General features: G+C 35.3%; 1 long non-coding RNA gene across 1 annotated transcript; it reads left to right on the top strand.

Annotated features, from left to right (window-relative positions):
• Positions 1 to 35,914: 35,914 nt before the first annotated feature.
• LOC138696436 (uncharacterized) lies at positions 35,915 to 68,791 on the top strand. Its single transcript, XR_011331381.1, has 3 exons — positions 35,915 to 35,990; positions 38,359 to 38,481; positions 63,481 to 68,791. It is a non-coding gene; the product is annotated as an uncharacterized lncRNA (long non-coding RNA).
• Positions 68,792 to 72,089: the final 3,298 nt, after the last annotated feature.

Here is a 72,089-nt window from a genome sequence, read left to right as displayed (position 1 = left end):
TAGTTCTGTTGAGCACCTGAACAGGCAATAGGAATGTGAAGGCTGAGCAGGCTGTACTTCTACCTAAAGAAATCAGTATGACAAATGTTGCTAGATTTAAGTATACACCCATTGCTTTGGTAACATTGGAAAGATTTTTTCCGCTTAAAATCTTACTGTCTAAGAAAAGGCAAAGTTTCACATGACATTTAAATAAAACGTTTTTTATGTATTTCAATGCCAATAAAATTATGAATTATGTGTTAATTTTCAATTCATTGTTAAATTAATTAATTAATTTAATTGTAATATTAAGATTCCCGTAACAACAGTCATAGAGCAACTTTTTTCAGACCGCAAAATTCATTAATATTTATTAATCAGAGCTTAAGATAGGCCTATAACTAAAATAAAGTTTCTAACTACAATAATGTTCTGTTTTTGCCATTAAATACCGCAATGCTAAATACTGATAAATAATTGAATTTTTTATAGTTAGGCCTATTGTAGTTTGAGTGGACAGAAACATATTTTAGTTGCATAAAATCGCATTTTTAGCTGCCTGAAACTGTATTTTTATGCGCCTAAAATTATGTTTCTAGTGCCTATTTTGATAATTTTAGAATATATTTTAGGTGCCTAAAAGTTTATTTAAGGGTCTCAAACTCCGAGTTCTATTCATGTCATTCAAATAGAGGCAATCTGAGTCATAATAATAATAATAATAATAATAATAATAATAATAATAATAATAATAATAATGATAATAATTTTTGTCAAAATACAGTACTGTTTAGAAATTCAATATAGATATATGAATTAATTTTATTGCAACAAGTTAGACCAGTGTACGAAAATATACGACTAGAATGCATGAGAATGAAACGTGATATGATGACATCATGCAAAGTGTCAGACATTCATAAATTAAATTAACTTTACTTATTAATGTTGTCTGGTTTGCACTTTGGAATTTGTTTCACCCATGACCTTTGTAAATATAATTTCTGCAATGAGAGATGGTCAGCACTAACTTGGTTCTGCTAGTCCGAAAGTAGGCCTGCTTTAAATGATGGCAGAGTTCCATGTTTCATTGCGGAAATAATTCGGTAACATACGCCGTTATAAAAATTAATATTAACAGGCAAAACCATTTTTATCATATGAATGCATTGTTTCTGGATGTCAGTTCTCGTGTAATGCACACACATTTTTATTATTGCGTTGTATTTAATTATCGCTCGACAGGAGTGCATTGACTCCCTCTATAGAATAACTAGAAATACACTGAATGAGCAGAAGCTATATCCCGAGTCATAATTTCCAGATCGGCTGTGGGTTTCATTAATATTCATAGGCCTATAAAATGAATGCCATTGTTCTTCCCTCATAGTACACAATATCTGGAATCTATTCTGATCACTAGGGCTAAGAATTGTATACCGTTATATTGCGCTTCATGCGCCTCTGACTTTAGGTACCAGTACGTAATTGCGTTGGGGTGGGGGATTTCAGTGTGTTTCGTTCAGCAGTGAACTTCAATTGATCGGTTACATTACGACCGAATACTGCTATTCTAATGGGGAACATTCAACGTCTTGTAAAGAACAATAATAGCAAGATGCCGAGGACGAAATTTGTGACTTCATTTCAAATGAGAAAATTTGTAATAATGATACAGATTTTGAGATAAATGATGCTTGTGTAAAATATTTCAAATATGTCCTCATTGTTTCTGCAGTAATACACCATTATATTAACACAGTGAAATAATAAGACTGATACTTGTCAATGTCATATTAGGTGTATTTTCTACAGATAGAAAATAACATGTAGTCAATGATATTGTGACGAAACTGAATACGAGTAGTTTGGAACACAAAACAGGAAAAAATGTAGCAAACAAGATGAAAAAAATACTGGGTAAACATGATGGACATTTAGCTCTATGTAAAATTTGTGACCATTTTAAATGAGAAAATTTATAATAATGATGCAGATTTTGAGATGGATAATGCTTGTGTAAAATATTTCAAATATGACCTCATTGTTACTATTAAATACGAGAAAAATTCGTACCGGCACCGGTAATCGAACCCAGGACCTCTCAGCTCTGCGCGCTGAGCGCTCTTACCAACTGAACCATGCCGGGACACGATCCACGGCGCCGGCCGAACACCTCTCATAATGTTAACAGTAATAATATAATAGACTAATTCATATTAGTCGTGTAATATTCAATGAGGTGGGCGAGACCTCATACATATGAATATTTGATGTCCTCATTGTTTCTGCAGGAGTGGAACTAAGTTTTTCTTTATGTAAGGCTGTGTTTTGTAGCAACAGGTAATCATTCTCCTTTGAAAAATTGAAAATGTGGTTTGTTATTCACTGCAACAATATATGAAATGAAACAAAAACGTAATACACCATCAATTTAACATAGTGAAATAAAAAGATTGATACTTATCAATGTTATATTTAGGCGTAGTTTTACAGATAGAAAATAACATGTCTTTAAACTAGTGCAATTTTTCTTTAACAAAGAAAATGATGTCTTTAAATTTTTCTTTAGCAGATAGTTGTGTTTTGAAGTCAAAGGAGTGGCTTTCAACCATCCAAATTCTGAGGACTAACTTACCGTAATGATAAGCATGAGTTCAAACGAACGAAAGACACTGCGGTAACTCACCCCAACTCTGAGACGTACTCAAAGTTAGAGGCGCACGAAGCGCACTGGTAGCATAACGGCATATACAGGGACATCATTTTATTTTTACTTCAATTTTTATTGCACCTGAGTTTTTGAATGTACTTCACTCCCACCCCTTCTACTAATGAAGTTCAACCGTCCTCCACACAGATCCAAGACTGCATATACAGTCATAGTAGGGTCATAATAAACAGTACGTTCCAAAAATATGTTCGCGTTTTCCAGTGACGAAAGAGCTTTCAATATTGAATCATTTTCGCACAGGTACTGTCGTCCATTGGCCTACGTCGTATCCCGGTCTCCTCCACCAGCTTTTATTCGCTAGCTAGTGGCTGGGTTGACTTAGCTCTTTTCTGAGAACATTAATTTCTGTTAGGAATGACGTCTACGTAATATTATACAACTGCTTAAAGTAACTTAAATAAAAGGGCCTCGTTAAGTAATTAACTGTCACGTGATTTTCTCCCTTTCTACGACCCTACGACATAATCACTTGGACGGACAGTAGATAGTACTGTTTGTCTGAGTAATTTTATCTTTTCGGATCGGGCATAAGTGAAGATTGAATTTACAGTACGTAAGGTGCTCTTTTATAGAGTAGGTACAGAATTATTTCAACATGAGTTACTAGTACGAAGGACGAAACTGGTAATTTGGATTAGGTACAAATAATCTATAGTGCGATAATATGCACATTAGAACTGAAGCCTGTATCGAAATGAACGGCCACCATTTTCAAAAATGTGTTTAAATATCCATATTATGATTATTTTTCAATGTAACTTCATTCTCTATATTGTACGCTAATGTGCTATAGACAGTATAACATACACTGCATAATGAATACGTCCACATGGACAGCTCAGTTCGTGAGTAAAAAAACTCATTGTCAATACTATACTGTATTTTGATGAAACAAAAACCTAATGAAAATGATCAAACTCAAAAACGCGATAATTCTTAGTTTACGTAAATGGATGAACTACTTTTCTTCCCTCCTATACCTAGTAAAGTGATTTGTTTGTATATTACGCCAGAATCATCGAACTCCAGTCATGGAAGGGGGTAGCAAACGGCGTTGATCCAGAGGTATAGCCAAGTTAATATTAAAAATGTTAGTAAAAATAAAATGATGTCCCTGTATTTCTCAGGCCTACTGATCACACACACTGCAATGTACAGTTCATTTCTTCATGACAATTTATTATGGGAATCTTTATATTTGTTTTCACATGACTATAGCATTACTGTGAAATGTAAATAGGTTTGTAATTTTGTACTGTATTTCATTAGAAATGGAAAGACACAAGTTACCGTTGTTGTTTTATGTGTTACAGAAACCAACAGAGGAAGTTTGTCAACGATGTGCGAAATCAACAAAATCCACCTTAGTGTATCCACTGTGCTGTAACGATGAAGATGATGTACTGTTTTGGTGCGAACGCTATCTTGGATTTGGCATTCATAAGCGATAGATGACAACAGTGCATCACACGTAATAGGACTTTATAGCTCTCATTTAACTTATTTAAATAGTAAGATTTTTTACTCAAATGGAACGTACAGACAGTGTGCATCTCCCATTTGATCCTAAACTGAGACAGGATCTGCTTATACGGGTACACCAACTGAATTGTTATGTAAATTGTACCTTCAAAGTTACAAGTGTGCTTATAAAGCTGTAAAAGATGTGCAAAACAAAATGTAGGTACCGTTATCTACTAATTTCGCTTCACAACATATTCTTGTACTCTGAAGGTACGGTACAAATATTTAACTTAAAATGTTGTTCTTGTCATTAATGGACACGTAACTAACAAATATCAGCAGAGTTTCAATAGCTTGAAATATAAATAAGGTAGTCATTCGTGTTGAGTAGTTCAGGCCTACTCGCTATTATAACGAAGGGGCATGAGTTCACACGTTATCAAGAGCGCTGGACTTTTCATGGCAATAAAAATAATTTCAAATGATTTCCTCAGGAAGTAAAATAATGTCGAATGCTTTGTGTTGTACAGTTCGACACACAAAACAATTGCATTCGTGACTCAGTGTAAGGGGCATTAATTTACCGGTCATTTCTGAACCACACCAAATAATACTGAACATTGTCGTTTCGTTATAACACAGCGGTTATAAACGTATGTGTTTCCACCTCAGAAATGGAATCCATTATTGCAATGTTTTGTAGTCTATGGCTGATGGAAAACTGTAAGTCACACATAAATATAATCCATCAAGAGAAATAATTTCACGTGCATATAAGCATTTTTCAAAATCGGAATGAATGAAAGTGTATTGCTTGAAAAAAAATATCTAAATGTTATAATACTGTAACTATGGTAGACCTACCACTGAACTTGTAATGTTGAAACTCTGCTGTTAAATAAATACAAAATTGGGATGACCGCCTTCCCTGACCCAATTGATGGGTTTCTGCAGGACAAGGCGTTGATATCTCAACCGATCACAATAACTTACGTATATTATTAAATGTATAACAATTGTTTTACTATTGATAGGATAGATTTAATTTCTTGTTATAAATTTAAATAACTAATCACATTTTCATAACAGATAGAGACAAGTGATTAACATAATATATGTGATATAGCATTTATATATTTATTATCTAACTTGATTTAACTTTAATGTGTGTATTTTGTGGTCATCCTAATCTTCGTATGACGTGTAATTAACATCATAGGCCTACATCTTACATATATAAATATTTCACATCATTTTCATTAAAATAATTCAGATTTCGTTGAGATCTAAACATAATCAAACACCGCGAAAACCAAAGACATTATTATTAGAAATCGTCACACCTGTTTTAAACTATTTTTTTAGAAATATAGAAAACGTACTATTATTGTTCGTCTTGTTTTGTGATAATTATTGTATGTTAACTGCGTCATTAATTGACTTACCCATTTTTTTATTTATTTTAAGATCTCAATAACCTGCATCTCCCAAATGTATGAATGGCTGGGATCATCATGAACAAATATTTTATCCCAGTTGTATATATTTTGGTGACACAGGTAATCTGAAAGGCACCGTACTTGTACATTGCCAATGTATATACCCCATGCTACTGACTCTCAACTTGCCAGTTCAAAAGGTGGTGTTGTTAATATGCATGTATTCATTTTCTGTTATACTCAAAACAGTCACTCTCCTTCATAGTTAACATGCAAAGGTACAATTATAACAGTGGAATAAACATAAGGCGTAATCACATAACACTTACTTGACCTTAGACTGAATTAACTGAGTTCTTAACTTATACATTTTCAACTCGTAATGTGAACATTAATAAAATGAATTAATTTTATTCTTAAATGGCAAACACCAAGCACTGCAAGTTGAGAATTATGTTATATACGGTAATTGTGTATAGTGTCTGTAACCAAGGGCTGTGATACCAAATAAAATGAACTGATTATGAACAATTAAATCATATTATAATAATGTTTTATTTTTATGTTTTATGTGTAGCAAGATGTAGGGTAAAGTTGCCTAATGCCGTGATACTTTTTTTAAACTGAATGTCAGTCAAAGCTTTGCTGTTCGATCATAGCGCCAGACATCTTTCTCGAAAGAGTGTATCTTTCAGCTACTTTTGAAACATCGGTGAACTTTCAAGCAAGATACCCAATCCCATGGTAGTCAGTGAAAAAGACGTATCACGAAATTAGGGGTATCACGACATTAGGCAACTTTACCCTATAATTTAAATACTGGCAGACAGCTGTAGGAATGGTCAAAATAATATTATCCTTAACAAAAGCAGCACGTTTTCTCTTTTTACCATTAGATCTATTCCTCGTCATACTAAGCTTCACATAACGCTAGAGTTAACCACAGTTTATTTTAAGCTTTTACGAATCCTGTCCAACTGTTCCTGCAGGTATAACCACGTCCAAGATTATAAATATTTCTTACAGTCTTTGTGAATCTCCATAAGTCTACAGTATCTTATTTTTTGAGATAATGGTTTCAGATCATTTAATTCGATTTTAACGACGCTGTATCAAGTATTAAACTATTTAGCGTCGATGGAAATGGTGATAGCGAAATGGTACAGTTATATTATTATATATTTACCGGTGAGTGACGGTAAATTTCAAATAGCTTATCTTGGTCGTGGGCGTCAGAGATTAAAAAGCATTGCAAACTTCTGCTTTCTTTCTTCCCCCTATCGCAAACTGTGACGTTGCACAGAGGTAGAGATATAACACGAGATCTGCATTTGGTGAGATGAGGCTGAGGATTCGCCATGGGATTATCTAACATTCGTCTTACTGTTGGGGAAAACCTTGGAAAAAATACAACCATGTTTTAGTCCAAATGGTAATCGTACTTACGTCCCAGCGGAGCTCCGGATCAGTAGGCAAACTCGCTATCGCCGAGCTAAGTCGGTAAATTTCCACATATTATAGAGGACGATCTGTGCTACTATCGATGAGACAATTTTGTATACAACTTAGTGGCAATATTTACGTTTTGAGTTTTATTTTCTTTATACTTTAAGTAGATAGTTGTCAGAATTACAAAAACTGGTACTTTAGACTCGAATTGGCGATATTGTTGAGAATAGTAAGTGAAAGTGGGTGCAAGGAACTAAAGAAATTTCTGCTATATTTCAGAATACGCGTAAATACTTACCTATGTACAAAGACTGTGCAAATTAAAAATAATTAAAGCGTGTATAAATAAACTTACCTTAAACGGACATTCCACGACAATAGGAACTTCAGTTATACCAGGCAAACAATACTAGATTTGTTTTCTAGTACACAAATTAATAGCATAGTATCTTCATAATACGGTCTAATATGAACTAAACACTATTAATTCATTAAATCAATCTATTCGTTTATTTTATTTTTCGTAGACGGATAGAGTTTATCATCCCCTTCAGTGGCGCCAACTTATATGGGCCCGTGGGGCCCGAGCCCACCCAATAATTTGTTGTGCTATTATTATTATTATTATTATTATTATTATTATTATTATTATTATTATCCCCTTCAGTGGCGCCAACTTATATGGTCCCGTGGGGCCCGAGCCCACCCAATAATTTGTTGTGCTATTATTATTATTATTATTATTATTATTATTATTATTATTTATATTTATGAGTTTTATTTATTTTAACATACTTTAAAAATTATAATAGAAAAACAAAGAGAGTTTAATAAAGAGAGACATTTGGCTTTTATCGATTTGAAAAAGCTTTTGATAAACTTAATAGTAAAAAGTTATTTAAAATTTTGAAAGAAGATCATGTGCCAAACCAATTAATAAATGCAACTTATAATTTATATTGTGAAAATTATATTTCAGCATGTACTGCAAACAACCAAACTGAGTGGAAATCAATTAATCAAGGTGTTCGACAAAGTTGTAGCCTATCCCCATTACTATTTACTATATAGATATTGATCATATGATTAGAAACTGGAAAAGAACAAAACGTGGTAATTTGAACATCAATAAAAATTTAAAGTTAGATATATTACTGTTTGCTGATGATGTAATATTGTTAGCAGATTCTGAAGATGGCCTCCAACGTTGTTTTCCAATTACAACTCATTTTTTTAGGAATACGGGATGGAAATTTCAATTAATAAAACTGAAGTAATGGAATTCATCGGAAAAAAAATCATCTTCGCAGCAAAATTTGCCATTATAATAAACCTGTAGAACAGGTCTCATTTTTTAAATATTTGGGTTATCATTTGAGCTATGAATAAGAGAAAGATATTTATACAGGGACATCATTTTATTTTTACTAACCTGCCTATACCTTTGGCTTAAAGGTTGTGAACCGGAAACACCGTTTGATACCCCCTTCCACTGGAGTTCGATGATACTGGCGTAAGATACAAACAAATCACTTTACTAGGTATAGGAGGAATGAAAAGTAGTTCATCGATTTACGCAAAGTAGGAAATATCGCGATTTTGAGTTTGATAATTTTCATTAGATTTTTTTAAATCAAAATACAGTACAGTATTAACAATAAGTGTTTTTACTCTCGAACTGAGCTGTCCGTTCGGACGTATTCATTATGCAGTGCATATTATACTGTGTACAGCACATTAGCGTACAATACAGAGAATGAAGTTCAATTGAAAAATAATCATAATATGGATATTTAAACACATATTTGAAAATGATGGCCGTTCATTTCTGTACAGGTTTCAGCTCCTTTTTGCATATTATCGTACTATATACTATTGTACCTAATTCCAATTACCAGTTTCGTCTTTCGTACTACAAACTCATGTTGAAATAATTGTGTATCTACTCTATAAAAGAGTACTTTATGTACTGTAAACTCAATCTTCACTTCTGCCCGATCCGAAAAGATAAAATTATTCAGACATGCTATTTATTGTCCGTTCAAGTGGTTTTGTCGAGGGTCGTAGAAAGGAAGGAAATCACGTGACAGTTAATTACTTAATGAGGCCTTTTTATTTAAGTTATTTTAAACCGTTGTATAATATTACGTAGACGTCCAATTCCTAACAGAAATTAATGTTTTCAGAAAAGAGCTAAGACAACCCAGCCACAAAGGACGGGCAGAAGTGGGTGGGGGAAACCGGGATGCGACATAGGCAAACGGACGACAGTACCTGTGCGAGAATATGATTCAATATTGAAAGCGAACATATTTCTGGAACGTACTATACTCGCTAACTCAGTACTGTTTGTGTTTACTAAGACCGTAAGGCGACTTTGACTGTATACGCTTGGTTCTGTGTGGAGAACGATTGGAAGTTTACTAGTAGAGGGGGTGGGAGTGAAGTACATTCAAAAACTCAGGTACAATAAAAATTGAAGTAAAAATAAAATGATGTCCCTGTACAAAACTGAATTACTTTAACATGCAATGAATACCATTAATAACATTTTCAAACCTTCTCTTGTCCAAAAACATATAAGAATTAAAACCTATAAAACATTGGCGAGACCTGTTCTCATGTATGGAAGTGAAGCTTGGACCATGAACACCGAATCACTGCCAATGAAATGAAGTTTTTAAGAAGAACTGTTGGTTATACTAGATTAGACAAGAAGAAAAATTAGGATATTATGAAAGAATTAAATATTGAACCAATTTTAGAGAAACTTCAAAATTACAGACAGAAATATTAATCTCATATACTCAGGATGCGTAGAACAAGGATACCATGCCAAGCACTAAATTACCGCCCTTTACGAACAAGATCTTTGGGCCGTTCGCTGAAACGATGGAGTGAGACCGTACCAGGCCACCAGGCTTATAGGCCTACGTGATAGGAAGAAAAAGAAGAAGAAGAAAAGAAGAAGAACTTAAAGTTAAAGTGTTTGAACCCACCCAATGTTTTCCAAAAGTTGGTGCCATTGATCCCTTTTTCAAATTATGTTTCTGAAGATAGAGGGTGCAATTTGAAATTCAAAAGTGAGAGTGGGGAGGTGAAGAGGTGAAACAGAAAATTTAATTCAATGAGAAGTGCAAGTCTGGCTTTCAGATATAGCTCCCTGTGAAACTGACTTGAATAATTTCAAAGGGGAAATTGTTCCGGGGCCGGGTATCGAATCCGGAACTTTTCGCTGAGCGCTCCAACGCTATACTGACTGAGCTATCCAGAAACTGTAACCGACACTGGCTCAATTTTTCCTTTTATATTCACATTCCTCAAGTGGGCTGACAGGCCGCCAGAACCCAACACTGAGTTCACACAAACTTTGTGTGACTTGAATTGTGGTTTTCTGTTAGCGAACAGTGAAGTATATTATGCAAGTCTGTCTTTCAGGTAAAGCGCCCTGTGAAGCTGACTTGAATAATTTCAAGGGAAAAATTGTTCCAAGGCTGGCTCAATTTTACTCTTATGAGTCGGTGTCGGTTACAGTTCCTGGGTAGCTCAGTCGGTAGAGCGTTGGTGCGCTCAGCCAAAGGTCCTGGATTTGATACCCGGCCCCGGAACAATTTTTCCCTTGAAATTATTAAATCAGGAGTGGTTTTGAACTTCCCTCTCAAAAACTAAATCGACGTGTTTTTTCCTCAAAATTGCGTCCCCATTATATCTAAAATGTTTAAATATGGGAAGTTTTGAAATGAACACACGGTATATAAAACTAAATCGTCTATAGTAATAATAAATTATGAACTGTGGTTCCGAATTCGATTTGTGAGGAGGTTCTCTAATTGTATTTTCCGTGCCTTGCAACAAAACACAATTTGAAATATCGTGAAAAAAGTACTACGAAACGGAAAAGGATGAACGGAAGAAAGAAACTTGTTTAAACTGAATGAGAGTTTGATGTTACTATGTCAAAACAGCTAATTTCAAGGATAATGCCGTATCATTTGCTTTGCAAATGTGAAAAGTTTATTTCAAAAAACGTAATAATTGTATACAGAATTATTCACAATCTTCCATTCTTATTGTGTTCTATACAATTATCTGCGCTCAGTAAGGAGTAAGAGGCAGAGTGAAGTGTACTTATTTGATTGGGTTTCAGTGTACTGTGTAATGTGAACACTCTACCTTGTTTTTGCAAGAAATAACTGAAGTGCATTTTCGAACGCTTGAAAATGCTAGCAAATCAGCATTTCAAAAGGAACGGAGTTATTCTAGACATGACCGTCTATCAGCTGCGTCTGTAATGTAAGCACTAGAACGATGATGTTCCCATCCAAGCGGTCCGCGTTCCAACCCCGGACAGGTCATGATGGAATTTGTGGTGGACAAAGCAGACGTTTCAGAGGGCTTTCTTTGGGTACTCCCGTTTCCCTTCTGACATTCCACAAACACTCTCCTTCTTCCCCCTCTTTCAACTATCATCAGCAATAGTTAAAAATAGGCTGGGGCGAAGTCTTGGGGTAGTGCGGGTTTCCAATGCTGACAAAGGAAGTACTTGGGTCTCTGGACCCTGGGGCTTATCAGGTACTCCGTCTGAGTGTGGGACTTCAGTCAGGTCTGAGGCAGGATGTCCCACCTATAAAGATGTGACTCAAGAATGTCATTCAGATCACCAGTAGGATCCGGACAATCATCGCATATAGAGGGCGCACAATGGGCCCATGGAAGCCTAGTGCAGTACCGAGTCCAAGTGTGCTCGTGACTGTCGAGCAGCGAATATAGTGTGATCGTCACAGTCAAAGCGGAGTCGGTTGTGCATTTGTTCGAAGTACGTACGTAGCCTATACCCAGTGACAGTACAGTGCAGTGCAGTGAACCTATTCGTAACGAGTGATAATACAATTTCAAAATAATTAAGATAATAGGGTTTCTCCCGTTACTTTAAAATGGAACACAAAATAGTGAGGAAAAATACAATTAAAGCAGTCTTTAATAAAGATCAACATAGATCTACAGCAATGGAAATCCACAAATGGTTAAATGAATACGAGATGAAGACCTGCAGACTCTGCAACTTGTGGGAAAACAGAATACTGCCTAAATCAAATTCACCAATTCAACCAGCTTTGAAACCTTCTTAAAGAAAAATGCAGGTATGTCTCAACTTTCATTATTAGATAGGTCAACCACAGCTGTGCATGTAACATCTGTTGTGGAAGAAAATACTAAAGTTAAAATTTTCAATATTCCGCCGGAGGTTCATAATGATAGAATTAAAAATGGGCGCGCTTCTGTACAGGGGCAGTGCCATTTCTCTAAGGTTAGAGCCTAGTTTAGGTGTGTGTGTACTAATCGAAAAAAAAGTCATATAAACATGCGTCCAATTCTCAATATTTTCTAGCCCCTAATTTTCGATTAATACACACACACACACACACACACACACACACACACACACACACACACACATACCTAAACTGGGTTCTAACCTTAGAGGAAATGCCGCTGCCCCTATACGGAAGCGCGCCCCTGAGGCTTATATAACGTATGAAAGTGAAGAACAACAGTGCTTCGTATATAAAGAGACTACACATTTGTGGCAGGATTGTCCACAACAAGTTATGAGAAGGAAAATAACAAATGTAGCTCCTGATGAGTGATCTATTCAAACCACACAACACAGAACCGAGACAAGGACGGTTGTCTAATGACGATGGTAGTAAGGAAGCTGATGAATGCACGGAGGAAGAACAACGAAAAATTGTAGTGGAGAGTGTGAAAGGAAAAGAGAGCAGTTTGACCATACCACAGTCTAGTATATACAGTCACGAAGCTCAAACGTAGTAAATATGCATCCATAGATAGTTGCTAACCACTAGAACCGCTAATATCGCCTCATTACAGATAATGCGAAATAGAACCGGCACAGTCTATTGCTCCTAGCACCCTCACAACTCAAGCTTCGTGAATGTATATACTAGACTGTGACCATACTTCATGCGCAAGAAGAAAGTCAGGAACGTATAGTAAAGGAAACAATAAATCATGAGATGGAAGTTACAGTAGCTGAAGGTACTAAAAATCCCCAACAAGAGTGTGTTGAAGAGTGTAGAGAAGAACCGCAAAATAAAAGGATCAAACAAGAACAAGGAAACAAGCAAACACCAACTGGGATGGTAAGCTCGGAACATAAAATATTGTCCTCTGTTGGTCCGAAAATGTTTAACAACGACCCACGTCTAAGAAGAAATAAGCCGACTTCGGAGACAATACAATATGTGGAAGAGACTGCCCCTTGGAAATCAGCTGATAGATCAGGACAGCAGTGATACTCCGGAAGAAGCAGTGTTACAGTGTCATGAAAGTACAAAATCAACAAAAATAAGTAAAGTCTATAATACCAATAGAAACCATCCATACAAAAAATACGAAAGTAAACTCGGATTTCCTCTCTACGGAATTATAACTAGTCCAAACTAAGTCAGAGGGAATGTATTATCATGCTTGTGGTAACTGGAGGGTTTTTAGTAAATGATATTTCTGACAACTTTTCGAACATACTGTAATATCATTGTAGGCCATGATACTTATAAGCAGTGCTTTCATGGTTTATGCATGTGTTCAATGTGTTTGTCATATTACGTAAGTCATGAGATTAAGTATTAGTACTATTATATTTTTTATTTACATTTACCATCCTTAGGTTAGGTTAGGTTAGGTTAGGTTAGGTTAGGTTAGATCGCGGCGGCTACGGGCGAAATGGACGACCGTATGCACGTCGGCCATACTGAGGCCTATTGTGCATCCCGAATGTTATGGCATGACTGACGATGAGGGTGTACCAGCCCACTGGCCGCATGTGACTCCTCACCCGCTAATCAAATGTGGGTCTCCTATCCTCCCCTGCTCTAAGTTCATACCGCCAAGGTGACCAAACAGCACAGGATCCATTACAACGGCCCTTCCAAGGTGTCGAAGCGCCCTTGGAAGTGCTCTTAAGGAATGAATCCTGGCAGAGATATTGCGGCAGGCTGGGAACCAGGGAACGGTTGCGGAGAGGACGCCCCTCCCGTAAGCGGATGAAGACATGCGTCTTAATCTGAATATGTTTATTGAATGAGATGAGGAAGATGAATGATATGATATGAAATCCAAATTATTTTTCTACACGGGAGGAAAAGGGAAAATGGACCGTGGCAATGAAAATTTCAACCCTGCATTTGCCTAAGTAACTGTGGACCACAATCAGGTTGGTCGGTCCGGGAATCGAACCACGGACCTACCGAACGCGAGTCCCATGTGATACTCATGAACCAACTCGCTTGCTTTACTATACTTATGTACTGATGCAATAACTATGAGATTTATCATCAGAGTTGTACTGGATCATATTTTGGCTTCATGTGTTTTGTTTATTTTTATTTTTATTTTATTGGATTATTTTACGACGCTGTATCAACATCTAGGTTATTAAGCGTCTGAATGAAATGAAGGTGATAATGCCGGTGAAATGAGTCCGGGGTCCAGCACCGAAAGTTACCCAGCATTTGCTCGTAGTGAGTTGAGGGAAAACTCCGGAAAAAGCCTCAACCAGGTAACTTGCCCCGACCGGGATTCGAAACCCGGGCCACCTGGTTTCGCGGCCAGACACGCTGACCGTTACTCCACAGGTGTGGACTGTGTTTTGTAATAGTACGAGAATTACGAGAAGTAATATCAGTTATATTATATTGACACTTTCGTTCAGTGTGTTTATATACTATTACATTAAATTATGAGAACTCACACAAGTGTAATTATTTTTTTTATAATTAATTTGAATATTTTTGTAATCTTACGTGATCCACTATAATTAACATTAATGCTAAATGTTTATACATTTTTATTTTGGTGTTTTTGGTTTATACTGTATGTAGTTTGCGTGAATCATGAGAACTAACATCAGTGATAATTGTTTTTAAGGTCAATGTTTTTGTAATAATTGCGTGGATCATGAGAATTAAAAGGAGAGATATAATGGCTTATAATTATGTACATTTTTTTTTAGTATACGTGAAACATGAGAATTAATATTAGCGTTAATATATGAGCTATGAGTTTTATCAGTGTCATAATGGCTATCACACCTTACAATAGTGACACTTAACTTTAATAGTAGGCTAGTTTTTCACATGTCAAAATGTCAATATTATACAAATTTCTTAATGTACACACGACATTGATATTTGGTTTTTTCAAGAAGTGTTTGTGAACAATTTTGATAGAATATACAATTATTATAATTCATATATTAATATTAGTACTGAAGGTTTAAGGACGGTGATATTAACTAAATTTGGCATTGTATTAATATATATTGAAAAATTGCCCTCAGGTAGAGGAATTTGTGAAATTTATGGGGATTATATTTTTTTATAAATCTAGCTGGTGACCTTAATTGTGTAAACATACCTTAGGATTGTACTGGGCAATATCGACCTTGTAATACTTTACAAACTCTTATTGAGCAACTTAATATGGATTCTTGCAGTCATAATGTCATAATAAATAATGATAAAATCATGGCATAATACATTCATGAACCTGATGTTCATTACTAAAACAGTCATAAAAGAGACAGGAGCAATTATTCTCTCTCTCTCTCTCTCTCTCTCTCTCGCTCTCTCTCTTAAAAACTAAAAACTTGGAAAGCATTGTGTTATGTTTGAACGCAGGACCTCACGAATATCAGCCCAAAACGCTACTATTACGCTACAACAGTAACGCTGAGAACATTTTAATTATAATTGTAGATATTAGGCAACGTGGTCCAACAACATCGCCTGTCTCCGAATTGCAGCGAAGATACCCGAAGGGAGCTTAGTTTCTAGATAGCGGCCACTTTTTCTTTTGACAGCTGTACAAGCAATAAAATTTATATCAACCAATTTTAGCAATCATTCAGCTGTTTCAATGCATTTGAAGGCTGATGTTTCTTTTATCTCATAGATCGTTTGTACTGGAAATTGAATGTAAGACTGTTAGAAAACAATGATGCATGTGACATAGTTATAAACGAATGGAGAAAATGGAAAAGTCAACAAAAGCGATATAATTATATTGTTTTATGATGGGATAATTTAGTTAAATCACGTATTAAAACACTATTTAAGCAACTCTCTTATGGAATTTACCGTGACGAGAAAAATTTAATTAAACTCCACTTTCGATGTTATGTTATGTTATGTTTTATTTAACGACGCTCGCAACTGCAGAGGTTATATTAGCGTCGCCGGATGTGCCGGAATTTTGTCCCGCAGGAGTTCTTTTACATTCCAGTAAATCTAAGCACACTTAAATGCCATCGACCTGGCCCGGGATCGAACCCGCAACCTTGGGCATAGAAGGCCAGCGCTATACCAACTCGCCAACCAGGTCGACTCCACTTTCGATGTACGAGTACCTCTAATCTTATTCAAAATTATCAACCCTCTACTGAAAATAAAAACAGTTTGCAATTACTTAAAGAGAAAATATTGACTATACATATAGAAAGCGTATGAAAAGAATCGAAATTCAGTGCAGAAATAGACAGAATGTCCATAATGAAAGATTTAATTTATATCATTTAATGAAGTTACATAAACAACGTAAGTCGAATATGCTTCTGGAAATCAATCCTGATGATGGTGAAAGTTTAACAAAGCAGCACGACATTAGTAAAGAATTTCACTCCTACTTAACTTACTTACCTATGGCTTTTAAGGATCAGCATAGATCAGTTTAATATCTTCCGCCTTATACGATTAGTGAACAAGATAATCACATGTTATAACAGGCTGTCACTGAAGAAGAGATTTATAAAGCCATACATCAAGGTCAAAATTTGAAAACACCGGATTTGAATGGGTTGCCAAAGGAGTTTTATACGGTATTTTGGGGACATATTGGAGATGATTTAACACAACTATTCAACCTACCATTATACAAAAGGGATGTTGTGTTCTTTTCAGAAACAAGGAATAATAGTTTTAATACCGAAGAAGTCTGGTAATAACACTAGACATGCATACCGACCCGTTTCTCTTTTGAATTATGATTATAAAATACAAGCAAGGATTTTTGTTAATAGATTAAAACGTCTTTTTCCAAAATTAATAAATGCAATACAAACTTGTAATGTAGTCGATCGTAATATAGTTGAGGTTACTAGCTCGCTCCGCGATTATATTACATATTGTAAACATAATAAAATTAATTCAATCCTGGCGTCTTTGGATTTTCGAAGTGCATTTGATAGTGTTCATCATAGTTATTTAAATCACGTGCTTCGATGGTATGGTTTTAGTAATACTTTTATGTCATATATACAGGGACATTATTTTATTTTTACTAACATTTTCAATATTAACCTGACTATACCTTTGGAATAACGATTGAGAACAGGAAACACTGTTTGCTACCCCCTTCCACGACCGAAGTTTGACGACACTAGTGTAAAATACAGTACAAATAACTTTACTAGGTATAGGAGGGAAGAAAAGTATTGCTTCCATTTACGTAAACTAGGAAATGTTACGATTTTGAGTTTAATCATTTTCGTCGGGTTTTTATTTAATCAAAATACAGTACAGTATTAACAGTAAGTATTTTTACTTACTAACTGAGCTATCTAATCGGACGTATTTATTATGCAATGTATACTATACTGTCTACAGCACATTAGCATGCAATATTTACAGTGCATTTAAATTTTAAAAATAATCAAAATATGAATATTTAAACAAATTATTGAAAATGGTGGTCGTTCATTTCGATACACACTTCAAATCTTTTGTGCATATTATCAAAAACGTTTTCAAGCATATCTTCTGAAATTTAATGTATGGTTTCTTGAATGTAATTATTTAATTCTTCTATTGTTGTTGCAGGATGTTTAGCAAACACAACTGTTTCACAGTAACCCCAAAGAAATAATGCAAAGCACTCAAATCAGGCGACATGGGGGAGCCATAATCCTACGCCTGTTGAAATAATTCTGTACCTACTCTATAACAGTGTACGTTACGTACTGTCAATTCAATCTTCACTTCTGCCCGATCCGCATAGATACATTTACTCAGACATGCTATCTACTGCCCCTCCATGTGGTTATGTAGAAGAGTCTTAGAAAGGGGGGAAATCACATGACAATTCCTTACTTAACGATGCCCTTTTATTTAAATTATTTTAAATAGTAGTATAATATTAGGTAGAAGTCCAATTCCTAACAGCAAATGTTTTCAGAAAAGAGCTAAGATAGCTCAGCCACTAGCCTTTACAGAGGGGCCAGCAGAAACGGGTGGGGGAAACCGGGATGCGACGTAACTAAACGGACGCACAGTACCTGTGCGAAAATATGATTCAATAGTGAATGAATGCTCTTTCTTAACTGAAAAATGTGACCATATTTTGAAACATACTATACTCACTCACTCTGTACTGTTTATTTTGACCGTAAGACGACTTTGCGGCTTTGGTTGTATGTGGAAGTTTGCTACTAGAAGGAGTGGGAGTGAAGTACATTCAGAAACTCAGGTACAATAAAAATTGAAGTAAAAATAAAATGATGTCCCTGTAGTATATAATGAGGCTAAACCACAGACTCATACTTTTTAACTCAATATTATATAAAGTCCAACACCTCCTTCTTGCTGAGGTAAATATAGGGCTGTTTGTGGAACTTTAAATATGCTCTCCTTTTCCATGTACACCATAAAATTGAACCAGTGATTTGGAAAGGAAAAGTTTTTTGACGTACGTATAATTTGCGCAATATACTATAAGAAGAAGTGTGCAAGAAAAAAAAAAGAACAAAGAACAGTGCGGAGACTAGTTAAAGTTGAACAGGATTATTAACCATGTCACAAAAGTAGTATACACGACAAGCTCGCCTGGATTGGCTCACCAAGCGAGTACACTTGAGCCATCCCTGTCAAGGGGGTTCTAACCCCATCACAGGAGGCCTGTGCCCAACATGGGACATCATGGCTAACATTCATTCATTCACTATAATTGCAAGAGAATAATATGTGTGAGTAACCAACTCTCTCGTGTATACAGAGTGTTTCAGAAGAGGTGTTACAAACTTTCAGGGATGATGGCGAATGGCACATGTGTCAATTTGAGATAAGGAACCATGGTCCGGAAATGACTGAGTCGAAAGTTATAAGCAAAAATAGTTGTGTGGAAATGGAATTGTAATTTGGCCCTCCTTCCCTTAACCTTTGGAACAGTCGTGGAAAGATGGTATGGGCCGGATGTCTCCTACATGGATACTTTGCCCGATACAATCTGTGAGCTTGTCTACTGTTCCCATTGGCTCATCCGTATTCGAAAATCAGGTCTGCTTATTCCGCTCTCGTGTACTCCTCCATTTCACTAGGACTGATCGACTGGAAACTGCAACTTGTACACATACAGCAGTGTATGTCTACAGATGTGCATATCAGGAGCGACCATGTCCGCTACACATTACGATATCTGCATTGCTTTAGTGTAGTTTCCTGTCCCCATCCCTCAGACAGTGCACTGAATTGAATACTGTAAGTAGACAACGTAAATAACGTCAGATGAATACAGTATGTGTAAGATTTTTTATTTTATTGGGTTATTTTACGACGCTGTATCAACATCTAGGTTATTTAGCGTCTGAATGATATGAAGGTGATAATGTCGGTGAAATGAGTCCGGGATCCAGCACCGAAAGTTACTCAGCATTTGCTCGTATTGGGTTGAGGGAAAACCCCGGAAAAAACCTCAACCAGGTAACTTGCCCCAACCGGGATTCGAACCCGGGCCACCTGGTTTCGCAGCCAGACGCGCTGACCGTTACTCCACAGGTGTGGACTATGTGTAAGATGTACAGATAAATACACATAAATAAGGTGTACAGAGGAATAAAATTATTTCATTTCCACACAACTATTTTTGTTATTTCCGGACCAGGGTTCCTTATCTCAATTTGATACATGTGCCCTTCGCCATCATCCCTGAAAGTTTATAACACCACCTCGGAAACACTCTTATATTTAAATCACGATAATAATGTCCCCGGCAGAGTATCTTAATATGATTAATAGGTATGGGCCAGTTATTTTGTTGAAAACCTTTGGTATCGTTACTAAAATATGTACCAAACATTTTAAGTTTATTTATAATTTTAAGATAGGGTATATGGGGAATGTTATCCCATGCTCCTATCAGCAAAGCGTATGATTTGTCCATATTAATTTCTAGACCCGATATATCCTTAAATTTTGTTAATATTTGTTCCAAGCTATGTATGTTTGCAATCTGACTAAGAATAACACTTATATCTTCCACATAAGCCTTGACTGCCATTGTTTGATCCCTAAGGATACCCCTTTTACATTATTTCGTATTTTTGATAAGCAATGAATTGATCGCTAATGTAAATAAAATCATGTTAAACTATAACATGTTGAATTTAACATGTATATGGACATTTCAAGTCTCAATTGACTTAACATGTTGACTGAGTATGTTGAAGTTAACACTTTTAACATGTTGGCGTGTTTTCCAACAGCAACGGAAAACATGTCAAGTCAGTTCATTTGCTCGTGCAGCGTCGGTACAGTTCGGCAAAGTTCGTACAGTTTCCATAGCAACAACAAACTTCCGATTTTGTGGCGCGTATCTTGATCATTTTTATACTATCATTAATGGTCCTTCGTGTTTTTTTTTTTTTTTTTTACAAATAAGATTACATGATTGTAGTTAAAATTGTTATATCACATTACTATTAAATGCGGTATATAGAGGAAAAATCGAGAAAATGTTCAAAAGGAGTTCACACAAGATACCCTGAATTGATTTTTATCTGGAAGCGAATTATAGTTTCATATTAACTTGTTTTAAGTTTTTCACAGTGGTGGTGACATTCCGTAATGTCATAAATGTGAATCCTTGCACCATTAAAAGATATTTCACTTGTCCACTGGAAACACAAAGGAAGATTATACAGGACACATTTGAGTAGGCTACTTAACGTGTTCACAGGTCTAACACCATTAACTGTTTTTGTCTTGTACTTTCCTTGTCGAATTTGTTAACATAAGCTCTTCTACTCTGACTAAGAGAGGTCTTCAATTCTGCCAGGCTGTGGTGTTCGTTTTTGAGTATATAGTAGTTTACACCCATTGCTAGCCAAAGTTGAACAAATCCAGTAGATTTATTTTCGATGTCAAAAAAATTTATTAATTAAAGGTGATCGTTTGGGTTCGTGCGAGGATCTATTTTATTGAGTTGCTGTTTAGTCCACCTCCATATGGGTGCTGTGTTCGTACAGTTTGTAAGGAGATGTTGTAGCGTTCCAATGTGACCACACTTCTTACAGGCCGGTGATTCTGTTAAGTTGTGACTATACTTTTTTTCTTCAGTGGGGATGATGTTATTCACTACACAATATGCATTTTCTTTCCAGTCAAGTGGTATGTGTGGGGTATTGACATTTCTCCATATATTGGACCAATGTAAATTGGGAAATTTTTCCATTATATATGGAAGTTTGTATTGAGGTCTTTGTAGATATGTATATATATCCTTAGTTGTGATGTTAATATTATTTGGATGTGTCAAACCTAGATTTGTCATACGTGTGAATATTCTGGCGAAACTATGTGGAACTTTGGTTATGGTAATGTGATTATTGTTGTTGTAATGGCTCCAGAAAGCTACATCCTCTGGATCACCTTGTCCGTGCAGTGTTGTTATGAGGTGTCGCATCATTATCGCTTGTGCTTTATTACTGACCGCAGTGAGGCGAAGACCTCCTTGCTTGTAGTCGTTCCTGATCTGCAATCTGTTAACCTTATAGAGATGGCCTTTCCATAAGTAGACTCCTACCGCTCGTTCAATCTGTTGGGCAAATTTTTCAGGTAATGGTAAAATTCTGGCTGTGTACCAAATTTTTGCAAGGGCTATGGCATTTATATGCCAAATTCTTTGTATGATATTTAAATTTATACTTAACTGTTGCAACATAATGCCCTTTACTTTACCCACAATCTTAGACCAGTTTATTTCTAGTGTTTCTTCAAGACTGCGTGTGAAAACAATGCCTAAAATTTTAATTTGTTCTTGGGTAGGTATATTTATAAGTGATGCTTCCACGGGCCATTTACCAAGAGGGAGTAAGGAAGATTTTAAATAATTTATTTTTGCTCCTGAAGCTTCCATGTGGTAAGACAAATTTTTTTTAATTGGATGTATATGGTTCGGATCTTGAATGAGAAAAGAGATGTCATCAGCATAAGCTCGTACGGTGTGTAGATTCTTGTTGGTACTAATGCTTGAAACTTAATCATATATTGATCTAATACAAGGTTCCATAATAATAGCGAAAAGTATAGTTGATAAGGGGCAGCCTTGTCGAATACCTTTCTCTATTTTCACTGGGGTCGTAAGATATCCATTAACAGATATCTTTGAGTGCGCTGTTTCATACAAAGCCCGAATTGTGTCTAGCATTACTACGGGAATATTGAAACGTTCCAGGACTCGATACATATACTGATGGTCGATGTTGTCAAAGGCTTTTTCGAGATCCAAAGAAATCAGAGCTGCTTGTTCGTTAGGATGAATATGGTAGTGCATAATAGCATTACGTACTGTTGCCAAATTTTCGAAAATATTTCGTCCAGGAATGCCACACGTCTGCCCAATTTTAATGATGTCGGGTAAAACTTCTTTTAAGCGATTGGCCATGACTTTCATTAAAAGTTTATAGTCTGTATTTAGTAAAGAGATGGGACGAAAATCTGTAATGGTCTTGGGAGATCGTTTGGGAATTAGGACTATGATAACATCGGTGAAACCTAAGGGAATCTTATGTTCAATGTAAATTACATTGAATGCTTCTAACAATGAATCTTTAACATACTGCCAATAGGATTTATAAAAATTATACGTTAACCCATCTGGACCTGGAGCAGTGTTACTTGTTGTTTGCTTTAATGCGCTCTCAATTTCTTGCAGAGTTATTTGTCGTGCCATGGCATCGTGTTGATCTAAATTGATGTGATGTTTTACACCCTGAAGTAGAAAATTACTAGCTTCTTCAGATGTTGGAGTCCTCTGGTACAGATGTGTGTAATAGTTCCTGGCTTCATTCAAACACTGTTTTGTTGTTTTTAAGTCGTCTCCATTGGTGTTCTTTAAATTAGTGATGTAATGCATTTGTCCTCGTTGCTTTTCTTTTACTATATGATATAGGGCACTTCTTTCTTCTGCAGCCATTGATAATTGTCTTGCTCGGATTGCCGTACCTTCCATCACGTTCTTTTGAATTGCACAGAGTTTGTGTTTAATTTCTTGCATTTCTGCGTAGACACATTCTCCCTGAGATTGTTTTGCATGCAAATCCTGTAGTACACTATAATAAAAGTTAAGACAATTTTTTCTGTTTTTTGCGTTCATATACCCTACAGATTTAAAAAAGGATTGTATCTTGGGTTTTATAAGTTGTTGCCACATATCACCTTTTGTTAATTTAATTTTGTTAACTTCCTGTCGACGTTTTAATTGATACAGTTCTTTTTGAAATTGTCGTCTTGTATTTTCATCATTCAAGAGCGCAGAATTTAATTTCCAATATCCTTTACCATATAACGGTAACGCTCTGTCAGTGGTTAATTTCATGATAACACTATCGTGATCAGAGAATGGGATTGGAAGGACAGAAATATGACGTACGGATTGTATCATTCCTTGTGTGAGGTAAAAACGGTCAATTCTAGAAGCCATATTTTGACGATGAAATGTGTAATTGGTTTGAGAAGGATGTTTCTGCTCCCAAGCATCTTTTAAATGAAGTCTCTGTGACCATAGTATCTAACGCTGGCGAAAAATTATAATTTCCGGATTGATCTTTTGCACTGAGTACACAATTAAAGTCTCCGCCAAAAATTAACTTATGGTACCTATGACGGAAAAAATATGGTAGTTCGGTTCTAATGAAATTCTCTCTTTCTTGCCTTTTATTTGTTCCAGATGGTAAGTATGTATTTATTATCAATGTATCGTCAGCTGTGATTGATGTTATTCTACCACTGGGATGCAATTCTTGTGTAGAAATATGGATTCCGTTCCTATAAACTATTGCGGTTCCTCGTTGGTGTTCGCCAATGTTTACAACATAATTAAAATTGGGGCCGAGAAAGCTAAGGTTATCAGTATTTACCTCCTGTAATAGTAAAATATCGATATCACTGTGTACTAAAAAGTCTCGTAACATAATCTGTTTGTGTTTTTCTCTGATACAATTTACATTGATGGTGGCGATAGTTCTTAATAATATCGCCATTAATGGAATATATACGAGACTGAACTTAAAAAACATTACAATCATGTGACATGAGCCTGTTTGTTGTTTATGGTATAAGACTGGTTGAACCATGCGTCAAAATATCCTTCTTTTTTTCAGCTTTGTAGTTTTTACTCGATCCTTGATAAGGATGTGGTCGACATTTTGTTTTATCTTTTTCGTCTTTAGACAATACCTTATATTCCGGAATCAATTGTTCTTGTTGCTTTGCACGTTCTTTTCCTTCTTGTGTTTCTAGCTGTAAGTCATTCTGGGTAGATTCTTGAATCATTCCTGATGATGAAAGTGTGTCCATTTTTTCCATTGACTTGTCATTCGACGTTACAGGATGATTATTGCCACTGATGTTCGACTTGTATGCTGATCTTCCCGTTGGTGGGTCGATCGTCAACAAAACAATTTCTTTGTTGTCATGTTGTTTACGTTTAATCTTGTCTTTAACTGGTAATAAGTCAGATTCTCTCTCTCCTTCCGAGCCAGATTCCGTCTCTTCTTGTAAGTCCAGTTCCGCGGTGTGTTTTCTCTTAGCCGTACTGTTTTCAGTTTCCATTGCGTGTGTCTCTTGTGAGATGTTTATATTATCTGTGTCTTCTTTACTCTGGGAAGTTAAGTGTGATTGAAGGATGTCACTCATGAGTAGTTTAGTATGTCGGGGTTGTATGGGGAGTCTAGTGCGTTGTTTCGGACATTGCTCTTTTAAATGGGTTGATTCATGACAAATGAAGCATGTCTGAACTTGTCCTGGGTATGAGAGGGATATCTGATAATTGGCAATGTTCAGAGTGGCAGGAATATTATCTTTAATTTCCATTCTAACTGCTTTGATTCCGTTATTAACTGGTAATAGATACTGTGTACTCCATTTTTCATTTTTGATGTCAAGCACTTTTCCATATTTACTAAGAACTCCTGTAAGTATAGAGTTAGGTACTTCTGGTGGGAGATTAAAACATCGTACTGTTATCGTATATGTGTCTGCCGCCGATATTGTAACTTTGGTTATTTCGCCCGATTCATATCTAAAGTCTTGGGGTTGTTGATATTTATGTAACAAATTTTCATATATAACAGGAGACATTACCTTGACATAAATTGCTCGTTCTCTGCTGTTAAGTTGTACCGTGTCCACTTGATCGATGTTCAAACCAATATAGTTTACAAGCCAGTGGTGAATTTCTAATGCTGCGGGTCTTGTTGCTGCAGGGTCGAAGTTGATTTTTATTGTGTTGACACGTTTATATGTTGACATGTTTACAGTATAACACTATAAAACTGTTCCCGTTGGTTATATTATTAATGTTAATAATTTGAAATAATAGACTTAAGTAGACAAAAAAAAACAAAGTTAGTATCACGTAGTGATGTAAACAAAAGTAAATGAAAGTTTCACTATAACACTGGTCAGATGCTTATCTGCTACGCACACAACCTTCACTCACCGTGTCTCTTAGTGAACTGATGTTGGCTGTAAGTTGCTCGAAGTAATGGAATGGACGAAAGAAATACGTTAGCATAAAATTAATGCACTGATGGAAAGGTCTTGTTTGTGGGATGTGTCTGCAAAAGAATACAGAGACAAAACAAAGAAGGCAGACTGTTTTAAAGAACTGGAATTATTATTTAATTATTCTCGAGAATACAGTAGAGAGTTTTCGCACTCTCGTCGCACGCTAAACGTTAATGCTATGTTGACGTCAGTAATGGTCGTATTTGGTGATGTATGTTAACGTTCGCAAAACTTCGGAAAGATAAATATACCATATTATCTGCTCCTTTAACATCTATCATGTCGTAGGTCCTATGATAGTCAATCAATCGCGCTGTATTTTTTTTTTTAATTGAGATGAAATGGCTGCTCTTAAATTGTGTCTTTCTTTGATGTAACAGGAAGTATTTTTGCAGCACTATATTAAAATTATTAAAATCGTGTTCTGACATTCTCAGCAAGTTTTTGAATCCAAATCGATCTTCAACTTCAAGCTCGTTTAGAATGTCTTGTGCATAGTGTCTTTTACTAAGATATTGCCGCACCCACATTCTTATTTTCTTCCTTTTCAAGGCCTTGTAACAAGCAATAGAGACAATTACAAAAGTCAAATCATCATCTGAGTCCATTGTCCGAGGTTTGAAAATAAGACACTACCGACATTAAAATCTCGTGGACTGTTTATGGTGAACTACGCAAAGGAAGTCAAGTTTAACATGTTTAACAGTGTGGACAAAGTGTTAAATGAAATTAGCATTAACATGTTCAGTCAACATGTTGGAATGTTAACGGTAACAATTTAACATGTTGTTGTTAAATGTTTAATAGTGGAGACGAGTCTTTACGGTCATAGTAAACAGTACGTTCCAAAAATATATTCGCGTTTTCCAGTGACGAAAGAGCTTTCAATATTGAATCATTTTCGCACAGGTACTGTCGTCCATTTGCCTACGTCGCATCCCGGTTTTCCCCACCTGCTTCTATTCGCCTCTCTGTAAAGGCTAGTGGCTGGGCTGTCTTAGCTCTTTTCTGAGCACTTTAATTTCTGATAGGAATTGGACGTCTACGTAATATTATACAACTGTTTAAAATAACTTAAATAAAAGGGCTTCGTTAAGTAATTAACTGTCACATGATTTCCCCCCTTCTACGACCCTGCGACATAACCACTTGGACGGACAATAGATAGCATGTCTGGGTAATTTTATCTTTTCGGATCGGGCAGAAGTGAAAATTGAATTTACAGTACGTAAGGTACTCTTTTATAGAGTAGGTACAGAATTACTTCAACATGAGTTACTGGTACGAAGGACGAAACTGGTAATTGGAATTACGTACAATAGTCTAGTGCTATAATATGCACATTAGAACTGAAGCCTGTATCGAAATGAACGGCCACCATTTTCAAAAATGTGTTTAAATATCCATATTATGATTATTTTTCAATTTAACTTCATTCTCTATATTGTACGCCAATGTGCTGTAGACAGTATAATATGCACTGCGTAAAGCCTTGGTTTCTCTGAACCGACGCATGCGACGTGCGAGATGCGAGGCCGCCGCTGCGAACCATCTTCGCAATGACGCTGCGAGGCTTGTGGTTTCTCAGGCTGCGAGATCGCGTGGATCAGTCGCTGAGCGCATGGTGGATCTCGTCACCTGTTTGCTAATGATGAAAGAGGAAGATAATGATGAAGAGGAAATGATCCTGTATTCTTTTTGGTGAAGACAGTGATATCTTCAAGAATAGGAAAAGCGAGGGTGCTTACAATATTCTTGTAAACCGCCATCTGATTGATAGTGAAACAAAAGTTAAAAGTTATTTTGGAGTCTCAAGGGATCTCTTCTATAGAATTTTGTATTTAATTAACCAATTAAAGCCCAGATTATTTTTATTTAAAAAACTAGAACAATGTATCTATTTCAAAAATTTAATCCATAAGATGTCAAGAATATATTTTGTTTCTTCTGCCGTGCACCAAGTAGTTGAATATCACCCTGTCTGTAAATATATCTCTGGGCACTTATGATATCTGCGTATTCATTTGCAATAAAGTAAATATATTTTTTGTATATTTAATGTATTATAAGCAGAAATATTCACACCAATATAAATAAATTTATTTATGACGGTTTTAGTAATTAATGCAACAATACAATGCTGCAGCAATAATGAAACACACTTATTTTAGTAATATCTGTCTTTACCAAGTGTGGTAAGGCTCAAAGCATCTTTGACAGAGTGTTACATCACACTTCTTGCGAAATGTTACTGGTCTCAATTTACACCATTCCATCCGGCAGTGTTTCTGAGAGGGTCGATTTGCCATGAAATGACCCCTATTATCAAACCTCATATCAAATTTCACTCCTCGAGGTGATGAAATAGGGCGCCCCATTCTCTTGCAATTCGAAAACATCTTGAGATATTGAACAGCCAAGTATCATCGGATTCTAAGTAGGTCCAGGAGTCTCGTCCATGTATTTCTCTGTAGATAATCCAACCATTTACTATATCCATAACCAACTTTCTGACCACTCTTTCCCAAGGATTGAAGTGGCATATTTTCCTGCTAACCAGTTATCATGCTCCAGTCAACCCATGTACTTACTAGAGTTCTCTATGATCTGTGGTCCACACCTGTGGAGTAAAGGTTAGCGCGTCTGGCAGCGAAACCAGGTGGCTCAGATTCTATTCCCGGTCGGGGCAAGTTACCTGGTTAAGGTTTTCCCGGGGTTTTCCCTCAACCAAATATGAGCAAATGGTGGGTAACTATCGGTGCTGGACCCCGGACTCATTTCACCGGCATTATCACCTTCATTCAGACGCTAAATAACCATAATATATTGATAAAGAGCCGTAAAATTAACTAACCTACATCTTCCGGCTGCGAAACGAATCACGTGAAAGGGCGTTGTAATATTTTCTATTTAGCTTTAATATTGCTGTATGATAGCTCAGCACACGTCAGGGAAGTTTAAACTCGGTTGCTTGATGGGGACATCTGAAAACTTCGACCTAGTTTAAACCTTCCTGAGGTATGATTGCCGGTTTTTTTACACATTTTCTACAGATTTACGCTTCCCTATGCTATTCTACTACTAGATTCACGGTTATTTGCATCCAGTAGACACTATCTCCCTACTCCATCATCATCGTCATTATCATCACTATCCTCATCATTAATTATCTTGGATTAGGCCTTCTCGTCTGTTCCGCTTCAGACTGAACGCTGATTAAAAGTTGGTCTCTCCACCGCTTCCGACTTTTTTCCTGAAAATTTCGATTATTTGAAAATATCCTCAGGCTAGGGCATTAGTTCCTCAATGAGTGAGTTTCGTGGTGGGACTGTTACCTTAAAACCTCTAAACCTGACTGCTTTTCTAACTAGTTATGACCCCATAGCCAGAGGATTCCGGTTTGTACGGAACGGACCCACGCTCTCATTCTCTCCCGTTTTCTATAACATTGAACAATAAGAATTTTGCTCCGACTTAAAACAATGTGTTCCTTATGGTTTTGTGTGCGCTGAATCTGAAAATGCACCTAAAGCTAATGCATTTTATGAGTTTATAACTTATTTCCGGTTTCTTATGGTTGTTGGCATTTTATTTTGTACTCGTAATAAATTAACAGATATTGGTCCCTTCTATTCAGTAAATTTCACAACAGTTCAACGTGAAGTATACGCAATGAATAAACAAGGGTGTGGTTTTCAGTATTTAAAAGAAAAGTTTACCAGTTTGAGTGAAGGTAAATTAAAAGAAGGCATTTTCATCGGTTCACAAATTCACAAAGTTATGGCTGACTCTTTGTTTGAGGAAAAACTTTCCATTACAGAAAAATGGCATGACGTGCTTTCAAAGATGTATGCTGAAATTTCCTTGGAAATTCTATGGCAGACAACTACATAGAACTTGTTGCGGAAGCCATGTCACGTGCATATGAGAAAATGGGGTGTAATATGTCTCTCAAAATACCCTTATTACATTCTCATCTGAATTTCTTTTCTCCCAACCTTGGAGCGGTAAGCGAGGAGCATGGGAAAAGAGTTCATCAAGAAATATCTGAAATGGAAAGACGATATAAAAATATCATCATCCAGGATGCTTGGAAACTATTGTTCGTTCGTTGTAAAAGAAAGTATCGGGTCTAGTTATAAACAGAAGTGATCCAGAAAATTCGTTTAATGTAAGTTCAAATTTCAAAACTTTTCTCATTATATGCATGAAATATGTTTATTGTTGTTCTGTTTTAAACTATATAACATCATGTTTGTATCCAGTAAACATTTTTAAAATATTATGAGGCGTTTTGAATCCCAAGTGTATTGTCATTTTACCAGAAGCAGTGAAAAATTAAAAACAAGTTTTTCATTAAAAATTAAATTCATTTTCCGTGGATAATGGTACGTAATGGGGCAATTTGGATTTTAAATTCAGATTTAGGGTACACATAATTATTAGTAATATTCACTTATTTTTGTTTCGGAGCAAGATAAAATATAAAAATTTGTTCAGTGTAACCACAGATTACACTGCCCCGGGGACCACGACGTGGACGTGAATGGAGGTTTTCCCTACTCAACATATCTAAATTATAATAATTTTATTTTCCCATATACTTCATTATTCTCTTTATTTATCTGTTTATGTGAACTCTCATATTGATCTTCAACTTCTCACTCCCCTTTTTTTCGCCTATGACGAAGATAAAACCATTCTACGAAACGTTGTGAATTCATTTACAATTAAGCAATGTAAAAATAATCCAATCTACATCTCTCCTATACAACCCACCATTGTTTCTTCCCTCTAGATGCAAAGCTATTTTCTAAAGCCTCGCAGTGCGCGCCTCTCACAAATTCGGCCGGACGAATCTGTCCGAGGTGACGCAGAGAGACCTCTCTGCGACGCTGCGCAGACCGCGCATCTCGCAGCTGTAGAAACCACTCACTATCTCTAGTGTAGTCCAGATTTGTGCGATGCGGGCCTTGCACCTCGCACCTCGCATGCGTCGGTTCAGAAAACCAACCCCCACCCTGCGTACCATTTTCGCAATGACGCTGAAAAGCTTGTGGTTTCTCATCCTGCGAGTTCGCGTGAATCAGTTGGTGAGCGCTTGTTATGTCCAATGTATTTCACCGTCTTGCTACTTTTGAAAGAATAAGCCAAAATTATCCTGCATTGTTAGTGGAGAAGACAGTGATATCTTCATTAGACTATTTGTCAACGCTATATGTATCTAATTCTAATATTTTTCTTGTGACGAAATTGGATATATATAAACTGAAGAACGAAGAGAAAGAAGAAAATTTGAAGCAAGTTTTCAAGAGAAAGCCACTAAATTAGAATCCACACCTGAAAATAATAATGAGTACTGGATTGATTTTAAAAATCTGTAAACCAGGGCTATCAAAGCGCCTGCACTGCGTGCTCTCAAGAATCTGCAAACTATTTCCTTAAGAGCGATGATTGCACTTTATCTTGCTGAAAAGTGAATCTTGTTGGATTTGTAATGCTTGTAATATGAGCACGTAATACAGGCGATTTAACATCCCTGCTGTGAACAGATAACAGATTGGTTGGTTACTGGCTGGGAAGAAGCTACCTACTGAAAGATGCACTGGAAGGAATTGTGAACGGGAAAAGAAGTTCGGAGCAGAAATAATTACCAGATGTTACACAATATAAGATATTTGAAACATATGTGGAGACTAAGAAGAAGGCATAAAATATGGAAGATTGAATAATGCTAGATTTGCAGTGAAGGATCTGTCGTTGGGACGAACACTGTCAGTGAATTAATACGGTTTTACTGCTACATGCACAGTATTTGCGATCAGTAGACTGTCTTTTTCTACTCTATCTAGGCTATCTAATTTCAATTTTTTTCTAGATACGTCAGTATTTTCTTCATATATCCGTTCTTGTGAACCCTCATGTTTGTTTTTCATCTCTTACGTATTTTATATTCCCCTCTTTGCAGTCTATTGTTGGTTAGTCAAGTAGAACAGGTATTTGTAACGACTCCGACGAGTAGGCTACCCTTCTTACCTCTTATTTTCTCACCTGAATAGGGAGATAGAACCAATTATCGAAAAGTTGTGAATTCCTTTAAATTTAAGGAGTGAAAAAATGTGAATTTACAACTTTTCTTTACCACCCACCATTGTTTCTTCCCTCTAGAACCAAAGCTATTTGCTGAGGCCTCGCAGTGCGCGCTTCGCACAAATCCGGCCGCGCGATTCGGTCCGAGACGACGCTGCGAGGCCTCTCTGCGAACCTCCGCAGATTGCGCACTTCGCAGCCATAGAAACCACTCACTATATCTCATGTAGGCCAGATTTGTGTGAGGCGGGCCTCGCACCTCGCACGTCGCATGCGTCGGTTCAGAAAAACCAAGGCTTAATGAATACGTCCGCATGGACAGATCAGTTCGTGAGTGAAAACACTCATTGTTAATCCTGTATTGTATTTTGATTAAACAAAAACCTAATGAAAATTATCAAACTCAAAAGCGTGATATTTCCTAGTTTACGTAAATGGATTAATTACTTTTCTTCCCTCCTATACCTAGTAAAGTGATTTGTTTGTATATTAAGCCAGTATCATCGAACTCCAGTCGTGGAAGGGGGTACCAAACGGTGTTTCCGGTTCTCAACCGTTGATCCAAAGGTATAGCTAAGTTAATATTAGAAATGTTAGTAAAAATAAAATGATGTCCTTGTAGTACACCTAGGAATCCTTCTCGCTACTGAACACAGTGAGTTGCGCGTGATTTAAATATCAATTGTTGCTGACAAAATATTTTTCTTAGAAACACGAATATCAACAATGCTTTCAGCGATGTCTGTACACCGTTCTTTGTTAAAAAAAACTAAGTGATCGGTTTCACAATACTACATTTACGGTACGGTAGTGGAGAGTCGTAAACAAAAGTCTCGCCCAAAAGGGAGTCGCATCTTAAACCACTGATCTAGTGAATAGAGCGCTGTGCAAAGTCATTATTATTTCTTATTTAGAAACAACTTGTTCGGTTACTTCAGACAGAAGATAAATCGCAAGGATGACTGGCTGAAATTAAATAGGAGGTCCTTCATACAGTTTCTGTTAATGCAAAGCTCTTACGATATTCGTGTTTAATAAATACTATTAAAAGCGTACGATTCTTTCTCCTTAGCCTTCACCGGCATGCTCTTCAAGCGCGGCAAACGGTCATGAAAGAATCGTACTGTAGGGGAGACTGTTGTGCCTTGAGCATAGTGTGCCTTGAATTTTTTTTTCTTATTTTTGCTGCTACCTAGCCGACTCAAACTGAAGTAGATTAAGACGCAAGGTAGCTCTGGTCATAGTTCCAGTTTGATTTATTACAAAGTGTGAGCTCTGTGGACGAAACAATTGTTTTGGTACTAAAAGTAAATATTTCTTTCATTGTTGTATGTTTTCTAACATGAAACCAAATTGTATTTTAACTATCAATCAAGTACGGTGTGTCCCCTATCATCTAGTCTAGTGAGTAATACATATGTTGAATTCCATAATTTATTCTCATCTCTAGTTTAGGCTTAGGTAGTCATATTATTTGTTTAAACGTGCACCCTCTTGTACCAAGGAACATGTTCAAAGGTACATGATGCTATCGATTTTTGTTTTTCTTTTATTTTAAGATCATACCACAGTCTAGTATATACAGTCGCGAAGCTCAATACGTAGTAAATATGCAAACATTAGATAGTTGCTCACCACTAGGATCGCTAATATCGCCTCATTACAGGCAATGCAAAATAGTACCGTCACAGTCTATTGTTTCTAGCACCCTTAAAACACAAGCTTCGTGACTGTATATAGTAGACTGTGATCATACTATGAAGTAAGTCTGGAGTTGAGAGGATCCCAATTGATCCGGATGCCTTGAAGAAGTTGTGGCTCCTCCAGGAAATAAAATCTCAATCAGAGAAGCCTGCAAATTATGATTTTTTTTTTAATTATTGTGAGTTTCTACAGCTATATTTTCACCTATAGTCCCTGTGTTCCAATTTTCCAAGGTACACGAACCCGTTGTACCATGGAACACTTTACATGTCCCTTCATTTAATTATTTTTCATCATTAATAAATCCGTAAAACAACAAAATACCAGTAGCAAGCTGTAAAGGATTATTCAATAATTATTTGAAGCATATTTTCATTTCAAAAATTTCATTTCCCAAAATTAAAAATAAATAAATAAATAAATAAAATGTGAAAAGTGATTCTAGGTACAACAGTCTCCCATACTCCAATAATATTAACGCTGAAACTTCGAAACTTCTACTCTCGTCGCGATTATTGTATTTACTCGAATATATACGATCCTCTAAGAAAAAGGGGAAGCACGGTATTTAATGAACAGCATTAAAGCAATGAGGGGCTTATTGTCAATATTTTAGTAAAATCAAATCTTTTAACAGGGGAATTAAATACATTGTGAGTTCACAGGGCTAACGGCTTCAAAGCTGGATACCTGGTTCAAATAAAGTGCACTGGTACAATAACTAACATGGAGGCATGAAATAATTATTCTGCCTGCCATTAAAATTTCACTTTAATTCATATGTCCCCAATTAAAAAAAAACAATGAGGTGGGAAAGAAACTGACCACCGTACCTCATTATCTCCTGGCTTAGTTACTTCATGAGTGATGCCTTATGGATGTCACATGATATTCAAAAAGTCTTCGGACAGTTTACTAAACAACAACAATAGAATAATAAAATAAAAACATTTACGACATGTATGTAGATATTTTATTGTACACACTTCAACATAAAACCAGTCTCGGATTGACAAAAATGTATAACGGTAATAAAATATACTGGTAACGCACTGGTCTTAGAGTAGATGGACCTGCTGAAAAGCGTTTGAGTGGCTTGTCTATTTCAGCAAAGAAAACGTACAAATTGACCAATAATTAAATAAGAACATACGGCTTAATCTTTTTGTTGTCTTGCCTTCTATCTGACAATAAGATAATCTTATGTGCGGAGGAAAATGGATGTTTATTATTTACTTCTCAATCAGAGAAAATAGTGAAAATTAAAGAGAATCTTTTGTGCGGAGATATTTTATCTTCGAGTAAATTCTCGTATATCAGAAAATAATAATGCTGGTATGAATGTTCTTTCCGTTGCGTCTAATGGGACTTCCTCTCATTTTAAGTAGGTCTACTCATTAGCATTTTCACGTGTCTGCATATCCATGTCAATATTTTATTGTAGAGAGCAGATTAAGATCGTTCACTTACGTTCAATTGTAGATTTTTTTTCTTGCAGTAGAAAACAGCAAGCAGGTTTAATCGCAAATAAGAACATATCACGACTCCATTACAAATGAAGAATTGAAAAATTACGTACATATGGTAATTTCCCTAAAACAAAATTTAACACACAATGGTCTATATTTTTAGCTGTATTATGGTCTGTTTTCTGTTAACGAAGGAGAAAATAGTTATTTACAGCCGATTTTAAGTAAGTCGCTGTTTTGTTTTATACATTTCAAATAAAAACTCATTATACTTTCAGTAAAATTATATTTCGTGTGCATCAATCCTGGATGAAATAACTTGTGCATTCTGAATGTGAACTGAACCCTTCCAATTATCTTTAAAACAAATCGCTGTAAAAGGACAGAGAGACAGCATGCCAAAAGCACTTTTCTGTAGTGTATATTTCAGTTAAATTACCTTTATATTTTTATTTTTTAGCATCATTATATTTTCTCTTTGTTTTTCGTATAATAAGAAAGCTAAGAAAGAAAGATTAAAGAAGGAAAGTGAAATAGACACAAATGTCTCGGTGAGAATTACACACCAAATGGTTCACTATACACATGTTAATAATTTATTAGTGCAATATGTTTCAATTTGTAATTTTAAAAAGTACTTAGCAACACTTTGAACTTTGTGCGGCTTTCCACGTGACACGCAAGCCTGTTTGTAAATATATATGAGCATCATCGTTTCTCTCTGAACTCATTGAATCAAACTGTTCTCAGCAGGCTGGAAGCTAGCACCATGCCCACAAAAGAAAGCTGGCGCCACAAGGTAGGAACTTCATAACAACCAAATCGATTGGAATTGATTAGCACACTTTGTAGACAAGAAGAATTCTTAAGTAACAAACACCATAATACATTATATTTCTACAAATTTGTTTTTTTTTTTTTACACACATTTAACTTTTGAGTACCAATATTAGCCTACATGACTCCCGGCGTTACGCTTACAGAAGTACAGCGAACAGCGCAAGAGTAAATAATGTTGTGTATGATATCTTGCTTTGAATATCTAACATTACTACTGATAGTTTTTAAACTATGGTGCGGAAGAACGCCAAAATACCTTCAGGGTCTATACGAACAAGTGAATAGCAAAATGTGATAATTATGACAGGAATGATTCTGAAATGGCTAGGAAATAATACACTGTATTTAATAATTCGATTTGAAAGTTGCGTTTTAGTATATTTATTGAAGAATGCAAAGAGCTGCTTCTTAATTGATAATGTTAATTCATAAACAGTAATTTGTAATTTCAGTATGTGTGTGTTATTAAGTGAATTTCAAACAACGACATGAAGTCAATATACAATATTAATTATATTATTACATTCTTAATATTTTTTATTACATGTAAACCCATAATCCACACCGATGGCTGGAGAAGTGACATCTAGAATTTTAAAAATTCATAATTTCCTACTAATAAAAGATGATAAGTTTTTATGATATTAACTTTTCATACCAAACGTATTTTCCATTTTGTAAGAAGAAATTACCAACAGCTGAGAATGGATTATCGAAAATCTTCTACTCAAATGTTTGCAACTTCGTTTCTCGTTCATTGACAAACAGAAACACAATTAAAAAAATATAAGTTCGTGAGATTCTACTTTACAACTTCACCCTTAAGATACAGTATTGTAGCTATTTTTAAGAGTAAGATTATTTTATCAAAACATACATCACACACGAAAAAAAATATATCACAATATCTTGTTTGTCTTTTGGGTAGGTTTTTCTTCTTAATTATGATGACTAAGTCATCTTCAGGAAGATGACCACAACAATAACGACGACGCTGATAATGATGGTGATGAGGAGAAAGAAAAGGAGGGGGAGCAGGAGTACGATTATGATGATAATAAATAAACGAGATAATTAATTAAAGAAATGCATTCTACATTTCTCATTTGCTCGTTATTTTGTAGGATTAATATCGGATCAGTTTCATAAACATATTTAATACATTTGTCTTTTGAATCCTGGTTGGGACAAATTGCCTGATTGAGGTTATGGTTTTAGACACAGTCTGATATCCATCAGATCGCCGACTATCGTTTCGGTCATGCTCTTTAAGAAGATACAGCGATATCTAACTTCATGAATGTAATTTTCTGATATTTCTAGCAAGAATCCGGATTTAATTTAAACAATTAACTTAAGAGTATTTTTACGATCATGTTAGTAACAGTCCGATAAGCAGGTAACAATTTGTTAATTATTTTATGTAAAAGCCGTCTATGTGCTTGTCAAAGTACAGAATAGTCATTAAGTACTATAGTACATATACAGGGTGTAAGGGGTATAAGTGCCGTCCTTTTCACAGTTGTCGGGGAAGATCTACAGGATAAAAAAAATGTCCATTCAACATAGAGTAAAAACTTGATAGTTTTCCCAGAAAAAAAAATATTTCTTTTCTTATTTTATTTGCGTTATACTGCTTATATCGTTAGTAAAATTACGAAAACAATTACATCAATAGGTATATCTAGCAAAGAGTTAATATCAGTTTAAATAAATATTTGTGTGTTCCATTACGTTTTCTTGAAATTAAATAAAAATACATGCTTAAATTTGTTAATATTCTGACTTGAGAGACATAACAACGTGTTCAGCACGCAGTACTCTGCACAGACGTAAGAAACAAAAACATATAACCCGAATTAGCTCTTTACAATATTCGATTCGTTTTCACAAAGTCGACAAAGCTGGCTCCCTCAGCGTGTGAGAATACCTTCCATCGGAAGAAAATGTACAACTACTTTCACAGTGATACAAAGCTGCTAGCCACATAATTTGTTAATTTTAATCTATTCATCACGTTAAATTTTAACCATATATTTTATCCTGTGTGCAACTTGTATAGGGTCTATATTGTTCATTGAACTTCCTAACCAACTATGAATTGCTGTGTCTCACAATCGTGTGTTATATCGTTGATCTGAAGATGGAAAATATTGCCGAAAACATTAATCATTGATTTCTTATATATATATATATGTACTATAGTATTTAATGACTATTTTGTACTTTGATAAGCACATAGACGGCTTTTACATAAAATAATTAATAAATTAAGAGTATTTGTTTAAAACAATCAATTGTAGCCTATTATTTTGTCCTATTAACAGGCTCTCCTGTACAGCCTTATAGTGCTGTCAGTAGTTGGGGCAATACAATTCGCAGATGCACTTCCTCAACCCGATCCTGTTGAGGCGTGGGATGTGACTAGACCTGGACTATGTAGTGTAGATGTAAGTAATTTATTGAAATTTCAATCACTAGACATTATAAATTGTTCAATATGCGGCAAAATGACTTTATGAACAACTAAAATTAGGCAAAAAAAGGGCAACACAGGAAAACATACGCAGTATTAGGCGTATACTAAATTATTATTTACTAGATTACTGCAATCAGTCAACATATTTTAACAATGTAGTGGATTGTATGTTTTAATTGTAAGTAATTTTAAAGTTTTAAATAAAATTCTAGCTGCACTTGAAAACAAAATAAAGACTAATTGTCTGGCGTACTGGTCAACCAAATGTGTTTATGTGTTTTTTTTAAGTTCTCTACTGTCATTCTTTATCTCCTGTCAGATAACACAGTTTTCATTTGAGAAAATGACCTCTCAACATTCACAGAAGTTATTGGGGCAAATATCAAATAGAGCAATACAGAAGAGTCTATTTCTACTATAATAAAATTGCCACCCCATAGAATCAAGGGGTCCTCTCCAAAGGGGAGTAAAGTCACAACAACCATAAAGGGAGAAAAAGAAGACTTTTACGAAAAGTTCCGTAACATAGAATTAGTCAGAGCGCTCTAGCATTCGCTGATGCAATGACACATCTACTTACTGTATATAGTTTGGGAGAAGTACAACAGACTGTTGAAGCTATCTGAACCCCGTGAAATCTCGTTGGTCAGAATTTAAGGCACAGCTCTCTCTCGCAGTGGCTCCTCAATTTCTTAAATGTTTCAAAGTTTGTTCAAATCAGAATTTTGCTAAAACATTCCTTTACATTGTTTCCTTACCAATAACTCCTTCTCTCCTTGCACACTGTCTAGCCGTTCCACTATATCTTCCACAATTTCCAAATCTCTTTCTTTAAGCCGAATGAACACTTCTGTCAGGAAATTGAATTCGGGCGCAATGAAATCTAAATCATTTTTCACCTCCGAAGATTTGAGAAGTTTATTAGCTGCTGTGAAAGTTTACCACTCATGAAATGCAAAGAGCAGTAACCTGCTGAAATTCATATTCCCCATCTTGTTACGATAGGTTGAGACGGCAGGGATATATCTTGAGCAATGGCTTTAAATGTATGAATTCGTAACGAGGCTTTCAGAAAGATCGTTTTAATTACTGGAAATCAATTGTGATCCGGAAACAAACATCGTACTTCTTCCGACACCCTACAGAAACCGTGTGCTACACAAGTCACATGAAGCATGTTTGGAAATAGTACTTCCTGCCTTTTTCATATAATATGAAAATGAATTCTTAAGACCACAATAACTTTAATGAATTTGTGAATAACTGCGAGATAGTTGAACTGTCAACCTTTCCCAGACACTCTGTTGTAAGGAGGAACAATTTCATTGATTTCTCTTTTGAAGAAGGATCTAGTGGTCCTCCAGTAATGATATTTTCAATAAAGCGACTTGTAGAATCAGTCGACGAATCGAGTGAGATTCATATCTGCTTACTGTAATTTTAATTTTATCTTGAAAATTTTCATTGAAGCATCATAACATTCACTATCCCTACGTAAGATATTCGCAAACTTGACTCATTAGGTATAGATTCAGTGGTGTACTTCTCCAAAAGCTGTTTAATGTATAATTTTCTAGTTTCCATAAAGGACATCAAGGAAAGCTTTACATAAAGCAAACCGTAATTGTTAACTCGATGTTGCATTTACCGTTAGAAGTAAAGAAATCATCTTCTTCCCAGTAACCTTGGAAAGAGCCTTTTTGTGTTTGGTTAATGATATGTTGAGGTATTAAATAATTCTTTTCATAGTTCACTGACTGTTCACATACTTTGCAAAGAAGAATTTTGCCGTTATTTGAAAATGCGTCGGCTCCAAGTGCATTAACGTAACTTTGCTATTTTCTACGTAAGATACACTGGCAATGTAAACTGGAAGATAAAACAAGAAGTAAATTAAACCTTTACCGTTATATCTTTAACTACAGCTCTCATTGTTGCTTTTAAAGGAAGTATGAACTGACTACAAGGCAAGTACTGTATAAGAGTCCCTTCAGACGAGGCCACTTTTAGAAGCGCTGCTGCTAGTGAATAATGTATTTAAATGGAGGCTTCAGACACAGCCACAGCTACAGAATCAGTCGCGCTGCAGACGCTCTGAGTGGTTGGCTTCGCCGCTGGTGGCGGCCACTAAAAGTAGCGCTTCTCGTTGCGATACATAGAATTAAATGCTAGGTTTCAGACGGGGCCACAGCCAGGCCACTATTTTAGTGGCGCGTGAGTAGCGTGTTCGTGATGCTGCTAACGGACGACTATTGGGCCACCAATTCCCTACATCTACATCGTCACGACAGTATACAAGCTATGTTACAACAGAATAATATAGAATGACGATAATAATAATAATAATAATAATAATAATAATAATAATAATAATAATCTAGACAACTAAATAACTGGACTAGTGCGAATTACGGATACATTATTTATGTAGTAGAATCTCCTTTATTTTACGTTAAAATAAAATAACGCATCTAAAATAATGTAAATAAATTATCAAAGAGATAAAAATTACTCCACGGTCTTTGACTTTACCATTACACTACAGACATATATTGTATATAGTATAGCCTTTTGGTTGAATTACATGCTATGAATGGTTTCATATTTACTGCCTATTATATTTAATTTTTAATTCTTAAATATTAAACAAAAATATGTTTTATTCCATATTGTCCCTCATTTTCGTAATTTTAAACAATATTTTTTTATCATCCTGATGTAAATCATCAAACAAGGTATGGAATAGTCCTCGATTCAGTCTTTCCAAAACTAATGAATGAACCCAGACTCTTCTTCTGTTTTTACGTCTATTCTTTCTCCGTTTGAGCAAAGTTGCCAAAAGTATATTTCCTTCTACGTCCATGTTCATTGGGAGACTGAAAAATTCTCTACAAAAAATTAATTTATAAAGTAGCGCTACTAACGCTCCACTAAAGTGATCTCGTCTGAAGGGACCCTAAAACAAGCAGTAATATAAACTTTTCCGTTTATACAGAGCTATTCATAAGTCCGTATTTTTACACTCTTTGTTGCTTTTAAAGGATATGTGAACTCACTGGGAGGCATCGGTAATGTCATTATTGCAGTTACAGAAATAAATTACAATACGGTAGACATTTTTAATAATAAATGGAATAATTAAAATGTTTTTAAATAATAAATTAATAATAGGGGAAAGGAACTAGCCACCCCACCTCATTATACCTTGTTGGTGTCACTTGTAAGATTCAAATCTGTCTTCGAACAGTCGACTAAACGACAACAAATGAATAATAAAATTACGGTAAGGTAATAAAAGGCATTTATTTCGTAAATTAAGCATTTATATTGAAAAGGCAGAAAAGGGTAAAATAAAACTTGACTGTTTCAATCTAAATCACAAAGATTTAATTTCTACTTATTCACTTTTAAATTAAATTAGAAGTAACACATTTAAAAAGGCATTCTGCCAAAATTCCTGTCTTTACTTACGGCTTTTAAGGAACCCGGAGGTTCATTGCCACCCTCACATAAGTCCGCTATCGGTCCCTATCCTGACCAAGATTAATCCAGTCTCTACAATCACATCCCACCTCCCTCAAATTCATTTTAATATTATCCTCTCATCTACGTCTTGGCCTCCCCAAAGGTTTTTTTTCCTCCGGCCTCCCAATTAATACTCTGTACGCATTTCTGGATTCGCCCATACGTGCTACATGCCCTGCTCATCTCAGAATTCCTGTCTTTAGTCATCATTATCTGTAAAAATTAATAGGCCTATGCAGGTCATTGATTTAATATAAATAAGTAGCCGAAGTGGCTCAGAGTGAAATAGAATTCTGCATTGATTCCTTTAGAATACTTTTCTATTTGGATACTTAACATAGGAATTTCTTGAAGAAATGTGACAGATTGAAAACATTCAAGTAAATCTAACTGTAGAAGTTATGTGTATTGTACACAGTAGCTATAGACGTTTAAAAAAAATTCGTGATCCTATTTTTTTAAGTTAAAATAAGCATTTTACTATTCAAACAATGTAAAGTGTTACTCTGAGTCAACTCTTTATATGAGGGTAATAGAGGAAAAACTATTGGTATTACTTTGCTTTAAACAATTAAAATGTTTGCCTTTTTGCCTTGTATCATGATTTCTTGTATTTATCTATAATGTATTACACTGATTAATGATTTACGAATTATCTTTATTATTCACATTTTTTATAGTCAGTTTTAGTTAATACTTAATAAAAATATGAAAGGAGTAAGAAGTATTTTATGCTTTATTCAAATAATTTGTTGTTAGACAATATTGCATATTAATAACACAATAACTGAATTTGTAAAATGGTCTGTAGGTTCCATAAACTGTGTCATTTTGTCAAAACAAAGCTTTCATCTTCTTAGGAAATAAATTACTAACAAAACTCTCACATATTCAGGACTAGCTGAAAGCACCCGGCGTTGCCCGGGTTGTCCTTTTTGCTTCTTTTTTTATTAAACTGGTTGTTAGACTTTTCGGAAATCTCAGAAACTCAACTATAGACAATCAAAACGAATTGTCTTCAATAAGCTTTCCTCGTCCATAAAGATGAATCTTTACATAGCGTCACTTACATGAATTAATGAACTTCTGAGCCAAATGCCTCAAAAGATTAACTCAATTTAAAACAACTACAGATCAGGCAACGAAAGGAAATATTTCATCACTTGCCTTACTTTCAAATGTGTTTTAATTTGTATGCATATATACTGTGTATATATATATATATATGTGTGTGTGTGTGTGTCTGTGTGTTTATTTATTTTTTCTGGCGTAATTAAGGCCATCAGGCCTTCTCGTCCACATCACCAGAAATACAAATAAAATAATAAAGAAACCAAACTATAAATAAAGTAAAACCAAACGAATATATAATATACAGGCTACAGTCACACAAATTTTAAATGAATTAGCATTGTCTTGAAGTTCAGCAAAACAAAGATACACTCCTCGGTCCCTATAGGCCCACTTAGCATTGTATCAATGTTCTACAGATCTTACATTTTATCTCTGCCGGTCAGTGACTGTTAAATTTCAAGTGGCCTATCTTAGTCATGGGAGTCAAGGTATTAAAAAGCATTACAATATTTCTGCCGTCTCCTTTCCTCCCCCGTAAATGTGACGTTGCACAAAGGCAGAGATAAACTAATTATAAGATCTGTACATTGATATGAAGCTGTGCATTTCACGTAATTTCATGTCTGTGTGCTTTCACTTGCATTTCAGAGACAGGTGACAATAAACAAGGAATTCCCTTGTTCCCAGTCTGAACCCGTTGGGGTGTCATCGAGAGCCAAAATTTCTCTCTCTATCGATCATACCAAAGAATCAATACACGTATATAATTTAATTTATATTGAAAGATTTTTTACCCGTTGACAGCTGTACGCCTATTTTTTAATATGACTTGAGAAACTATATCTCACAAATTCAGAACATATTATATTAATTCTTATTTTATACACAGAATACAGATACAATATAAATTCGCAATAAGTCATTTTTTAACATAAAGACTAATATTCTCAGGGACGTATATACAAGTTTTTATTTTTTAGAAATTAATAGATTGTTATTTCCACATCGCATAACATATTACATTGGCGACGTGATTATGTAGTTAGAATTTCGTAGTAACACATTTTCTGACATGAACAATATTTTGAGAGACATATATTTTAGAATTAATACAGTATTATTTTCATTCGCCTTACGTACATTCACATACTACATTAGCAATATGACAAAAGTATCATTGAATTGCTTTTTGATGTGTGTAAAATATTTTTTTTCCCTACTGCTTTGTATAAAATAGAGTTAAGAATGTGAAAAACACGCAGTCTGCTACCTTGAGCGACTGTCCTTGATCATAATTTTAATATGGCCATTACAAATGCTAGTCGCACTGAAATTGCAATTACTTAAAATCGAAAGGGATGCTAGTGAGTATCATAGGGATACGTGAGATAAAAACATCTCCTCGTTTCGCTTTTCCAGTTAATATTGTCACTTCTATTACTACACTTCGAATGAGTTTTTTCACACTAATTCTTGTTCCATTGCATGATTTCGGTGGGTCAATATTTCGTAATAGTACTATTGATGATTCACTATCAAGTATTAAAACAATTATATGGTAGCAATCCTTGTAGTCTCAAAGAATTCAAGAATTCAGTTGAATAAAACACAACTTGCTCACTATCTACAACTGCATCGAGAAATTCATAATACGGTCCTGGACTGCGTAAAGATATTTATTGCATGAATTGCCTAGATTTTAGCCTTCATGCTGTATCAATAATGTTATTTAATTTCGTGTTATAATTTCCATGGCCTCGTGAAAGTCGATGTTGAATACAACAGACAATAATAAAAAACAATTGACTATGGAAGATTACAATTTAGTATTAAACATGAATGTTTGATCGCACTTATTTTTTTTTTTATTGTTTAATTAATTTAACGTCCATTTGCACAATTTTAATATAGCCTATGTTTTTCTCCTGGTTATGAAGGTTAAATGTGCAAACTTTGGCACATATCGGTCAAAGCGTGTAGATTTGTATAGAGAACATACACACATACATGCATGCATACATACATACATACATACATACATACATACATACATACATACATACATACATACATACATACATACATACATACATACATACATACATATAATATAATATAATATAATATAATATAATATAATATAATATAATATAATATAATATAATATAATATAATATAATATAATATAATATAATATAACTTGAAACTATATCTCATAAATTCAGAACATATTATATTAATTCTAATTCTATACACAGAATACAGATACAATATAAACTCGCAATAAATCATTTTTTAACATAAAGACTAATATTCTGAGAAACATATAAGGCCTACCGGTATTTTAGAAATTAAGAGATTTTTATTTCCACAACGCTTAACATCTAAATTTGCAACGTGATTAGGGCCTATACAGATATAATTTCGCAGCAACACATTTTCGGATGTGAACAACAATATTTTGAGAATATAGTGTTATTTTCAGTGGGCTTGTGTACATGCAACATGACAAAAGTATCAGTGAATTGCTTATTGATATGTGTAAAATCTTTTTTTTTCACTTCTTTGTATAAAATTGAGGTTGTGAAAAACACACAGTTTTTAAGTTAATGTCTGGAACTTTGAGCGACTGTCCTTGAGCTTCATTTTAATATGGCCATTTACAAATGCTAGTGGCATTGAAATTGCAGTTGCTTAAAATTGAATGAGTAACCTAGCAATACGTGGAATAAAAACATCTCCTTTTATTTTTGCAGTTAATATTGCCAATTCTATTACGTTTCGTATAAGTTTTTCACATAGTTTCATAGTTTTTTTTTCGTTCATAATTTCGCAACCCTTCTATTGGTTATTCAATATTAAGTAAATTATGTGGTACCAATCCTTGTAGTTTCAAAGAATTCTAGAATTCAGTTGTATAAAACAGTCTGTTCACTATCTACAAAACTGCATCGAGGAATTCATAATACGGTCCTGGACTGCGTAAAGATACTTATTGCATGAATTATCTAGTTTTAGCCTTCATGATATGTAACAACGATGAAATTTAATTTCGTATTAAAATTTCCATGGCCTCGTGAAAGTCAATGTTGAATACAACAGACAATAATAAAAAACAATTTACTGTAGAAGATTTTGCATTTTAATATTGTACATGAATATTTGATCTATTTATTTTTATTTTTTATAATTTTAATTAATTTAACATCCACTTGCACAATTTTAACGTAGCCTATGCTTTTCTCCTGGTTATGAAGGTTAAATGTGCATACTTTTGCACATATTGGTCAAAGCGTATAGATTTGTATAGAGAACATACATACATACCCACATTCACTTTGATATATTAAGACTAGCTGAAAGTACCCGGCGTTGCGCGGGTTTTTACTTTCTGCTTATATTTTTAATTGAACTGGTTATTAAATTTTCGGAAATCTCGAAAACCCAACTATAGACAACCATAACAAATTGTTTTTACTAAGCTTTCCTCGTCCATAAAGATGAATCTTTATTTACCTACACTTACATGAATTAATGAACTCCTTAGCCAAATGCTTGCCAGGGTTAACTAAATTGAAAACAGTTGTAGATCAGGCACCGAGAGGAAAACATTTCATCATGTGCTTCACATTTATTTTTTTTAATTTATATATTTATTAGTTTTGTTTATTTATGTATTCTGGTGTAGATAAGGTCATTAGGCCTTCTCTTCCACACCGCCAGAAATACAAATAAAATAATAGAAAAATCAAACTACAGTATGAACAAAGTAAAACCCAAAGAAAATATATACAGGCTACAGTCAAAAAACCTTTAAATGAGTTAATATTGTCTTGAAGTTCAGCAAAACAAAAACACACCCTTCGATCTCTATACGCCCCCTTAGTGTTGACTTAATGTTCTACGGATCTTACATTTTATCTCTGCCGGTCAGTTACCGCTAAATTTCAAGTGCCTTAACTTAGTCGTGGCTGCCAACGTATTAAATAATTTTTCTGCCGTCTCCTTTCCTCCCCACCACAAATGTGACGTTGTACTGAGGCAGAGATAAAATAATTATAAGATCTGTACATTGATCTGAAGCTGTGCTGACATACATTTCACGTAATTTTATGTCTACGTGTGCTTTCACTTGAACTTCAGAGAGCTGATGGTAATTAGGGAATTCCCTTGTTCCCAGTGTGAATCCGTTGGGGTGTCATCGTGAGCCGAAATTTATCTGTCTATCGGTCGTACCAAAGAATCAATATATATATAATTCAGTTCATATTGGAAGATTTTTTTACCCCTTGACAGCTGTACGTCCGCTTATATCATACCCGGACTTTTTAAATATGACTCGAGATATTACATCTAACAAATTCAGAACATATTAAATATATTACTTTTTATTTTTTTATACAGACTGCAGATAGAGTATAATTTTGCAAGAAGTCAACATAAATAATAATATTCTGAAATACATGTTATGGAAATGAAGTGACTGTTCTTTCCACAGCACTTAACATTCTACACTGGCAACATGATTACACAGATAGAATTTCGCAATAACACATTATTGGACACGGACAATAATATTTTGAAAGATACGTATTTTAGAATTAATATAGTGTTATTTTCAGTGGGCTTACGTATATTCACATACTACATAAGGAACATGACAAAAGTATCATTGATATGCATACAATTCGTTTTTTCCTCTTTTGTATAAAGGTGTATATATGTTTAGGTGTGCTCACTCGAAAGCAAGTTACGCAATTTATTTACAATGTGAAAAACACGGAGTTTTTAAGTGAATGCCTGCAACTTTGAGCGAGTTTCTTTGAGCTTTATTTTACTACGGTCATTACGAATGCTAGTCGCACTGAAATGGCAGTTGCTTAAAATCGAATGGCATGTTACTGGCTACCATAGGAATATATGGGATAAAATCATCTTTTCTTTTCGTTTTGCCAGTTAATACTATCACTTCTGTTACGTTTGGCATGAGTTTTTTCACACCAATTCCTGTTCCATTGCATACTTTTTGTGGATCAATATTTCGCAATAGTACTATTGGTGATTCAATATTAAGTATTCAATTATGTGTTGACAATCCTTGCGATTTCAAAGAATTCAAGAATTCAGTTTGATAAAACACAGTCTACTCACTATCTACAACTATCTCGAGAAACACATAATAAGGTTCTGGACTGCATAAAGATACTTAATGCATGAACTGTCTAGATTTTGACCTTCATGATGTATCTACAATGTTATTTTATATCGTTTTGCTTTTTCCATGGCCTCATGAAAGTCGATGTTGAATACAATCACGGCCGACTTGATGCTCGCTTTGCTTCTTCCTTACCGGCCTTGACAATTCATGTTGATCCCTGTGTTAAAGCTGTAATCGAGAAAATATGAAATTTCCGCCAGATGGCATTAGCTGCCAAGGTTCGCTGAGGAATGTGTGTATGGTTTCTTGTGCGATTATACTAAAATATTGTACTTCTTTCTACTGGTAAGTGAGTTTATTGAGATGTGATTCAAAATGACGAATTGTTGTGTGCAATTGTGTACTTCGAATAGAAAAAAGAGTGGAGGAACAATATCATTCCACGAATTTCCGAGTGATAGAGAAAGATGCGAAAAATGGCTTAAAGTGATTTCACGCCAAGACTTCGTTCCAAACAGCAACTCCCCATCTTCAGTAGTTTGTAGTTTACATTTCAAGGAAGAAGATTATTCTAATAATGGAAAATTTAGACGATTAAAACCAAATGCTATGCCAACAATATTCCATCATTATCCTAGGTATAAAGTGACCAATATCAAAAGACCAAGACGAAGGATTACTAAAACTGATCTCCCTCCACCAAAGAAACGCAAATCTTTTAGTAATATTGGTTTTTCACTATTTGAACAAGATGTCCCGAGTGGTCCAATATCAGTTAGTGACATTTCCTTCTTGCCAGTTGAAAATGACCATAAAGCCACGCAAACAGACGCTGTCAACATTGACGAACTAAACAGAAATATTAACAGACTGCGTGTGAAAATTACACGACTTAATCGGGTGTTACAAGAGAAGCAAGATGAGATAACGAAAACAACCGAAAAACTCCAACTTATTGAAAGAGATACGTTACATAAGGAACTGAAAAAAGTAAAGAAAGAGGCAGATGAAGGCACTATTCATGCAAAATTTATCCTAGATCAGCTGCTTAATCATCGAAAGAGAATACCAAGGTGGAATAGTGAGACAATCAGAGAATGCATAATACTGCAATACATATCTCCTAAAAGTTATTCCCATATAAGATCAAGAGGTTTTTTAAAACTACCTTCTAAGAGAACACTCACGAGATATTCTGGCCCTACTGATTGCTCGTCTGGTGTCACTCCATTGATTAAAGAAAGGTTGGTCTTAGAGGCAAAAAACCTCACTGTAGTTGAGCGTTTTTCATCACTTACTGTAGACGAGGCTGCAATCAACCCCAAGATAATATACAATCGCAAGCTTGATACTTTTTTGGCTATAAGGAAACAACAGAAACACAAAGAAATGAGGATGAAATACTTCATATTCCCAAGAAAGAAGTAGTGGCTAATCGAATCTTGAATTTTGTTTTAAGAGGGCTCTCAACCAGCTACCGTATACCATGTGCCTTTTTCTTCACAAAACAATTATCAGGGAAGAGTTACATATACTAACATTGCAAGTAATTAGTGAAGTCGAGAAATGTGGTTTTATAATTATTAGAATTGTTTCTGACAACCATAAAAGCAATACTACAATGATGAAGCATCTTTCAGGTAGTTCATTGAAACCCGTGACCACACACCCTTGTGATGGAAACAGAAAGTTATTTCTAAGTTTTGACCAGTGCCACAGATTGAAAAACATCAGAACCCAATTCCTGGAACGTGAAATGTCTAATGGTACTGGAACAATCTCAGGGAAATATGTGAAACTGTTACACAAACTCCAAAAAGATGATACAGTGAAACCTGTCAGATATCTCACGAAAAAACACGTTGAGCCTACTGCATTTTAAAAAATGAACGTTCGAAGGGCAAAAGAAATATTTTCTCCATGTGTAATTGCTGCTATCAGAACATTGAAAGAAAATGCAAGCTCACACCCTGAAGCACACAAATTCAAAGATTCTGATGCGACATTGACTTTTATGGAAAATATCAACAAGTGGTTCACAATAGCAATAGCAATACACATTATCATGTGGAAAGTAGAAATCATGATAAGCAACAGTTCTACTCTTTGGATGATTATCGTCTAGACTGGCTAGAAAATTATTTCCTTTCTTATCTCCATACAACGAAGTGTGCAAGTAGCACACGTCAAAAAGATTTCCTAACTAACGAGACATATGAAGCTATCACGTTGACAACAAAATCAACTGTTCTCTGCATTAAATATCTTTTAGAAAATGGGTACCATTATGTTATTACTAGGGCATTTTCAAGTGATCCTGTTGAGTCGCTCTTTAGCACATTGCGCCGTATGTCCGGATCAAATGACATGTTGGATGCAAGGGCAGTGAACTTAAGTTTACAAAAGATATTGAAAACGGGTATTTTGTGCATGTCAAACTTCAGCAGTGTAGAGAACCATGCACCTGACATCACAGATAGACGACCTATTCAAGAACTAGATATGCCAGATACCGCTGGTGCACCATATAGTATTCCTGAGTCAGTTTTAAACATCCTGCAACAGCTACTAAACCAATCAGGTAAGCTATAGGCATATTCAATGACAATTAGTCATTTGATTTACTAGTAATTGTTACAGTGTTTCATTAAAATTTTCTGTGGTTCTTATTATTTATTATTGCAATTTTTTTGTAAACCAGGAATGGATTTTTTACAGACATTCCATTACCAACAATGAAAACAGCAAGTTTGACATATATTGGTGACTATATAGTACGAATAGTGGAAGAAAGGATCTTCTGCATGGGATGCTTAGATTGTATAGCTCAGAATACTAATAGCTCTCCATTGATGAGTCTTATTGCAAATCAAGATTTAGGAGCGATATCCGAAACTACCTTTGTTTCAGTGTTATCAGACATTCATCGTTTTGTTGAACGGGCAGTACCATTCATACCAAGCAAGAATATATTAGAAAATTTGTGTTCGGAAATTGAGCCGCTACTGTGTAGATGCCCTCTCTTGCAATGCCCAATTTGTGACGAAGACGGCCAAAACGGACTTGCTAATATCTTTACTGTGAAATTTGTTAGGCCGCTTCTAGATAACATTGCAGCAGCTTTAACTGAAAAGCTTGTTCCTTCGAAGAATGTGGCTTATAATCTACTGAGTCACAAAATCTTGAAACTATGATTCTTGAATCTGCAATATCAAGTGGAATGTATCAGTGCAGTGAGTGAAATTATAAAACTTAGTACAAGTTATGGTAAATGTTTACCCTAAGTGATTACTTAGAAACATCGCAGTTTAGGCTAGGGGTGCTACTTAGCGAATGAACTACAAAATTACGCCTCTGTCATCATGTTACTTAAACTGAAAAGGTTACTATGTGTTATCTTCCCTGCTTTTAAACTCACGCTTTTACCATAATTAACAGAACTTAACATAGTAACACTTATTAGTTTCTTATTTATTATTTATAACTGTTATTATTACTCTTTAATCATTTATTTTAATTCATATTGAGTATTTCTTCTGTGGACACCAGAGCTTGGCAGACAGCGCCTCGTGGTGGAATTGAGAAATTATCCAATTTCAAGAAAATATTACTATTGTCAAGGCCGTATACAACAGACAATAATAATGAACAATTGACTGTAGAAGATTGCATTTAATATTGTACATTAATATTTGATCGTATATATTTTTATGTTTTTATCTTTTTAATTAATTTAACATCTATTTGTCCGATTTTAATGTAGCCTATGTTCTTCTCCTGGTTATGAAGGTTAAATGTGCAAACTTTGACACAAATCGGTCAAAGCGTGTAGATTTGTATAGAGAACATACAAACATACATATATACATACATACCCACATTCACTTTTATATATTAAGATGAGACATTTGCTGTTTGTACTTTTTTTTTAGTTTTACTGCAATCCATGCAATAATGTTTACTTCTATTTCATGTTGCATTACTTAGTTTACACGTAGGTAGTGTTTTTGTATCTTCCTTTCCATATATGCACATACAATATGTAGCTAGTAGATATTATTTCTGAAGGAAACCTTTACTACATTGTTCCGGGTGTGTTGTCATCTTGCATTCCATTAAAGCATTAAATTCCTAATAACAAGTTAAAACTAGTTTCTTAAGTCATGTTTTCCAATTAGAAGAATTGTATAAGAGAAAAGACTTATCATATTTATGGAATACAGCCAATCCAATTAGTGTGTGCAGTGTTTAATTACTTAATGATAACAACTTTTACATAGTCGGTACACGCTAAAAGAAATGAAATAGCATGTTCATAAATACTTCAACACAGCTACATAAATATTAAATCGTTTATTAAATCTGTTTTACTCCGTACTTTATGTACTGGCTAACACGCCTGCCTTATATTCGACATGTCCGGGGTTCGATTCCAGGAATCGGTTATCCTGACTAGGTTTTCATATTTTCCAAAGTCTCTCCAAGCGAATGCTAGGGTACTACCATTTAAAAGTCCACGATCCGCTTTCTTCCCATCCTACAATACTTTATAACATAATTTCATATGTCACCTTTTCAACTTCTGCGACAGGCCAACCATCTTTCCGAGAAATATTGTAACTAATTGAGTGTGCTCCCCTCTATAGAGAAAAAAAAAGAGAATTGGAGGCAATTGTTGAAAAGCGAAAATGCCCTAAAAATATGTATATACTGTATATTAAATGTAATCGAAATGGTAGTGCCTAGAAGGTAATACATTAATTTTTTCAGCAGTAAATTTATGCACACACATTATATATATATTTCACATGAGCAATTTAAATTCATGTAATGTGGACCTCACAATTTTGCATAAGGTGCCACATTTATATTTATCACTTATACACTTTTTTGCGGAACGCTCTATTGCACCTAAATTTCATACCTATTACTTTAATCCCTCTTATTAAACACACGTCACATTTATACTTACTCTCCTGCAATTGATATAAAGTTTATATGCCTAGTCATTTCTTTATACCAATCATGAACGCTATTTCTCTCTTTCTTACTGTAATAATTTTTTACCAACCCCCCCCCTCCGACTATTCACTATAATCTCCTATTTCTCTCCTAAGTAAACATTTTTCCAATTCTATTTTCCATTACCATCTAGTAACGTTAATCTATTTATTTTACTATACGTACTACGTATTCATTACTCTACTTTTTCTTCCATTTTCAACTAGTCTCATACTATCTTTCCCTATAATTCTTACCACTAGTCATTACTTTGCACTATAACAATTTCGTTTTTCTCTTCACAAACCTAATGACTTACCCCAACCTATTCAAAATTGTTACACTACTTTCTTGATCCTTTTTATCAGTTTACTTATCTCAATCACATTTTACCTACGTAAAGATTAATTTTTGGTCCTACAGAATATATCTTTTATAGTAACAATTGATATTAGAGGAGAAAAATTCGCACCGGCGCCGAGGATCGAACTCGGGTCCTTGTTTCTACGTACCAAGCGCTCTAACCATTGAGCTACGCCGAAGTTCAATTTACAGCATCGGATCGAATCCCTTTCCCCCCAGTGTTTTTCCCTTTGTGGCCTGACTCCAAGTTCGACATGTATGTTGACATTTATATTAAGTCAACTGCCATTATACAAGGAACGCACTCAATTGAGTAACTTGGTGGCCGGGATTCCGGGAAAAACACTGGAGGAGAGGGATTCGATCCGATGCTGTGGATTGAACGTCGGCGTAGCTCAATGGTTTGAGCGCTTGGTACGTAGAACCAAGGACCCGCGTCCGATCCCTGGCGTCGGAGCGAATTTTTCTTCTCTATTATCAATTGTTACCATAACAGATATATCTGTAGGACCAAAAATTAATCTTTACCTAGATTCTTCGCCCAACAGTGCATATTAGCCTACTGTGGAATCCTGGCCACCATGTCACTCAATAATTTTGTGTTGACTACATTTTGTGTATACTTTAATTTTGAAGTTGATACGCAGAAAATATTGACAAAAATAGAAACTATCAAGCTTCGTGCTGTCATTAAATTTCGTAAAAAAGGGAATGAGTCCAACAGAAATTAACATGATCGAGAGAATCTGGAAAATGGCCCCCGCAGTGAATATTCAGTGACACCAACAAGTGAAGAAACCGTAAAAAAAATTCACGATATGGTGTTGCATGACCGTCGACTGAAAGTGCAGGAAATTAGCGAGGTTATGAGTATCTCAACTGAACGGGTGCGCCACATCTTAAATAATGTCTTGGGCATGTCCAAGGTCTCCACAAGGTGAGTTCCGCGTTTGTTAACACCGGAACAAGAGCACGTCAGATGTCAAATTTTGAGGGATTGTCGGGCTCGATTCGAGAAAAATACACTCGTTTTTAGCCAATTTGTGACCTCTGATGAAATCTGAAGCCACTAATACATATCTGAGACAAGACAACAGTCGAAACAATGGAAGAACAGTGATTCTTCGCCTCCAAAGAAAGCAATAGCTGTTCAATCGGCTGGGAAAGTCATGGCGTCCGTGTTATGGGATTCTAAGGAGGTAATCATGGTTCACTATGTAGCAAAGGGAAAAACAATAACCGAAGAATATTATTCAAATCTCCTGCAGCAACTGAAAGCGAAATTTCGCAAGAAGAGGCCGAACATGGCCAAGAAGAAAGTGTTGTTTCATCACGACATTGAACCTCTCACACGTCTGCAATCGCGGTTACTAAACTACAAGAACTACGATTCGAATTGTTACCGCACCCCCGCTACTCACCAGATTTCGCACTCTCAGACTTCTTTCTTTTCCCAAAGCTCAAAACTCACTTGGCTGAGCATAAATTTTCGTCAAATAAAGAGATTATCGCAGCAGCAGAAGGCTTTTATGCAGACCTTCAGAAATCTGTGTACAAGGAGGGTATAGCAGCATTGCAACACCAAGTGTGTGAATCTCATGTGGAATTATGTTGAGAAATAAAGATTGTTTCAGAATAATCCTAGTTTATCTATTCTATTAGTCCCCATTCAGGGGATGGCACGGACTGGGACTGTCCTCGCACGCACGCCGCTCGGATGTGCCCGTTGTACTACCTGGGATGGAGTGATGTCCATGCCCTAAAGTCCCCCGAGCTACAGACATCCCTGCGCGCCGCCTTCGAACTCCCCTACAGCCTGCATGATCCCTTTACCTTTTTGCACGTAGGCCTCAACGCAGTCCCTCAACCCCGGTCCCATGAGTTAGCATGAGCCCACGATGCATACCGCTACCACCAACAACGAATGGCCACATATCCACGGAGTCCAAATTGGGCGGCCGGCGGTCCGCAGCCGACTCTACATCAGAGCAAGCCCGAAACTTAGGAAACAAACGGAGATGATGAAAATGGGGAATGTAATAAAATTATAATGGCGAAATGAATCCGAGGTCCAACGTCGAAAGTTATCCAACAATTCTGCTTCGATTGGATGAGGGAAAAAACCTCAACCAGGTAAATTGCTCCAACCAGGATTTGAAACCGGGCCCGCTCGTTGCACGGTCAGACGTGCTAACTGTTACTACGCATCGGTGGGCAATCCTAGTTTAATTTCTATGCCAGGCTATGAACTTTTCAAACAACTCTCGTATATACGTCACAGGATCGAAGCACAATGTTTCTCTCGGTATATTTGCAGCTCTCGGGATAAATCTCTCGGACTACAATCGTGTATGTATACCTCGGGAACAAATCATGCGCTTCTCTTTCTTAATGTATAATATAACTATGATTGTGTAGCTGTGGTTTGCTGTTGATTAAATTAGGCCTACATAATATTTATAATAGACGTCGTCGGTAGCGGTACTCTTGCAGATACCTTGCTAGACCATGGATCAGAGATGGGCGGGTTCAAATCCAGCCGAATGCAATGGATTTTAAAAGGCAATAAAAGACAAAGCATGACTTTCTCTAGGAAGCAAGTGAATCTAGGAGTCCCGTATCGTTCAGCATACCTTTCATTCACGGATAACTGGTGGGGATCTATTGCACTAGTTACACGAGTATACATTCAAATGAGACATAATACATGAGTCTGAAACGTGATATGATGACATCATGTAAACTAGCAGATAGTGCTAAATTAATTACAGTTTCATGTAAATGTTGTCTGGGCTGTACTTTGAAGTCTGTCTGACTTACGACCTATATTATAATCTCAGTAAATATAGAAATCCTGGATTGAAACAGTGTTAATCATGCTCTATACCAGGTCAGATATTATTCATGGCTATTACGAACATTTGTATAATTATGATATAACAGTAAGGGAGACTTTTATAAAAACAAAATAATGTACGTAGGCCTATGTAAGTACTAAATATATATTTCAGAAAGAGTTGTATTAGAAAACATACAAACAGAACAATATAAAATCAAAATAAATTTAATTTATATTTTTTTCTTGAATGAAATAAAATGTTATAAGTTAAATAAAATACTACAGATAAATTACCTAATTATACATTTACTTTCTCAGAAGAAATCTTGGTAATTATTTACTCTGACTGACGGTACTTCTTTTTCGAATTTGGAAGGATTTTTTTTCTTTTTTATAATATTTATATTTTATTCACGCGCGGTGATCTGTTTTTAATTAACAATTTTATATATATATATATATATATATATATATATATATATATATATATATATATATTATAAACTACACTTACACATACACTCACCCTAGTACACGACATAACCCTACACAGGTACACATAATGCATAACGTGGTCCGCCGAAGTGGTGTGCAACTTGAAAATGAGTCACAGTCCTGCCCTCTATCCGCAGTATGCGGAACTCGAATCACGCAAGTGAAATGGGTAGGAATGAGACACACACACTCATAAATTTACATTGTTATTATATATTCTGTCTCATAAGTAATGTCGCTTTTGGAACAAAATTTTAGTTGGAGTGTGTTCTGACAGGAAATTACTCTAATCTTCAAAGTAAAGATCATTACATTCTATGGTCTTGAGCCACCTTTCAGCGAGGTTTGTTATCTCGCGACAGTAGCCTACCAGTTTCTGCTTTTGATGCAAATGCGGAGAATTTGTTAATAGGTACCTATTTCAATGGCTTTCAAGTTTTGGAAATTTCTTCTACGCAGGAAGTGAGCCAGGGATTCAAATAGATGGTAATCTGAAGGCGCAAGGTCAGGACTATACGCCGAGTGTGGTAACAGATTGATTCTTTCAGTTTCTTGTAGTTTTTCTGTAGTTGTTCGAGAGGTATGGAGTCTCGCATTGTCCTCTTCAACAGAATTCTATTTCGATTAACTAAATTCGATGGCCCAGAACCAGACTGTTCCAAGTCCATTTTACTATTTTTTTTTTCAGAAGAGCTACTTTAAGCTCCTGACATTCAAAGTTTCATGAAACAATTTGGAATAGCTTCATAACAACCTTATGGACAGAAATATTTATAATTTTGTTCGATTCATATATGCAGAGAAGAACTGGAACACAATGAAACACAGATTTCTTTCTTATAAAAAGTTGGACTTAGAACAGTCTGGTTCTCAGCCAATGCCGGATACCTTTCTCTCAAAACTTGATGAACTCGTACTAACTGTTGAAAATAAAGATCAGCATCGACTGCACGTCCGTTTGGAACAAACTCCCAATGAATCACGCCTTCAAAACTCCACCAGACACATAATATTGTGTTGGGACCGAACCGACTTTGTTTAACGACGACTTAGGCAGGCTGACGGGGATTGAGTCACTGTTTTGAGGCGTGAGGGTTGCAGTAATATATCCATTTTTCATCACATGTGACCATTCTTCTAATAAATCTTTCATGCATGGGATTAGCGATAACCTGACAACAGACATCCACTTTTCGTTGAGCCTGTTCAGGTATCAATTTTCATGAAGTTCAGATCTGTACGTTTTTCTAAGCATGTTAATGTGGCGATTATTGTACCTTTCGAAGCACAGAGTTCTTCTAATTACCTATGCGTACTTTTTTGTGGATTTTCTATATATATATATATATATATATATATATATATATATATATATATATATATATTATCAGTATTCCATACTTGAGATCTTCAGGATGTTGTAAATATTGATTGTCTCTTTCTCCATTACTGAAATACAGAACCATTGTTGTGCCACAAGCTCACTGTATGCCTCGATTTCACACATTTTTCGAGCCGCGACAGCAGATTAATAATCTTGTTTCCAGCAGCGCTGAAAGACTCTAGCCTCAAACTTTATCATCTCCATTTTATATTCTTTGTATTAAAAATGGACGATTGTCACATGCTCACAAGACGCAATAATAAGTTTAACCATAGCGTCCTGTAAACTGCATTGCCCAACTAAAGCAAATCATTGAAATCTTACAAAACACCAAACTTAAAAAACCGACATTACTTATGAGACGACATAAAACCGCGTATCGACGAAGCGAGCATGCCTCATTATGCTTGCCTCGCCCATTATAAACCTAAAACTATGCTCTCTCTCGAGGCTGCCTCACGATCCTTGCTTCGCTCACCGGCCTTGGACCGCCTTACCGGTGAGGCAACTCCAGTCGGTTTTTGGAGCGATCAAAGGAGTTTGTCTCGCACCGTGTGAACTCTTCGTCAGTTACGCGAGGCAGGCTGAACTTGCATTTAAGTCACAAAGTTGGGGGGAGAGTTTAAGACATTTTGGTTCACTGGGCTCACAAAAGTTTTCATAGCACTTGCGCTTAACACAGGAAAAAACTTCATCAGTTTGCCAGCTGAAATTGTCTAAGTCATATTTTTATCGTGTGTGTTATTCCCTTTCAACGTCCTGTTCAATATGATTGTTTCCTTTAGTCGGTGGAATGTTCATTCTGTGGTAGATCTATTGGGTGCTGCTTTCATCTCCGTTAGGCTTGATCAAGGAAAATCCAAAACCTTCTCTATGCGTAGCCTATCAAGAAAGCAAATGGTTGCGTTATCTATTTAGGTTGGCATTTCTGAAACCTGAAGACGTTGGATTACAGGCTGGACATTGCTTTGCTTTCGACTTATTTCAGTCTCAGCCGACTAATTCAAAATTAACCGAACTGTTCAGATACCTTCTTAAAATTAGCCTATATAAAACATGAACGTTATGTTAAGCGTTCCACTGAGGGTTCAATGCTCAGTTTAATAAATCTGAACCTAACTTTTCGCTTTTATCGACATTTTAAAAAAGTTTTACACTCGAACTTACATGAAATGCAAAACATCTATGAAATGAAGAAACTCGTACCGCATTGCGCAAAGCTGAAGTTAATAATGTAGGCCTACTTCAGAAACATAAAAAAAAAATATTACCACACCGATATTCCAGTTTAAGGCTGAGAAAAGTGGGAAGGATGTGTTGTTTCGTGTAAAACGTTGCAAAATATGTCTTGAAATATTTTTTGCCTGGTCGCCATGGTGATCTAGTGGCTAGAGCACTCAACTTATAATCCTGTGGATCTTAATTCGATCCTCGGCGTACCCCCGATTTATAACTTGTGTTGTGCAAGTCCCTGGGCCAGGTAACACAGGAGTTTTCTCCGAGAGCTCCGGTTCCCCTGTGGCATCCCAAAAAGTCTCCATCATTATCTCATCTCATCGAGGGTGGTGCGTAGACTAGCCTCCTAAGGCGCACCCTGGGCAACGACTCTGTCGGTAAATTGGTCTACACAACTGGCTTTATACGGGTGAATGGCAAACAGTCAAGTACCCGCCATTAATAAACATATATTTGTGCCTGTTGCTCTAATTACAAGGGACCTTTGAAGAATTTTTCCTCAAATTACATATGGGATTAATGGATCCTATTAAACTTTGCTCAAATTACATGCGCCTGATGGTTTTAGAAGCTAAGAGGTAGAATTTATAACTATTTCTAGGTATTATTTTTGAGAATTTGAAGAATTTTAATTCAGTTCGCCATATAGATTTTTTAAAAACAGTGCTCTGCGCTCAATTTTACTAGTTTGTACGTATTTCCCAAGTCAAATCAAGGAGTTATTAATAAATTTAGCCGAGAAAACGTACCGAAAGCTAAAGTAAATACATCATGTTACGCTGTTGCTTGACAGAAATACTCCAATTATGTTTAGTATGACAACGCTCAGAAATTGAATTTTCATACAGAATAAAATGTTTTCACTCTAGACCTGACAGTCAATATTATTTAATTCTAAAAGATAATAAATAATAGTATCCTATTAATACAATTTAATACAATTTTAACCATATAAGACAATACACATGTTTGATTGTCAAGTCAACAGTTTCAATTTTGACTTGTTCCATATAGACTAATTTACTATATGATCAGCGGATTGAATATAAAATAAATTAATAAATAAAATTCTACTTCCAAATTATGTACACAACGCACCAATGTCTCTTCCCCAGATTGATTGTAATATACTTTCGTAATTTCATAACCAAATATTTCATAGGAAATAAACATTGCTTACAGTATTTAATGAGAGACAGTTTCCCAACTTTCAGTTCCTGTCTTATTAATTACCGTATAATCTTATTTTGCGTTTTATTATATATTAATAATTTCCCCTGGAGTTCTTTGTGAGAAGCCTCTAAAGTTTTATGAACCTTCCAATGATTTAACTTAAATATACATATACAGTAGCTCTATATGTATTCTAGGCTAATATATAAAAATGAAGATACAAATCATATTATGAAATGATTAGTGTTAGATAAACATGATATAGGCTATAAGAGTCTCTTTTTCGTGCGCGTAAAAATTAAATGCACAATAAGGAAAGGAACAGTCTGAAAAATACCTAAACTAGGAACATTTTCTCGAATCCAGTTGCCTTTATTGCACACTAGGAAGATAACTCATCTGTACTAATAAATCTGTAAGCGAAATTTTTCTGGTAATTTTCGATTTTCCAAAAATAATTGGTGTTAACATGTATAATTAATCATCCTGAAACCGAAAATCGCTTTTTTGAAAATTTTGTTTGTCTGTCTGTCTGTCTGTCTGTCTGTCTGTCTGTCTGTCTGTCTGTCTGTCTGGATGTTTGTTACCTTTTCACGCGATAATGGCTGAACGGATTTCGATGAAAATTTGAACATACGTTAAGTTCGTTGTAACTTAGATTTTAGGCTATATGGCATTCAAAATACTTTATTTAAAAGGGGGGTTATAAGGGGGCCTGATTTAAATAAACCGAAATATCTCGCTTTTATTGATTTTTGTGAAAAATGTTACATAACAAAGTTTCTTTAAAAGTGATTTCCGATAAGTTTTATTCCAGGCAAAGTTTTGATAGGACTGATATTTAAGTCTGTCTGTCTGTCTGTCTGTCTGTCTGTCTGTCTAGATGTTTGTTACCTTTTCACGCGATAATGGCTGAACGGATTTCGATGAAAATTGGAATATAAATTAAGTTCGTTGTACCTTAGATTTTAAGCTATATGGTATTCAAAATACTTTATTTAAAAAGGGGGGGTTATAAGGGGGCCTGAATTAAATAAACCGAAATATCTCTCTTATTACTGGTTTTTGTGAAAAATGTTACATAACAAAAGTGTCTTTAAAAATGATTTTCGGTAAGTTTTATCCCAAGAAAAATTTTGATAGGACTGATATTTAAGAATTTTGATAGGACTGATATTTGAGGATATACAAGAGTTTTAAAATAACAATACAACACCCGCCTCAGATTATAGTGTCGTTGTTCCGTAACTTCTATGTGCAAAATATTAAATTTTGTAGTAGGAAAAAAAAACAAATTTATTCATTCTATAGCATTAGTGCATAGGACATCGCGAATTCTTACATTTTCGAAAGAAAGAAATATAATTAAATTATATATAGTAGATTGAATACCCAAATGCCGGATTGGAAAGATACATGCCATTATTCATCACCGCCTCAATTACCAATATCAAAAACATTAATCAAAGTCTATAATCAGTTACATGAATACAAGCCATCTACAACACACAATAGCAACAGGAACTCAACAAGAGTAAAAACGGCCTGCTGATATACCCACGCATTCTAAACACGTGACATGACCACAGATGTTAAGGCGTGAATAAAATAAACTTAACAAAAAAAAAGATGCACAGTAAGGTTAACATAAAAATTATCTTCGTACATAATCAACTCTATTAATTTGGATTCATTTATTAAAGGATGCATTTAAGACTAATTTAGAAACATGTTAAAGGAATTGTCATTGCACCAAATGAGTGGTCTCTGGACCAAAATGATAGCATTTTAATTATTTAAATACAATTTAAATTAAGTAACATATTAAACGATTTATTCTTCTATCAAACACGAATGTTCCCTGGACCCAATGTTCTACTTTAATTATGTAATTACTTTATATTTATTTCTAATAACTCCAGCGGAGCGCACGGGTACGGCTAGTTATGTAATAAAACAATTTAAATTGACTGTTACCGAAGGAAAAATCATGTTATTATCCCTATATCCTGAAAAAACAAAGAATGCCAATTTATTTCCTTCCTATAAAGTAAAATTCAAATGTATGAGTGTTCATTATACTAAACTGAATATAATGTAATCACTATATTGTAAAACATACTCAGAACAAAAACAATATATATATATATATATATATATATATTCATATATTCATATATGAGGCCTCACCGTCTTCTGGAATAATCATGACTATATGTATGTAGGCAACATGTAGTAAGCCATTGATGTTACAAAGGAGGAGAGTTCGGCCTGCACCGTGAATTGGGTCTCGGCATAGCTCCGATGGAAAGAGCGCCCAGAGCGTAAAGCTGAGAGGTCCTGGGTTCGATTCCCGCTGCTGGAAAGAATTTTTCTTCAATAATAGGTATTATTTCACGGTGTTGAACGTGGTGCAAAAATTAAAAAAAAAAAAAACAACGCTGAAGATTTACAAACATCTGTCACACTGTGCCAACACCTGAACTATCCTTATATGTATCTGTTTTCCCGAAATTATGAAAAGAACATGTTAGATAACTTTGAAGAATGCAATTAACAAAAAGTTACTGCTGTTGGCAGATGTAGACAATTAAAATAGAACTGGAAGAAGCCTCACGCTCATCTTTATCATATTCAAACACATAGTGGGAACAGGGTAGTTAAATATTGATAGTTACAGAAAGGACAATTAAAACACAAATGAATTTCAAATGTGTTGCAGATTGACGTAGATACTCTGTGTCAAAGATGTGCCAAATCAACAAGGTCCAACATTGTTTACCCTACATGCTGTAGAAATGAAGATGGCGTAATGTCGTGGTGTAAGGTGTACCTTGGATGAGTTCAACAGAGTCAGAGTGAATTTATATTTGTATAACTTTAACTTATTAATGGCAGTTTTATTTATTTTAAATGAAACTATAGAAGCAGTATGTACTTGTCTGTCTAGATCTGAGTCTTCCTTACATTGTGAAATACAACTGCACCATGGAAGTAACAACGCAGACATGATTTCTTCATTTCAATACAACTGCACCTTGAAAGTAATAACGTCAGTGTAGACTCTTCCCTTTCAGAGTGCAAGAGTAAGAGCATTTAATTGCTAAAATGCGTTTAGTAATAGTATTAGACAAATAATCATAAAAACTAATTAGGATAAAATTTCGAGTAGAGTCGTTTTGAGAGATCTCGACAATTTTTAGAAAAGTAGCCGTTACGAGCACTGCTCCTAGTGAAAAAATTTCGAAGTACTCGTACATGAGATCTGTGTTGACTGTGTTTGTAATCTCTGTATAAGTGAATCTCGTGGCTTCAACCTGTGTTTTACGTTCAAAGAAGACAATAAACACAATAAATGTGAGTTACACTTTTCTTTTCGGTCATGAAATATAATATAACATCTTTAGTTTATTGTACTTTGACTGGATGTCCATAATATTAGTAGATGTACAAATTATTATTATCGTACTTACATTTTACAGGTTAACAAAGGCGATAAGGCCAAAATGGTTATTTTCAGAAAAATATCTTTGTTTCGGGTGTGCGGTCATCTTTTGAATGAAGATAGGCTATAACTCGGGGAGACTTCGACATTGTGTTTTGGGGAGAGCTCGACATGTGTCGAGTTCTCCCTGATTTCGCTTACGGTCCTTCTTAGATCACCCTCGGTGGGGGGGGGGGCTGTCTATCAAACTTTTTGTGTGTTTGGTGTTAGGAAAGTTTGCAATCCTTCATAAAGATTTTTAGTGCCACTTTGTCCGTCTGTCTGTTTTTCTCTCTGTGTGTCTGCTGTCATGCATGAAACTACTCATCTTCCATTCAATCAATCATTATATTTTTATTTTTATTGATATCAAACAAATAGAAAAAGTTACAAGTCTCGATACAAACATGGAACATTAAGTAATTCGGCATATCCTTCGCCTTTATTCTAAACGTTATATGGATTAATAATTAATATTAATAATTAATTAATGACGTAAAATAATTGACATTCTAACGTCCTCAGGATAACATATCTGAATATTATCTGGTTTTAGCTGAAAATTGATGTGAAATTTACATTAAAGAAGACATTACCACTTCCCTAAGAACACCACAGACACTATCTGCAAAAGGACATTTAGACCTTCCTTAATATTCGGCATGTAGGAGGAGGGAGCTAGTTCATGAAACAATTTGGACAATCCAAAAACACTTATTGTGCCGCGTGTAGTGGGTACTGTATTACTACGATTACAATGCTAGATAACTGTGTGTTCAGTGTGTTGTTGTTTAGTCAACTATCCGAAGACAGGTCTGAACCTCACAAGTGATACCAAGAAGACCCCACCTACGAGGCAACTAGACCAGGAGATAATGAGGTAGGGTAGCCAGTTCCTTTCCCCCTCCATTGCATACATCGCCGACTAACTACATATTACACTAGTTAGACTTTAGATGCATATAATGTTCAGTGTGTTGTAGAATGAAAACAAATCATGGTTTCACGGGCATGTGTGGAAAATGGCATCGATGTGACCACGTGACCAACGCGAGTAAAGGTATTATAAAATATTATTTTTCAGGAGCAAAATTTGTGTTGTAAATTTGTTTGTCATACTATGTGCCCTATTATGGGAGAAGTCGACACTTTGGCATCAATTTGTATTTTTTTAATAGACTACAGTGGTATAAAATGATCACATTGGCATCAGATATGTGAAATGTACGGAAGCATGTCCATACATTTTACGGGAAAAAATTAGAATGAAATTTGCATAAATTGGTCCCAAAATTAACCTTTTTTCCTTAGCATATCGAGATGTCCCGAAACGACCCTGAGTGATAAATACCAGTAACAATACTTCTGTTACTTCATCAATGTTTCCTGAAACTAACAATATGATAAATGAGATGTGCTGTTTTTATTCCTTGCGAAATTAATTCATAATGGATTGTCTTTATACGAATTTTAAGTTATCGCATACCGAACTTTTGTTTCAAAGCTTCTCAGTCTAAATAATTTTTTATTTCAATTCAGTTTAATTACAAAAACACATCAATTTAGATATTGAGGGAGAAGTTAAAAACCAGTATTAATTGTATTTTAGGTTTCATCTCCTCATCTCCTAACTCTCGTTTGAAATTTTTAAATTTTTAAAGAATATGCATATAATACAAACCATAATATTCCTTTATATTAGTTTGCATTACTTACTAAAATAACCTGTAATCAACAATAGTCTTTGTAGTTGTATTCTCTTCAGTTCTAATTAACAATAACAACAATCCTGGTTGCCAGGCGAGGATAGAAAAGATATGACAGCAAATGAATGAGATGTATAAACAAACAATTGAATATTCTTTCAAATTTAAGTAACATAATAAAGGAGTGCCATTTGAAATTTGAAAGGGAGGGAGATGAGAGGGTGAAACTTAAAATCCAATTAAGGCTAGTTTTAATCTTTCCTCTCCATAGCTAAATTCACGTGTTTTTTCTTTAATTTAAATTCAATTGAAATAAATACTTATTTAGGTGGTAAGTTTTGAAATGAAAGCCCTGTATATTACCTTATTCAGAAACCTAATACGGAACATAAAGTTAACTTTGAAGTGCGGTATGAAGTACCGGTGCCAGCAAAAGATCACTAAAAAGTCAAGAAAGATTTGAAATTCCTCTAACCTTCATAAGAAGTGTCGTAAGTTTATAGAAAAATAATGTAGCTAGTTTTATCCATAAAGGAATGGAGTTCGTTATTTTTTGTTTCCTTACACCGTACTGTCATGCCGCGACGCGCGTAACAATCATCTGCTAGCGTAACCAATGAGAAGCGAGCACTGCAGTGCTGGTAATATTCACCACAGTCATCTTCTTCCGTACAACATGCAATAAATAGAGACCAATATTTTCTCTAGACTAAAAGTATAACCAAGATTCGTGTAAAGAAAGATGAGTTTATTTTTTCTGGATAAAAATGACAGTAAGCCGAAGATTGTGACAAGATTAGATTGTGTCAGATGAGGGGATAGTTGAATGACAGGAGGCGAAATTTCCCTCTCTCAACAATGTTACAATTTTTCAAATATTATTGGCAACATTACTTCTACGACTTCCTATAGAGACCGCTCTAACAGAATGTATCTTACGGAGCTAATCAGAACACTTTTATGGATGCTCTTGAGTTGAGATTTTGCTGTGGTCAAGATTTGGATTATTTTTCAACTTTGAGTGCAGTGTATTAATTTTTAATTGTTTTAATACGCTTAATCAACTGCAATATTTATCTAGCGTCTGAGTGAAATGAAGACGATAATGCCAGCGAAATGAGTCCAGGGTCCACCGTCGAAAGTTACCCAGTATATAGTATCCTCTTAATGGGATGCAGGAAAAGTTCTGAAAAAATCTCAACCAGGTAATCTGCCCCAATCAGGATTGGAACCCGGGCCCGCTCGGCTAACCGTTACTCCACAGCGGTGAACTTGCATTTTTTTTTAAGTGATAATAACACGAATTCAGCCTTAGCGAGAATGGTTGGGAATTAAGGTTATCCTAATTCGGCACTGGCTATGTCGACATAAAGCTTAGGATTTTTTTACACATACTCAAACACATAATTTACCTGAATATGTTGAACCAATTCTGTGTCAAGTGAAACGCAAAGCATATGAGGGATTCAGAACCATAGTAGACCTAACCCATCTAACAATATTTTGAGAAATCAACCCTTGAAGTTTTCAGTAGATCATTAATTCAGGTTGAGTGATGATGTAATAATACATATGGCAATATTCATCTTTGCACGATCGTGTTTTTTGTTGTATTTACAGCTATTGCTGCTAGGTCTTGAAAGTTAGAATTCCCACATAGAAACTTGTTGCTAGAGAAACCATTCTTCATAACATAAAACTATACTGAAGTAGACCCTTGCATCCTCGTTTACCGAATCAATACATCTATTTTTTGGTCTACCCTTAGGTCTTACACTATATATTCTTCCTTCGAGTATTCTCTTAGGTACCCTGTGGTCATCCATCCTGTGTACGTGACCAGCGCATTCCAGTCTTCGAAGCTTGATAAAAGTGACTGTATCATTGTCATTGTACAATTTATATAATTAAGCGTTGTACCTGACATAGGTGACGTCATAAATAATAAAAAAAAGTGTGAAAATGTATTCTTCCTTTTCCTTTCCTTCGTCCTGCGATGGCCGAGGGTCAGACCTTTAGTCTGTTCCGCAGGCGGTCCTAGTTCGAGTCCCGATCAGGCCTGGGAATTTTCATTGAAAAATCCATAGTGACGCTTGTGGTAGGCAAGGTCGCAGTTGTTATTTTTTTAAGGTTCTCCCGTTTCCCCATATTAGGTAACTACATCATTCCGTCATCATTCCTCCATTCCATAGGATTCCCCGAACTCCGGCTAGTTACGCACGGAGGGGGCTGGCCTAGGGACGAGTTAGAGCTCATACAGAGCAATCGTAGATCGATGCACTGACATTTACGTCACAGAGTTGGTGAGATATCGAAGCATTTATCCATATAGAGGTTTGTCTACATTAGAAACATTTGAACTTACATTTAAGTTACAAAGCTGGGGGAGAGTTTAAGACATTTCGCTTCACGGGGTTCACATACACTTTCATCGAACTTACGCTTATCACGGGAAAAAATTTCAAAATATTACATTGTTTGGGCATAACGTAACTAATACAAGAACACTGAACACTACTAGCATCAGCCACTACTCATTTGCTACTGAAAACTGTTGCGAATCGACAAATGACAAAATCCTGTCTGTGTTTGTTAGAATAACCGACAGTCGACACTGTTAGTTATATGGATACCATATTTTGAATGCAGACAGCGTTGTTGATTATACAGAACTATCTAAAAATATTGATTGTGGAGGGCATGTAAATAATGGATGTAGACTATTATGCATGTTAAAAATATTACGTTTAAACTTTATTTCTTTTGTTGAATTTTTTTAAACAGAATACATTGTATGTTCAAAATAGTGTATATACATAAAATAAATAAAACTTTAAAATTAACATATCATATTAAAGTTATTTGATTAATTTGACCTACAGAATAATATCTGTAATATTGACAATTAATATTGTCAATAATAATAATTGTTAATAAATGGAAACATTGAAGGAGAAGAGTTCGATCCGGTGCTGTGGATTGAATTCGGCGCAGCTCAATGGTCAGAGCGCTTGGTACGTAGAACAAAGGACCCGGGTTCGATCCCCGGCGCCGGAGCGAATTTTTCTCATCAAATATTAATTAATTTAAAATTAACGTAAAATTAAGTTCATTAAATTCATTAGTTTGCTTTATATCGAGTAAATTAGAAATTTATTTAGCAAAATAACTACTTCATTAAAACTGGGAGAGGTCGGCCCCTGGCTAGAACCGCCTCTGTCTAAGACCATGGCTCTTTTGTGGCCGACTGGTGTCAAGCATGAGAATGTGCTTCTCTTCGTGATGGATGCTGCGGCATATAAGGCGCTGGGCTCATAAATGGCCACATCAACAAAAATTGCATATTGAGTTTATTGCTTTATAAAGAGATCCCCATATTGTTCTCTTCAAAGTGTAAGTCGGCCTAATCATCATTCCCAATTTTTCCATGAGATTTCTGCACAAGTTTCGTTGGTGTATCGCATTTCGCACACTGCTAAAAAAAGGTAAAGTGAAAATATAATTTTGTGGGTTAGGCCATTTGTGCGCTGAGCGCCTCATATGATAAAGCAGCCAAAACACCAATTTAAATGAAGAATTAAAAAAAATGATTCATCTAACATGTCTTGCATATGGATGCAATAGGGTGGTTGAAGAAATACGAGCATCCCTAAGTGATGTAAATTGATTTATATCAAATTGTAAGAAAATATTATTAAAGGTTCCATCACGAATAATACATTTAAGGACGTAAATCTCTAGATTTGACATACATATGTGAAAAACAATTTAATTTCATGCAGCAGAATTTTAAGGGTGTGTCCAAGACATTGCATTGTTTACGAATCTCAGATGTAAAGCTGACTGAAGGTCTAAAAGCAGTTGATAAGATGGCTGAATGATTGAATCAGGCACCAACGTCGCCGGTCACTGAACGCGTAAAGTAAAAGTTCAACGCTGTTCTGTGTAAAAACACTGGATATTCAATATTATATAAAATAAACTAAGTGTTAGTAGATAAACCGACAGCCGAAACAACTGCAGTGTATAATTTGGACAAAAATGATTTTAGTATTTTCTATTTGCTCCTTCTATGTCGTGTGATGTGGAACGGATGTTAATTCATAATACAATGTTTAGATCACAACATACGGAGATTTACCTTTGAGATACTGCGTACGTGTATTGTAGTGTACTGTAACACGTCTAAAACAAAAATGCGGAAGACGAGGACATGGAGCAGTCACCATAAGCGTAAGTACTGAAACATTAGTGTCGCCATAAATAATTTAATTATAGCCTGTATCTTCTTATATCTGTATTCCAATTTGTTTTCACGTACCTATCCTCCTCCTCCTCCTCCTGAGATCATCCTTGACGCGCGTTCCAAACAACTTTCATGTCAATTTCGGCCAGCCACAGATTTGCCACAAGCCTCTCGTGCCCCGAGCTGCTAGCATAGTGCTTTGGCAGGCAGGAGGAGACGTAAGAACTCAAGTCCAAGAAATGGCTGCATCTAAATTCTAAATCCATACACATAACCTCCGCTGAATCCCCTACTTTGCATAGATTTTTTAATAATCTGTTCTTATGCATGCTTATAGCAAATCATATGCAATGCATAGTATGCAAACAGTACTTCTTTATAAAAAGTGCAATATAAAACATTACGAGTTGATCAGGCGGACTATGAAGGATTTGATGGAGAAGAACGAGTTGTCTAGTAAAATGCCTAAAAGTGGATAAATATGATGTAAGTAATTCACTCACGCTGTGAGATATTACAATGTCTACCAAGTTAAATGTTATTTACCATAGTCACGCAGTTTTAAAGCTCATGGAATTTTCTGATGGTACATGTAGGCCTATTTACTGTTGTACAATTCTAAGAGGAAAATAAAATTCTGTTTCATAGAATCATAGTTAATATATAAAAAGGCGTACCAGTAATATAGGCACCGTGCAAGCTCCTCTGGTGGCGACTGTTGTTACTAACTGCATGACAGTAGCGATAGATTTGTGCTTGAAGCGTATGAATATATTTCACATCTCAGGTTAAATGATTAGAAATATGGATGATCCTAAAAAGCGGAAAGGTGAGCAAATTGCTGTGTTCTTGAATGTAGTACTGCTTATAGGAACACACCAACCGATATTGGTTTTATTCATTCACAAAACAGAAAACTGAAGCGCAACGACGCTAATTGTGGATCCAAGCAGTACGCAGACGAAAGTAAATAAGGCTACACTGCTTGTAATCATAGTATTATTATATACTAGGCCTAATATAAAAAATATAATGTATACAGTATTATGTTTATAAATAACCATTAAGTTATCAACGACAGGAATTTAGAATTTAAATTTCAAAAAGTACATAATTACTGAGCTCTTTACATAATTAATATTATGTATAATATTAGCAACAATAAATAACAATATACTTATTTTAAATGTATTCATATCGATATTTAATTCTTGATTTCAAGTGTTGATGGTTCACCTTGGAAACCAACACCCGCAACAAGAATTTGCGGTATTCACTTTATTGGGAACGAGATCAGGACACCCCCAAAACTAGCATACCGTTCCCAGTATTTTTCTAAATGATTACAAGAAAAAGACTGCCTCATCTCAACTAGCTCCGCAAAGATACGAAAGAGACACAAAAAGAAGAAGAAAAGATGAAAATTTAAGTTTTATGGAAGGCGAATGCTCAACAAGTGTTATTTCGAAAAATGAAGTAGCCATACAGGCAGAAGTAAATGAAACCATTCTTAGTGATTTTGTTTTTTCTTTCACAATTGAATTGTGTAAATTGTCTACTCAAGTGTCTATTCCATTACATGCCGAACTGAATTCATATAAGAAATGTTATGACAAGAGTTCAGGAACAGATGATAATATATGTTTAATGAAATGCAAGGTTTCCGAGATTATTCTACAATAAAATATGAGAGAGAACTACCAGACTTAATGGGAGTGGCATTTGTGGTTTTGAATATATTGTTACAATTGCTGCCAATTGAAACACAATCATACCCGTAGAATCATAATAAGAAATATTTCCAATTCTATCATTTAACCCAAAAATAGCTACCATAGATAGTCGAAACGCCCCAAGATGTAGACCATACATATTCTTTTTTTTTTCCATTTTTA

This window comes from Periplaneta americana, chromosome 3 (genome assembly GCF_040183065.1).
Source record: "Periplaneta americana isolate PAMFEO1 chromosome 3, P.americana_PAMFEO1_priV1, whole genome shotgun sequence".
NCBI classification, from domain to species: domain Eukaryota; kingdom Metazoa; phylum Arthropoda; class Insecta; order Blattodea; family Blattidae; genus Periplaneta; species Periplaneta americana.
Note: the sequence above shows the minus strand (reverse complement) of the source record. Positions and strands in the feature narration are given on the sequence as shown.